The sequence below is a fragment of the Oncorhynchus kisutch genome, linkage group LG6, assembly GCF_002021735.2.
Source record: "Oncorhynchus kisutch isolate 150728-3 linkage group LG6, Okis_V2, whole genome shotgun sequence".
NCBI classification, from domain to species: Eukaryota; Metazoa; Chordata; class Actinopteri; order Salmoniformes; family Salmonidae; genus Oncorhynchus; species Oncorhynchus kisutch.
In genome coordinates, this window is record NC_034179.2 from 73,319,222 (window position 1) to 73,386,290 (window position 67,069).

Genomic DNA, 67,069 nt, shown 5'->3' on the forward strand with positions numbered 1-67,069 from the left:
GCTTGTCGTCCCCTTATGCCACAGTTTGTACATCTCAATTGTCAGTAGAAACCACATTTGTTTAAGCAAGTCAGCCATAACAGCTGTTTTTTAAAGGCAGACAAGGCTCCACTGATAGCCAGGTGTAGCATTGGTAAGGTGTTGGGACTCTGCTGATATGACAGCTTTATGTAGGCCCTAACGGTTTGTGGACACCGTTTGTCACCGGTATAATGCAATTAATTTATTGTTTAGTGTTGTGGCTTTGCTGGCATGCACACCCCCCACAAAAAAAATTGTCCCACCAAGTAGCCACTACCCACACATACAGATAATTGTATGGTCCCTCAGCCGGGCAGTGAATTTCAAACACAGGTTCAACAACAAAGACCAGGGAGGTTCTCCAATGCCTCATAAAGAAGGGCACCTATTGGTAGATGGGTAAAAAAGAAGCATAAATTAAATATTTATTTGAGCATGGTGAAGTTATTAATTGCACTTTGGATGGTGTATCAATACACCCAGTCACTATAAAGATACAGGTGTCCTTCCTAACTCAGTTGCCGGAGAGGAAGGAAACCGCTCAGGGATTTTACCATGAAGCGAATGGTGACATTAAAACAGTTACAGAATTTAATGGTTGTGAGGATGGATCAACAACATTGTAGTTACTCCACAATACTGACCTAATTGACACAGTGAAAAAGAAGAAGCCTGTACAGAATAAAAATACTCCAAAACATGCATACTGTTTGCAACAAGGCACTAAAGTAATACTGCAACAACAAAAAAAAATGGTTGTTATGTTATGTTTGGGGCAACTCCAATACAACACATTACGGAGTACCACTCTCCATATTTTCAAGCATATGAATGTTATGGGTATTCATGTTATGGGTATTCTTGCAATCATGAAGGACTGGGGAGTTTTTCAGGATAAAAAATAAACAGAATGGAGCTAAGCACTGGCAAAATCCTAGAGGAAAACCCGGTTCAGTCTGCTTTCCACCAGACGGTGGGAGACGAAAATGGTTCTCGCAATGATCAACAACCAATTTGACAGAGTTTGAAGAATTTTTTAAATAATAAAATGGCCAAATGTTGCACAATCCAGGTGTGGAAAGCTCTTAGAGACTTAATCGCTGCTTCTACAAAGTATTGACTCAGTGGTGTGATTACTCATGTAAATTAAATATTTCTGTATTTAATTTTTAATACATTTGCTAACATTTCTAAAAACATGTGTTCACTTTGTCATTATGGGGTATTACGTGTAGATGGGTGAGAATAAAACATAACATTAAATACATTTTGAATTCAGGCTGTAACAACAAAATATTGAATAAGTTGAGGGGTATGAATACTTTCTGAAGTCACTATATCTAGTAAACATGTTAGCTACTTCAGTGGATCTGGAACACATTTCTACCTGCAAATGAACACATTTTTAGCAGCAAATGTGTTCAATTATAGCCATGGTGTGAAAGAGATAATCAACTCGGGGCCTTATGCGCTCTCTGGAAAATAATGTAACTAAACATATCGTGGAACACATCTTCCACGTCGTTTATTATTTACCATAGAACGCATAGCCACTCGTTGGTTATCCCTTACATAACCTCTATACAATATAGTACACCAACTCTTCCTCTTACCCAACAAAGAAGCAGAAGAGGCAGAAGACAGCGTTCATGAGGCCCACGCTGTGATTGATGCGGGTGATGATGGGCTGCTGGCAGTGGTGACACACAGTCTGTACGGGTGCTGTCTGGAATATCTCCCCCTGTAGCACGGTCACTGTGGTAGCTGTCCCAGGGGGTGCCGGCACCGTGTGAGCCGTCTGACCTGCCACAGGCCCAAATTGAATGGGCCCCGGGCCAAAGTGCCCCGGGCCAAAGTGCCCCGGGCCAAAGTGCCCCGGGCCAAAGTGCCCCGGGCCAAAGTGCCCCGGGCCAAAGTGCCCCGGGCCAAAGTGCCCTGGCGGAGGGTAGAAGCCACCTGTAGGGTAAAAATACAAGGAGGCATGTACTGTTTATATTCTGTATACAGGTCCTATGCCAAATGACATGTGTATGCATTTAGAGTCGCCCATCTTATCTCATTCCCTCTGTAGACCAGTATATGCCTACCATGTGGTATGGGCATGGCCCCATCTCCTGGGACGTGTGGCGGCAAGAAGCCTGGCTGTAGCGTGGCCTCGTAGGGTGGAGGGCCATAGTCTGGAGGCAGGGGGTGCCCCTGAGGAGGCCCCGTCGTTACAGGGGCCGCCGATTCTGGGAGAGAAAAAAACAGACAAACAAGAAGCATTTATTAGTGAGCTTTCACAGCAATGATTGATTGAAGAAACATGACTTATGTTGGGCTCAAATCAAGTAAGGCATTGGCCCATTATTGAGAACATGCATCATCATCATCTATTGCTGACGCCAGAATAGCCGCACTAGTGTTTTTTCATAGCTTTACAATTCTCAAGGATTGGTTACGTAGTTGTAACAAATACACTTTGTTGATCACATTCCTTTGACTGATCAAAACAGTATTTTGTTGTAAGGAAACCTGGTGTGGAAGGGGAGCCAGACAAATAAAGATTTGTTCACAGACAGGGCCTACTTTCAAGGTTTAACTGATGATGTTTCTCTAGGCCTTCCTCTAACCAGCCACACAAGAGCTGTTATGGGAGGCATTTATGCAAATTCACACCAGTTTCCCTACAGCTAGTCAGCTACAGTGCAAATACTAAATCAGCAGCCCAGTCAAAGAAACCAGATGGTATTTTGAAGTTCACAGGTAATCAAAAGGCACTTGCACATCTGAGCAAACTTATGGCAGGTGCATGGCAAAGCTGAACTTCATGAATGAAAAAGAAAACCGCACACTGCTCTTGATAGTGTCACTGATCTTTAATAAGCTTACGTATCGGCCTCACGGCCTTCGTCAGAGCTCTGATGAAGTTCACAGGTAAGCCTGTGTGTGGTTCCTACCCTGGACTTCTGCCCTTTTGTAAAATAGTCTCTTAAAATGTCTCTTTTTGTAGTCTTGTCCCAAACTAAATGTTTTTTTCCTCCACATCATACACAATAAGAGACAGTTATAGAATAATTGTACCCGGAGCGGCTGGCTGTCCATTCTTCTCCTCGATAAGAGGGGCGCTGGGAGCTCCGGGGTAGGGAGGAGGTGGGTCGTTGGACATGCTGGCTGGACCTTTGGATGGGGGGGCCTGGGGTAGAAGCTCCACTCACCACTGGCCTTGAACTCACTCAGCCACTCTGTGAGAAGAACACACACACAGGCCTATCAGTTCACTGACAGTCAGTTCAATACCCACACACTGCAACATGATACAGCAGCTGTCTCGCACTTCAGCTACTGATGCATTCAAGTAAATTTATTTATTTGTCATTTTGTCTCAGTATTGACTCGTCTAGGAAGACCCTAGATCTTTTCAATCAAGTGAATTGGTATGATAAATATGATGGGTGCAGACAACATTCAACAGTATAGCTGGATAATGCTGGGTTTAGGCTAGGGCTAGGCTACTGCCTCTGAGGCCTCTAGAATATTACATTTACAGGGATTTAAGACAAAAACAACGGGCAAATGCTTTCAATCCACTCTTTACCTAAACGTGTTAGGATAATAAACATTAGTAATGTTTAACATCTAACACATTCACGACAGTAAACATTAGGGAGTTTAGCAATGAGTTGGCAGTCTGACATTAAACAGAAATGACCTCTTAAAGCCACTAATATATACATAAAAACAAAACCTATGGCAGCAGGGTGAAGAGAAGGGACATTAGTCATGAGTACCTGCTGATGACAGTGGGGAGTCTCCACCTACAGAGCCTGCTCTTCTGTCAGGTCCAACAGCCTTCAAGGAAAAGGGAAAATAAAATATGACAAAAGTTTTTTGCATGTGGTCCTATTTGGAAATTGCAATTGCTATTTTCTCAGGCGAATCAAAAACACTAACAGTGTGCAGCCATTAACAAGTGCTAGGTTAATTATAGACAACTTGCTTCCCTCAAACATTGGTACATTGACATTTAGTCTCCAACATCATAACTATAAGAGACTAACACATGCATGCCCATTAATCACAGTCGACTGCATTATGGCATTTCTATGGCTTCAATTCATTCACCTGACAACACAAGCGCTTACCCAAGCTAATCTCAGTAGCCTTTAAATAAAACAAGCACATTGCCTCAAAAATGGAGCAGCAAAGCTGTCTGGTGTAACCAACTTATTAGCCTATGCCAATGAGAAATGTAACTCTATAGTCCTCCTTACTACAATTCACTTTAGCATAAAGGAGATTGACTGGCCAAATGACACAAAAGGAGCTGATATTATTGGAACAGTTAAGAAGTAAGAACCTTTACCAACAATGCAGTTAAGAAAATACAATACAAAAAAAGAGTAACAAATACTTAAAGAGAAGCAGTAAATAACAATAGTGGGGCTATATACAGGGGGTAGCTGTACAGAGTCAATGTGCGGGGGCAATGCAAATAGTCTGGGTAGCCATTTGATTAGCTGTTCAAGAGTCTTATGGCTTGGGGGTAGAAGCTGTTTAGAAGCCTCTTGGACCTAAACTTGGAGCTCCGGTACCGCTTGCCGTGTGGTAGAAGAGAGAACAATCTATGACTAGGGTGGCTGGAGTCTGAAACTACCTGGTATAGAGGTCCTGGATGGCACCGGTGATGTACAGGGCCGTACGCACTATCCTCTGTAGTGCCTTACGGTTGGAGGCCAAGCAGTTTCCATACCAGGCAGTGATGCAACCCATCAGGATGCTCTCGATGGTGAATCTGTGAAACCTTTTAATGATCTGAGGACCCATGACAAATCTTTTCATTCTCCTGGGGGGGGGGGGAGGTCTCTGGGATCTCCCAGGTCTATAGGATCTCTCATTGTTGTCGGTGATCAGGCCTTTTTTATTTTACCTTTATTTAACCAGGCAAGTCAGTTAAGAACAAATTCTTATTTTCAATGACGGCCTAGGAACAGTGGGTTAACTGCCTGTTCAGGGGCAGAACGACAGATTTGTACCTTGTCAGCTCGGGGGTTTGAACTCGCAACCTTCCGGCTCTAACCACTAGGCTACCCTGCCGCCCCAAGGCCTACCACTGTTGTGTCATTAGCAAACTTAAATTATGGTGTTGGAGTCGTGCCTGGCCGTCCAGTCATAAGTGAACAGGGTGTACAGGAGGGGACTGAGCACGCACCCCTGAGTGGCCCCCGTGTTGAGGATCAGCATGGCAGATGTGTTGTTACCTACCCTTACCACCTTGGGGTGGCCCATCAGGAGGTCCAGGATCCAGTTGCAGAGGGAAGTGTTTAGTCCAAGGTTCCTTAGCTTAGTGATGAGCTTTGAGGGCACTATGGTGTTGAACGCTGAGCTGTAGTCAATAAATAGCATTCACACATGGGTGTTCCTTTTGTGCAGGTGTTAAAGGCACAGTGTGGCGTGCAACAGAGAGGGCATCATCTGTGGATCTGTTGGTGCGGTATGCAAATTGGAGTGGGTCTAGGGTTTTGGGATAATGGTGTTGATGTGAGCCATGACCAGCCTTTCAAAGCATTTCATGGCTACAGACGTGAGTGCTACAAGTCAGTAGTCATGTAGGCAGGTTACCTTAGTGTTCTTGGACACAGTGACTATGGTGGTCTGCTTGAAACATGTTGGTATTACAGACTCATATGTCATCTCAGCAATGCAGTGCAATTAACATGGCTACAGAGTAGTCTAGCACTTTCCCTAACAGACTCTACAACAACATAAACCTCACCTGACTACTACACGTGTCTGAAAACAAACACAGCCTAGCCTAGGGAGCCTAGGGAGCAGCTATGCCACCAGCTGTCCAGACCTGCCATCCATACCTCGGCCTACTAGGCTTCACTTTCCCAGATCAGCTGACCATGCCTGTGAGAGATCACCATGCATGTCAGGGTGTCTCTAATTTGAACATAAGATGATTAGGAGGCTGGCTCGCCTGCTCCAAAACAAACAGTCAGAATGCCAGACAGAGCAATAAAAATAAGCCTGTCAAATAACTGGGTAATCTAAGGCAGTGATAAGGCAGAGGAGAGCTATCCAACCAGTTAGTGAGTGTGATGTGAACACCGATTAAGCTGGGGAAATGAAGGGAATGTCCAGGGTATGATAGAAATAAAACTGTACAAATGCATGGCATCTGAATGTAGGCCACAGTTCTATAAGAGCTAGGCTAAGTTAATGCCCGTATTTTGCTAAATCAACCTAGATGATGCCATGAATTTGCCCTTCCTTTACAGTTTAATCAAACAGAACAAGCATTAAGGCCTCGTACAATAAAACAGCATCAGAAATTCAGAATCAGAGTACAGAACACTTTGGTTTATGGGACATTCATTATGTCTGGATGAGTTTGATTTGATCACAAACAGTTGAAGCGTGCCTTAATTTGTTCCAACAAAGTAATTGAGGATCAATGGATGGTGATGTTACAAAAAAAGTGTAATTGTCAATGTATGTATATGAATGAGCCATCATCATTTTCAATAATTTATCTCTAGTGAGAGGCAACTTTCTAGAAAGCTTCATCCATCATTTTCCGGAATCCTCTTGCTACAGTAACGTTATTTACGTAGATATTCTGCTCAATCCACCAGACCAACACTCTTTACGTAATGTAGCTAGCTATCTAGACATTGACATCGTTTATATCAAACATAAATTGCGATCTTAGCTAGCTAGCTCGTCGTTACTGCATTTAGGACTTGTTGACGAGAGAGAAGCCTCGATTTGGCTGGATGTTTACATCAGCTAGCTAGCGTTATACAACTGTTAGTGTAGTTGCTAATGTAGCTAGTTCAACTAGCTAGTTAGGTATCTAGCTAGCTATTATTTTCATCGGTGAAAATGGAACACATTTCAAAAGAACAGTCAAGTAACATGTAACGTTAGCTAGTTCACATTGAGTAACATCAGTTTAAAACTAAACGGTGAATAATGTTAGCTAGCTACGTTACGTTAGCTAGCTGATCGCCTCTCAAATATTGTTTCCTAGTTATCTCCACACGGAATTTACCTGATGTGTTGTCTCTTCCACACAATTTGAATTGGGTGATGGGGATAGCTATATCCCAAGCCTGTTCGTAGGGAAGACAAATGATGGCAACCGTTAGCTAGTCTGTTTATCATGAATCTACTCAACATCCGCCTCTTGTGGTGCTTTCCAGACAACTGGGAACTCGGCGAAAAAAACGAGGTCAAATCACGACGTCGGTGAGCGTCAGGTCAGAGCTCAAGAAAGATGCAGCGTTAAAAACTCGGAAAGAAATCAGTTCAATTCAAATGGGCTTTATTGACATGGGAAATATGTGTTTACATTGCCAAAGCAAGTGAAATAGTATTTACAATGTTGTTTGTGATCCACTGGTTGCCCTTTTCACATGGCAACGGCCACAAATCCTGCTGCTTTGATTGCACACTGCTGTATTTCGCCTAACAGATATGGGAGTTTATCAATGCTTGATTTGTTTTAGAATGCTTTGTGGTTCTGTGGGAAAATATGTATCTAATGTGATCATACATTTGGCAGGAGGTTAGAAAGTGCAGCTCAGTTTCCACCATTTTTTTTGTGGGCACACAGCCGGTCTTCTCTCAAGATCAAAGTCTGCTATGGCAGCCTCTCTCAGTAGCAAGGCTATGTTCCCTGAGTCTGTACATAGTCAAGGTTTTTATTAATTTTAGGTCAGTCACAGTGGTAGAGTATTCTGCCACTGTGTACTCTCTGTTTAGGGACAGATAGTGTTCCAATTTGCTCAGTTTTTTTGATTGATTCTTTCCAGTGTGTCAAATAGTTATCGTTTTGCTTTCTCATAATTTGTTTGGGTCAAAATGTGTTGCTGTCCTGAGGGTCTGTTTGTGAACAGAGCCGCAGAACCAGCTGACTGAGGGGACTCTTCTGTAGGTGTTTCACCTGTCTTTGTGATTTTCTCCACCCCCCTCCAGGTGTCACCCATCTTCCCCATTATCCCCTGTGTATTTATACCTGTGTTCTCTGTTTCTAGTTTGTTTTTGTTTCTTCAAGCCTACCAGTGGTTTTCCCCTCTGCTCCTGTCTCGCGATTGTTCCTGTTTCCTAGTTTCCCCTGCTGTCCTGGACCTTTGCCCCACCTTTCTGGATTACTGACCTCTCCTTGCCCTTGACTCGCCTTTTTCCTGCCTCTGTTTGATTATAAACTGCTGTTACTTTGACATTGTTTGCATCTAGGTCTTACCTGAAACATGATGGTAGGTTTATCTCTCTCTCTGTCGATGAGGGCTTTGTGGTGGAATGTGTGGGTATCACTTCCTTGTAGATGGTTGTAGAATTTAACAGCTCTTTTCTGGATTTTGATAAATAGCAGGTATAGTCCTAATTCTGCTCTACATGCGTTGTTTTGTAGTTTTGTGTTGTACACCAGCTATATTTTTGCAGATTATCATTTGGGGAATTGTTGGTTGGTGAGTGGAACCCAGACCTCACAACCATAGCGTGCAATTGGTTCTATAACTGATTGAAGTATTTTTGTTGCCATATCCTAATTGGGATGTTGAGTTTTAAGTTCCTTTTGATGGGGTAGAAGGCCCTCCTTGCCTTCTCTTAGATTGTTCACAGCCTTGTGGAAGTTACCTGTGGCTTTGCTGTTTAGGCTGAGGTAATATAGTTTGTGCTCTGGGGTAGTGGTTTCCAACCTTTTCAGTTATTGTACCACCAACTGAATTTTGCTCTGCCTGGAGTACCCCCTCGGGTCCTAGTATCCCTGGTGGGGAACCACTACTCTAGGGCAATGGTGTCTAGATATAATTTATATTTGTTATCCTGGCTACTGGAACATTTTTGGAACCCCATTATTTTTGTCTTGATTCAATGTCAGGGCCCAAATCTGACAGAATATATGCAGAAGATCAAGGTGCTGCTGTAGGCCCTCCTTGGTTGGGGACAGAAGTAGCTAATTATCTGTGAACAGTAGATATTTGATTTCTGAGTCCAGTATGCTGAGGCTGGGTGCTGCAGACTATTCTAGTGCCCTTGCCAAATCTACAACCCCCCCCCCCCCCCCTCCCTAACTCGGAATTCCAAATCGAAACTATTTCTCATGCTCTGACTTTTTAACCTGAAGATCATTGACTTCATTATTTGACCCACTTTTCTTTTTTTGCCTTGAAGTCGGAGGTTTCGGAGTTCCCAATTGTTTTCAATGCGGCAATCGAGGGATTTGACTTAACGGTGCATAGGGAGAGATATTGGAACTGGAAACTTGGAAATCTCCGACTTCGGGCTTCAATGTGTTCAAGACTGAACTCCGACTGGGAAAATTGTTTCGAACGGTCATCCAACTCGGAATTCGAAGTCTGAAACTCGGACATCTTTCTTGAGCGCCGAATTGAAATTCACCGATTTTTTTTTCTCCTGTTTTAGACAAATTGTTGCACTTTTTATTATATTTGATGTAAAAACATTTTGAACATAGGATATTTACTGTGTGTGTGTTAGATGGGGGCTCTTGGATAGCTTATATTGTTCAGCTGTTAAGTAACCTGTAAATGTAGGGCAGAGGCTCTTCTAGGCTTGATGTGCATTCCCCGTAATACACTCGTGGACCGGTTCGTACTGTAAATGAAGCATCCTCCATTCAGGCTGCAAAGGCATAATTTTCCTCCTTAACTAGCTATATTGACAAGAAGGCAGGAAAAAAAAGCCTCATGCATTGATGGAACCGCTTTAGAATCAGAGAACAGAACACTTAGGCTTGATGGACACCCAGAGAAGCTTCAGTCATTCACTTCATTATGTCTGGATGAGTTTGATTTGATCACAAACAGTTGCTTTAACTTTACCTTGATGTCCAATTAGTGAGCAACAAAGTAATTGAGGATCAAGGTTGACACCATTTCCCACCACCATTTTTGTATTTTCTGACCATTTAGGATGTTGGATACCTGTGGCTGAATGGTGGTGGAAAATGGTGTTTCATAAAGAATGTATGCATAATTTCCCTGTTTTTCTGCCTTTTCCCGCTCCACTCTCACTCCAATAACACATTGCATCATTTAGTGATAGTTCACACTTAAACACTATGGCAAAATATTCACATTACATGTCTCACATTCAGTATGTTCGCATATAGGCCTATCCTCTTCAGACCTTATATTGATTGACCTTGTGTTCTGGGGAGTTTGAAGTAACAAACCGATGACAGCGTACATGATGTTGATACTCCTGTGATACAGGCCGATCCACTAGCCAGAGCATGTAGGGATGCCTCCTGCTGGCTGGCATTTGAAAACCACTTGGGGACCTAGGTCCTTGCCCAATTCTGTTTCTCCCCTTTTCCCCGTGGGCACTCGCAACACAGGCTGTTCTCTGATATGAAAATCAGCATGTGGAACTTGATTTTCTGAGGGTGATCATTGTACGTGTGTTCCATGCATATTTCTGATCTTTATCATTTGATCCCTGGGCTTTTCTCCCATACAAACACACTGAAAGTTGACATAGGCCCCTGCGCTGTGGCAATGATACAAACACAATCAGCCTGAAACTAAATACACACGAGAGAAAAGGTATTTGAGTTATACCGATGACTGCCTGGGTCTTTCCAAGAATAGAGTGCCTTTTTGCATGACTTTAATATTATTATTTAACTAGGCATGTCAGTTAAGAACTAATTCTTATTTACAATGACGGCCTACACTGGGCAAACCCAGACAATGCTGGGTTTGTGTGCCCCATGGGTCTCCCAATCACGGCTGGTTGTGATACAGCCTGGATTCAAACCAGAGTGTCTGTAGTGACACCTCTAGCACTGAGATGCAGTGCCTTAGATCGCTGCGCCACTCAGGAGCCCCAAAATTAAGTAGAAATTGTGCACCAATATTGAATTATTAAAGCCTGTAATATTAAATGACATGTCCTTCAATATAAACCACATAGAACATTTAATAAGATTGTTTTTTTTATATATATATATATATATAATGTGTGTGTGTAAGACTGGCTAAAGTGCCAGAAATCTGCATTTTGACATGTCCCATGGCAGGTTTTACTGAGTTCTAGGATGATTTTAACCCACTTAATCCCCACATTTTCCAAAGTTTCCACCATCATTTTAAAGCCCTAGTCATGCTGTTATTTATTTCATGTGATTAATGATTCATTTTTGTTTGTCCCTCATTTTAAATTCATGCCTGTTATTTATATATTTATATATGCGACTCGAGTATATCTTGTCAATCCTGTTATCCATAGACAAATAGGCTAGACAAGCTTCCATTTGCTCTGTCTGCCACAAGGAGAGTTATGGCTGATTTTAAATATGAAATTGTTAACCCTGTTATGATCAACCCTGTTACTTAAATTTGCACTTGCTATAGTTTAACCAAATTGAACAACCCTAAAGGCACTCTATTGGTGGATTGACCTGCCGATTACACTTAGTGTTTGCTTTTGCACTCACATAGACACTCTCCCCCGGTCCTCCACACATTGCTGGCCAGTAACTGAACTTACAGTAAGCCTTTCCTTACAGGAGCAATTTGTATGTTTTATTATAGGGTATGTCAGAAGTCTGTTGATACTGGTCAGGATATTTTCATGAATAAACTGAACTCTTTCCTTGCAGAGTTCTAAATCTAACTATTGAATGGTCTGGAAAAGAGAGGCCAGTTTGGATTTGGCTTCACACCAGTCAAATCACATATTGAGCAAAACGTCATCTTTGTCAGGAAATCGATGCTATATAGATGCTTCTGATAGGCTAATTGACATCATTTGAGTCAATTGGAGGTGTACCTGTGGATATATTTCAAGGCCTACCTTCAAACACAGTGCCTCTTTGCTTGACATCATGGGAAAATCAAAAGAAATCAGCCAAGACCTCAGAAACAAAATTGTAGACCTCCACAAGTCTAGTTCATCCTTGAGAGCAATTTCCAAATGCCTGAAGGTACCATGTTCATCTGTACAAACAAGAGTACGCAAGTATAAACACAATGGGACCATGCAGCCGTCCTACCGCTTAGGAAGAGAGATGGACGTACTTTGGTGCGAAAAGTGCGAATCAATCCCAGAACAACAGCAAAGGACCTTGTGAAGATGCTGGAGGAAACAGCTACAAAAGTATCTATATCCACAGTAAAACGAGTCCTATATCGACATAACCTGAAAGGCCGCTCAGCAAGGAAGAAGCCACTGCTCCAAAACCGCCATAAAAAAGCCAGACTACGGTTTGCAACTGCACATGGGGACAAAGATTGAATTTTTGGAGAAATGTGAAGGGACACGTTGACCACTCCACCAGGGCCCTCACCTCCTCCTTGTAAGCTGTCTGGTTGTGGTTGGTAATCAGGCCTCCCACTGTGGTGTAGTCTGCATACGTGATGATTGAGTTGGAGGCGTGTGTGGCCATGCAGTCATGTGTAAACAGAGAGTACAGGAGGGGTCTGAGCACGTACCCTTGTGGTATGATTTTTGCAATATATTCAGCTCTATATACTCTCAGATTTGAAAATGCTAATTAGCATCAAAGTACACATCATGCAAGACTACCAATCACTACAAGCTCCTGCATGTCATCTCTAGCTGGCACCTTTGTGAACAGGTTAATTTAAAGAAATTTGTAAGAATTTTTTCATTACTACATTTAGGTATTCTTACCTTTTCCTCGGTTCATCAGTCTCGTCCAGATTATCATGGCATTTGTAGTTCTTTATGATAGCTACATTAGCAGCTAATTAGCATTACATTTTGGGGGGGTAAATACAGGCAAGTATATTGACAAAAGTCACCTTGTCCTAGAGAGATTTACATGGTTATTGAAAAATCACACCGGGTTAAGCCTACACGAAACAGCCCTTATTTTAAGTGTTTTAAAATCCCCTATGGGAAAAATGAACGGTGGAAAAACAATTGGAACCATTTCCCTGTTTGACCACTAGGTTTTATGGTTATTATGACTCATACTGTGGTACTCTAGCAATGAACCAAACAGTGGCAACCCGTCATTCAGAGCCCCACAATTTTTGCAAAACCCCCCATCAAAATGATGTTATTTTGTCATTAAAACGTGTCACATATCAGTTTTCAAACAAAGTAAAAAATATATATTTAAAAAATCATTGAGTTAATAAAGCTGCATACAAACATGGTCTTTTTTGCTTTCTTGAGTAAGGCAGCTCCAAAATGCAGGTGTTTTAGCCTAGCTCAGTGCTTTCTGTGGTGGTGGGGCAGCCAGTGGAAAATACGGAGCGTAGGTCTTGGTAATGTTCTTTACTTGTGCCATGACTAGCTCAGTTTTCTGTCACTCATGGGGACAGTATGTCAAGTCTAAGGGTAGACCTCGAAAATTCAAGCCCCTTGGGTGCTGCCATAGAGTTACATTTGAAGTGCCCATCCAAGAAGGCTCAAGGTCATTGGCCACAGATAAAATTATGTCAAATTACGTTATCTCTACAGTAGCTTTGATTGGACTGTCAACATCATACTTTCAAAACCTTCGATTTCAGGCATCATCATGAATCATGTTGACAATCTACTGACAAATGCTTTTTTATCCTTGTCATATGAAGAGAAATAATGAAGAGAAATTATAGGTAAAACGTATCTGTGCTCATGGGCCATTGGACATAAACATTACACAAGTTTGAAATTGCAAATTCAACAATGAGTGGTTTGGAAGGAATCAGTACAGTGGCTAACTGCAAGCATTGCAAAGCAATCACTAGCCTGCTATTCAGTGGAGTGGCTGTGTGGTCCTAAATATGGGATTAAGTTTCTCTTTTCCAAGTTTTAAATGATAAATGATAAATCATGCTGTCAATGAAGCGTGATTTGTGCCGCGCTCAAAACAACTGTTAACTCGGAATTGCGAAAAGTTGACTTCAGTGAGTTCAAGACAACTGGGAATTCCGGAAAAACGTATCTCCGACTGGGAAATACGTTTTGAATGGTCATCCAACTCGGAATTGTAAGTCGGGAACTCAGGCCTCTTTCTATAGCTACGACCTGAAGATCAATGATGTCATCATGATTCAACCTTGTTTTTTTTCAGTTCCCAGTTGAAAGCACCATAAATCCAGAGAAGGCCTGACTTTGATGACAACATTTGCCTAGAAAGGACTGCCGTGCCACCTTCCTGTTCAAGTGAGCACAACAAGGTGAGTCCAAAAATGTCCCGTATACTGCTGCATAAATTATGTAATATGCCAGGGAGATATGTACACTGTATCTAAGAAAGTAATGCTAAGTGTATGCTGTGTAGTAAGCTGTTAGTAGCCCATGTGCCTCACCCTAATAATTTGGTCTATTTACCTCTCTTAATTTCACCAACTGTTTTCACTTGGTCGTGCACATGTAGCCTATAACCTTTTTTAGAGAAATGTAATCAACAAATTTTGTAAGAGCCTTCATTGTCTGCTTATATGCCCCCTTTATTTATCATACGGTTCTGACTTGGTGTACACTGTACACTGTAAGAATGACCCATGTTCTGAATTCTGTCGCTGTACATTTCAAAAGTGCTAAACAAATAGTTATATTAACTACGTCTGTCCTAGCTCGCTCATTAATGTCTTAATCGAAATTACCGATTGCCTCTTATCCGCTTGTCGTCCCCTTATGCCACAGTTTGTACATCTCAATTGTCATTAGAAACCACATTTGTTTAAGCAAGTCAGCCATATCAGCTATGTTTTTTTAAAGGCAGTAAATGAGGCTGATTGAACTGTTTTGCTGGCAGACAAGGCTCCGCTGATAGCCAGGTGTAGCAGTGGTATGATGTTGGGACAGCTTTATGTAGGCCCTAACAGTTTGTGGGCACCGTTTGTCACCGTTATAGTGCAATTAATGTATTGTTTAGTGTTGTGTTGTGTTGTGGCTTTGCTGGCATGCATCCCACTTATTATTCATTTTTTTGCCCCAACAAGATTTAAATGCTAAAATCGCCACTGGAACCACAATGATTTGTCTTTCTTAACATGAACATATATTAATATGCCTCGTGTGTTTTGTTTGTAAGCTCAAGTGATGTCCAATGGGCCTTCGAAAAACAAAATACTTTTTCTGTCTGTTATCATAGAATATGGGGTCATCCTCCAGGTTGCTTCTGAAACAAATTAAATATTTGTCAGAACCCACTGAGTCTAACATAGGGAGGGTTTCCGTCCAAGGTCAAGATAGAATGCCCTGCGCTGTTGTCCACTCCAGCCGCTAACAAGCTGCTTGTATCTGTAGTCTCATGTCAACAACATTGATGTGATGATTAAGCTCGTCACCACCACTACCGGTTTATTGAAACTCTACACTCAAGCTGTTGTGATATGTTGAATTTGATTACCGTACAATTATTGCAAGGCGCATTATGATGCAAAACCAGGTATAAACAGAGATGAACAAGAAAGTAAGGCTTTGAGAAAATGTACTTGAGACCTGTACTAGAGTTTTCTCCCAGGAGCCCTGGCATGTATGTCTCTGCTTGTCTTTGTCAATAAAACATCTAATACTCTGAAAGCCATCTGGATCTTTCTTTCTTATTGATTACCCCGAGACCTTCACTGTCATTGAAAGTAACATGATAATTGTTGTTTGAACAGACCTGAAAAAGTGATATGTAGCCTCATATCTTTCTTATAATGTTCCATTTGCTACAATAATAAGCGTGCTGAGTCAGATGTCCTTCCTGTTCTTTGGGAGATGTAGGCATATTTTCAGTCCTACAGAACAGAACAGTTATGAACCACTAGCTCCCTTTCCTTGCACAGCACGAGAGGAAGTAGTGCTTGGGTGCGAGCCAAAGAGAACCTCCTGATACGGTGCAACTCTGAAGCAGACTATCCACTGAGTCTTCTCTCTGGCTCAGAGCACTCTCAATTTCACTACCCCCAGATGGCCTCTCACAGTCTTTCTCAGGCAGCTACTGTTAGAATACTCAGTAGACACTTGAGAGCAGCTGAGCCCACAACCCTGTACCAGAAGAGTGCCATGTTCTTTTAAAGCTTGGATCTCTGTTTAAAAACATTAATTGGAGACTTGTGCATGTAAAAGGAACAAATTAGACAAATCAGTAACCCGCTATGTAAAGAGAGGATTACGCTATTGTTGCCGTTGGCCCTAGGATTTCCCAGACTCCCACTGTTTCCTTAGAGAGAATAAACTTAACTTAATTCCGCCCTCTGTTGAAGATGCATTACTGATATACATCATGCTAGGGGGCAAAACAGCAAAAACATTCACTTCAATACACAGACATAAACAAAAGAATGAAAGCGGTTGAGATAGGTGTCTCGGTGGAGGTTTGCGATTATTTATATAGCCTGAATTTGTATGGTGTTGCGAAGCAATGGCTCCATGCCTAAAATGACCACTAGAGAGCACTGTGCACAATGCATAACTATAGTCAGAAGTCTCCTCAGAAGACACATTTAGTCTACCACTGCACTCAAATACAACTATTTCCCCCGCATCTTAGGTGCAGATAATATGGACAATTTTATGCTGTTTTATCTCTAATGAGATATTTGTTTTTAGAGCATTCTGTATGTTTTTGTTTCACATTGTATTTTAGTCATTAGGCCTACTGTAAGTTTTCCCATGCATTCAAACTTAAACAATAGTGAAGTTCCAGGCACACAAGTTATAATAACAAAGTACTGCTGTTGGCAGAGTAGACACTCCCTTGTTCTCTGGCAAGTTTTACATCCCATAGTCTGAGCCAAGTTTAGAGGCCAACCAACCCAATCTCTCCTTTTCTATCACACTCCCTGTGATTGGTGAACTTGATCACAGTTTCCATGTGTTTATTGCCAGATAGATTTGATGTGGTTATATTAAGAAAGTTGTTACTATGTCTGGTTTTGCAGTAGGATACATATTGACAAACTGTCCAGAAATAACTTGTTACATAGACTACAGTAGGCTACTAATTCGTGTTTTAGTACTAATATGAAGAGGCTGCTGTAACATGTTGAACCAGCAAAACCAACCACCCTCCCTGTCCAGAATCTCCCAAACCTGCATGCCAGTGCTACAATTACTACAACTACTACACTGAAGCATGACTGGTGTTCAGAGTGAGATTGTTTCAGCAGACAAGGGGGTGAGGGGTCAGTCACATGCATGAATGGAATGAATGAAAGGGAGTGTTGTCTGTCCCACCAGAGCATTATGAAAGGACATTTCTCTCTACCTGTGTTCCTGTGTCTGTTTCGTTTCACTGGAACACTACGTTTCTGTTCTCAGATCAGTCTGTGTAATGAGAGACGAGGCACACTGCAGTGCTCTTATGTAACAATGGGGGGGGGGGGCAAGAGAGAGGGAGAGGGTGGGAGTCATGGTGGAAAGAAAAGTGTCTCCTCCCCATCCTTTGAGAGTTGAACAGTCCTATTCCTCCCTTCTGCACGAGCACACAAGTTATTGCACGAGCACACAAGTGAGATGTGAAGAGCAGTCCCACAGCAGAAACAATAGATGCTCATGGTGTACGTGTGTCAATATGATCATTCCCTTTAGGCAGTAGGCTAAATGCGACATGTTAATGCCATAGTAGCAGAGGGGCTTACAAGTGATAAACATAGCTCTTTTCTTCGTCCTCGTTGCTGTAATCTCTACCTCCCTTTCTTCTATCATGTGCTGCTGTGTCCACTTTGTCCCCATCACCTTTCACCCACTTCCTGCTTTTGAGGGTTCACTCCAGGCTTACTCTCGAGTAGGTTTTTATCTCAGCAATCACGTCAGCTTCTCACAAGTTGTCCAGAAACATGTCTTATCTGAGATCGCATACTGCGACAGTCTATCCAAACAATGACCCTGACATAAACAACAGCTATCTTGTTATTGTATAGGCTAACCCACAATGTTCTGGAGATGGAGTGTATCATTTCTGTATATTTGAACCATTTCCCATCAGTACAATAGCTGGAGCACTTCTATTGTGTTATATCTTGAACACACATACAATGCATAAGTTTCATAAACATTGCATGAAATCCATGTAAAGAACTATGAAGTCAGCCTAATGGTCATGGATGTGGTGGGTTGGAATGTGAGCAGTATGTAGTAGCAGAGTGGGGCAGTGTACTGTAGGAATTTCAGCCATGTAGCTCTGCTCCTCCATCTCGTCTTGTGTTCCTGGCAGCTCTACTATCATCCATGGCCAACCTGGCAGCTGCCTGGTATTCATGTCATGCCCTGCAAACAGAAACACACACAGCCAGCGAGGTGACGGGGATAGGGAGGGGGACTGGGTCCAGCAGGATGGGTCTAAAAGAGACTCAAAAGTATTTTATGCACTGCTGCTGCCAGGGAAGTGGAGGTGAAACAAGGATAGTCATAGTCAGAAGAGACACACAACCCACCTCTCATTATTGCTGGTTATGTGGGGTGACCGAGAGATAGCGAGAGAGTGGGGGGTAGAAATAGAAAAAGAGGGAGAGAAAGAAAGAACAGGGGGGGGTTCTGCATTATGAGAGAAGTCGTTGTTCATGTTTGCATGCCTGAGTGTTCTCCACATTTTGGGGCAAAAGCAAGTCACATTGCTGGTCTCCCCTGGCGCATGCTCTCACCATTTCCTCTATTCTATTTCAGGCTAAAAGTACATCTCCAGTATGTATACCCAAACCATCATGTCTTAGTTTGGCTCAAACTAGCTTGTGCCTACAGTACTTCAAGGCTCTGCGCAGCAGGGAAATCTTGTGCTAGCCTGCTTACAGTTTTACAGTGCAGCAATTTGCAGTGTAAACAAACACCAACACAACTCACCAATCCCATGAGTTTTGAGGAGTTATGAGGATGGGTGGACTGCTCGGGGGCCACTCACCTTTCATTGTCAACTCATTACAGACAGATCAGATCGATCAGTCTGATGTCAGCATGACATTATACAATGTACCAGACTAAGGCCTGTCCAGCTACAGAATACAGGGAGGTTCACCATGTGAGCAGAAGAACAATAATTGTTTGAGGTTGATAGGTGCACAGTCCAACTAGGCTCTGGTAAATGTTTGAATCCATGTTGCTATGTGCTATGACTGTTGGAGCATAACCACACTCACAGAACTGATGACGATCTTCAAGAGTTAAGTGGAGATTTTGCAAGGATACGAAACCACTCCAGTCAAAATAGAGAGAAGTTGAATAGCATACACAGGGGATGACATGAATGAAGACAACGTCTATCAAATGGGGAGAGCTGATTTCCTAAGCAGATGGGGGGAAAGTACAGTGGGGTGAAAAGGTTTGTCATACAAAAACAAATCTGTACCACATAGACAAGGAAGTGGCCATAACATAGCACTGTTTGGTCTCTGCTTGTCCTTGTAGTGAGGGATAAACAGTATCTGACTCAACATCTCCTCCTCAGTCTGCTCTGAGGTTTTTCATCAATCCAAGGATGGAGAGAGAAGGCCAAACATTCATCTGTTTAGACCATTTCACATTTCCCCAGGTTTTTAAACAGTGTATCTCTCCTTGATGTGATGTGTGTGACTGAAGATTGCGTCATACCAACTCACTGGATTCAACATGCGCTGATAAATAAACTGCCATCTGGAAAATACTAAAAGAACACAGGGTGTTGTGGGTTATAGTTCCATTAGAGCCATGTCCATTTGATACATAGAGTCAGACACCAAGATCTATTGCAGTGTAATACATACAATATTTATTCAGAAACACAAAATAATTAAGTTAATTGTCTGGTAATCCACAAAATTGTTGTTGTAGCTGTCTCATGGAAAACATAGAGGAACAGGCGTGTGTTCACGCAACCGATGTGCAAAGCAAAACTACAGTGTGATTATCAGATTAACAGATCGTAGAATATAAAACGTTTGGATGGGGCCTTCCCTGAATTTATCAGTTCCTTTCAATTGCAATTTTCATTCCATTGTACAAAATAAAAAAGATTATCAGGTGCCTAGACAAAACATTTTTGAGCAGAGAGTTCCTGAGACAGCATCACCAAATATGCTGGGTTTTTTCTTATTTTAATTTTTTAAAATCTATATATTTTTTTAAATATATTTTCCCTCTTTATTATTTACCCCTAATATGCTGATTTCCATCTTAAGCAACAACAACAAAAACTATCTGTGTGCTACTTAGAGATGGTGCACAGCTGGAATATCAAGCAAGATGTCTCACTCTGACAGAAACCTTTATCTCACTTATCCTCTGACACTAGTTGCTGAAAACAAAATCATACAAAAAACACTGAACAATGATTGAAGTATAACATCCTTTAGCATTCAATGCAGACATAAGACATAAAGAGGATCAGTTTGTAAAGTTGCTTATCAAACATAGTTGGATAGCTGGTGTTCCTTGATTGTGTGAGTGGGACAGTCAATGTCATTACCCAATGTTTGAAAAAGCAGATCCAAGTTGGTTTCTAAGCACATTGGAATACTAGAACACATGATATTCACACACTTACACTAGTTAAAAAATCAAGAAGAATGATGTTATTTATGCAGTGCACCCCCAGTATCAAAGGCATCCAGTCCATTGACACCACAACAGAAAGACAAAGGAAAGATGATGACACTGTCATACACATCGGTGTGTACAACAAGAAGATCCTTCTTCGGCACTAGTCATACAAGTCCATCTTTGTCTCTGGTTTCAGATCAATGGAAACTAAATGAAACGTATGCCTAGCTAAAATTGTCTGCAGATTTGTACAATGTGGCGTCATGTGAATGTTCATCAGCTGTATGCTCATAATTCCTCCTTCCTGTCCTCAGTGCATGTCCACAACATCGCTTGGTTTTCTGCTTTCCCTTACAGACAACTCAAAGAGGACTGCCCGATATTGGTATCCTCTTGTTATCGCGAGGCCCCTGCAGTGCTCTCATCTCTCTGCCTCCATGGTGACGCTGGCCTGTTCACTGGATGCCTGCTGAGTGACGGCTTGGGGCCACCCACGGGAAGGCACCTGTGAGGTCAGTTGCCCAGAAGTCCACAGGCCCTGCTGGGTCTGACCTGGAGTAGAAGGGCCCATGGCCCAGTTGACCTGAGGAGGAGAGGTCGCCATGGAGGCTATGGGACTGCTGCCGTAGAAGCTCTCTGAGGCCTTGAGGCGGGAGAACATGGCCAGGGCATCTGGGAAGTTGGGAGGTGTTGCTGGTGTGTTGGCTGGAGTGTGCATCTGTGGAGAAAGGAGAGAATCATTAATAAGAGAACATAAATCTGTACGCATTTCTGATTGCACTGACTTTTGTAATTACTGGCGCATTGTCTCCAGTTCTAATTGACATGCTTGGTTTGATTTGCCATCTTGACACTTATGTCCTCCCTCAACTGGTCCTTAGAAGTGCCTACATCATAATAGTTGTGGAAGCGAAAAAGGAAAAATATTTTCCCTTCGAAGCCCAACTTCCTCAGACTGACCCTTTGTCTTTCCACCAAATTCTTCATCCTGCCCTGAGTCTGCCCTCTCAGCTGACACTACAGAGCGCAGGCCTCAGGAGACTGCTCTGTGACTGCCAAACACATTACCAGTCAGCCAAAACAAACACCATTCCATGAGTAAGAACCTAAGAGGGTCCAAAGGAATCGTACCTTCCGGGACATAAAAGGTCAAAGCAACCCGTGTTAGGATTCACCCCAACCATCTGAAGGCTACCAGAATGTCTGTTTTCTCATTGTGTGGACAGGATATCCACCACATAATAGATTATGCAATATCTCAAAACAGTCATGTGATTTGTAGTGGAACTAGAGGAAACAGATACCACCCCCCCCCCCAAGGCACATGCTTGCCTTCAGAATAAGTTTGGACTGGGGTAAACATATTTCTTTAGGAGGATTGTCAGACAATTTAACTACATTTTGTTAATGAGAGCTGACATATGTACCAGAAGAAAAAAGATCACCACAGGCTAATAAAGAAATCCTTATTACTTGATAAGAACATTAGTGGAGTATCCCACACACATGGATTTCTAAGGTTTCTATGGTGCAGTAAGAATGAATGAGTGAATGAACACACATTGGATTTCCCACAGGCATTAGCGTTGACCTGCTTCGATAGGAACGAGACATGCCTTTATTCAACGTAATCACTTATGATGCACAGTGAAGCTGGTGTGTGCATTGCTCAGTTCAGGACAAGCATGTCTTTGTACAAAAAACGGGTCAGCAGTAGCCATACTAGCATAAGGCTGGCTGCTTCAGAAATTTCTTTTTGCAGATCACTGGTAGCCTACATTTGCTTCAGTCAATAACACTGCAATAAATTGCAAGTGATCATAACAGACTTCCTGTCAATTGACACACATGCCGGCAACAAAACCATGACCTAAGATATGATTTTGAACTTTAAAAAAACTACTGTATCGGTTTACAAAACAGCTAAAACTGTACAGCTGAAAAACACGTATAATACAAAGTACTTCCGTTATTTGATCACAATAACAAGCCTGGCCTGTGTGGGAGTTTCCACTGCTTTACATTGAAAGAGGTCAGCAGTGTATAGGGAGAAGGGTGTTGAAGGGGTTGGCTATGTGGACACACGGGGTGTGGGCCTCAGTGTGTGGCAGCTGCTCAGTCAGATCAGCTGGCTCTGTACACATAAACACACAGGAGACCGACCGTGCATTTTCTCATCTGGAGCTGCAAAGTTGCTATAGAAACAGTCATGTTTGATAGGGATGGATCCTGTAATAGCAGCTGCAGCCAGGGAAACAGTACCTGAGAGCTTGTTTTAGAGAGTGTGGTCTTTCTCATCCCTTTTCCTATTGTTTATTGTCAGTTTGCCATATTTGTGCCTCAGAATAAACAATGGCAAACTGTACCCTGTACTAAAGCCCTGCATCCTACCAACCAGCATTGTCCATATTAAAACACAATGTGCTATTGTACAACAGGCAGTCTACTCTGTCATTTTTCAAAGGGCTTGTAAACAAGCATCAGAGCACATCTAAATGTAGACACTAAACGTCTAATAGCCATCCCAAATAGTAATAACAAGGGTAGTAGTACAGTTTACAAAAGCTGTTTCTTTTGGACGATGTTATGAAGACTCTTTAACTGACTCGATACATGACTGCCACAGACCTCCTGGCATCCTAGACATTGACTGGGACATTGTGATAAGCCACACGTCTACAATATAGCCACCAGCCTATGCCTTATGAGCCTGCTTTAGTTAAAAAACCCTATGTGCTTTTTAATCATGAGGGATGTAATCATCTGTGGATGTAACATCCCATAAGGACGTTGAGTTTCAACACTGACCTCCATTGTGTGATCTACAAGATAAAATTGTTGAGGGCATCATGGGTAATCTGTCTTTCGTGAGGCTGCAACCTTTTCCAGAGCTGTTTCACTAACTCACAGTCACCCTACACGTTGTCTGTCTCCATGTATGTGGTCAACTGTCCAACGAGATCAAAGAAAGGAAATTCAAACATCACGTGATACACAGTTTACATGACTGTTTTCTGTATCAACAAATCAATCTCACCAACCTCCAACACAAACAGGTCAATGAGCAACCATAGAGTGAGTCAATAATTAACCAAACACAGTCCCTTGTTTTTTATTATACAGCCAGGGATAGATAAATATACAGATGCTGGTTTGTCATGTCAACTTGTTCAAGTGACAGAAGTGTCATTTTAAAACAAAGTCACAGTGCTCTTCATAGCAATACAACCCCTACTGACAACAGCAACAATAACCTACAGCACTTTCAAAAACATGACTTTTAATAGCCTTGGATGTAACAAGAGTTAGTTTCGTAACCTCACTCCCCAGCTTGAAATGTCTCCACATCATGTTACATGTGCATTGGGCCTCTCCTACGCCTGGCCTTTCTGCACTGGTCTGTTTAAGGCACAGTGGGCACATACTGCACCATAGTTAACCTGACAACCATTTGTCAATGAAAGGGGCTCAACTTAACCTTATGCCACGCCTGACAGCCAACCCCTAATGTAAACAGACCACGCCAGATGTATTGCCGATGTCACTGCTTCTTATCTAATCTAATGTCTGCCCACGTCCTGTTTATTTTCATCAGTTTGAAAATGAAAATAGAAGCCGAATGAGATCACTGGGAAATGGCAGACCCAGTGGTAGGTTATGAGAGGTAAGGTTCTAGACTTAAATAAGCTGATATCTTATTGCTCATGAAGCCAGATGTTGTTTTGAAAGGAGGAAATCTATCGGCCAAATTGACAATCTATATGACAAATGGTCTAGATTAAACTGTGCTAATGTCCTGTTATACATGTGTCAAGATGTTAACACTGCCATTCATTTTCAGTAATCATTTTCAATTAAAAGACAGCGTATGTATGTTTTGTATAGTATGTACAGCATCATAAGTGCTGTAGCACTTAAATCATTTTATTTTATAACTTTTTTTTTTTACTAAAACAATGTTCACTTTTGCTGGAACCACCCTCCCCCACAAGACACATTTTCAAGGCTTCAATTCAAGAAAAAGTGTAGTAGCAGTACAGATCATCCATAACTCACATGACTTCATTTGACGACTATAAGTATTAGAAACATAGCCTATCATGTCACCGTTCATGTGAAATAACACAGTAAGTAATATGCTACAGTACATGACAAGGCACTATGAACAACGTGGCCAATGTGTGTTTATTTTTGTCAGGCTTGTGTTTCGGTACAACATGGCGGACATGGACGGCAAGTGAATGAATATAAATATAATCATAGATGTTGCAATAATCATCATCATAATGTAATAATAATAATAATACATCAATCATTCATTGTTATCAATAATACTGTAGGTTTTCTATACTTACCATTTGATGATGGTGACTGTATGGAATATTGGTTTCTTGAAAAAAGGCACTTAATGCAGTCTATCGAACAAATAAAATATATGTGTCAATAAGCAACAGTCCAGTGTGCATTGCACATATAATAGCCTATTGCAGACAGATACAACCTAAATCGATATTATACTATCTCCTGTGAAAATGTTACATTGTGCCATTAGGCTGCTGAATACCATAGTTAGCTACATTTTCATTGCATAATAGCATTACCATACCGGGGCGTTGTAAAGATAACCAGATTATTTTTACAAATGATTGGCATTACTGTATTAATTAGATGTATTTAATTAATGACTCCGAGAAACAGACACAGACTGATCTCTGTAACTGATCTATCTTCCATGCACCAAACTCAGACCATTGTCAAGAAAAGGTTCCCATACCTCGAACTGCCAATGTGCCGCTTGTAGAAGCTGTTTCGCTTGGTCTGCCGCGCATCCAGCAGTCAGGACGAACTGATTTATCATAACTTGGTGCTTTAGATCATCCATATTTGCAGAAGCGGGCTATTCTAAACCTTTCCCCTTGGGTTGGTGCTCAGTCCTTGAGGTTATTCTCCCTTGCACTAGCCTTTCCTCTCATCGACCATGGAGACAGCACAGTCCGCAGTGAAAACCCAAATATTTACTGTCTGAACTATGTTCAATGTCCTGAGCGCCTCTTTGATCGGCAGCACGAGAGCGCAAATCAGAGCGATGGGGAGGGGCGATCAGTAGGTCGGTGACAGAAAGAACTACAAGTCCCTAACACCATGTAGTTTGACGTATCACACATCAGAAGGCTTTTGGCTAGAAACTTGTGTTTATTTTCTTTAGCGGACACCAAGTTATCCTTGGTTATATCGTTATTTTTGACAGGTACACAGTTGAATATATAAGTCGCTGTGTAATACCGAAGAAAGTCTAAAACTTGTTACAAAACGGTCCCTTGGACGATAAATACACTAGCGTTGGTGTTAGTAGTTAGCTAATTCTGTAGCTAATTAGCTAGCTAGCAACAACAAGGAAAGATGGGGTCGATTCTTAGTCGGAGAATCGCTGGCGTTGAGGATATTGATATCCAGGCGAATTCTGCATACAGATTTCCACCGAAATCGGGTAAATATAGCTATTAATTTGGATTGAAACCCTAAAACTCGAGCTATAGCTAACGTTAGCTAAACTGATATCATCAGCTGCCAACATTATAGGCCTAACGTTACACGTGAACGCTATAAATGGTTAATTGTATGATATTCAGTCGTGGTGAGATGTTTATTTCATGAGGCAGAGTTGTGCATCGGTACACTGATCTTGTCCTGATTAAAGATAGGCCTTCCATCCTGATTTTATCCTGGTTCTAATCCAGTCACATACTTCTATTTTCTTTTAAGGGAATTACTTTGCCAGCCATTTTTTCATGGGAGGGGAGAAATTTGACACTCCCCATCCAGAGGGTTACCTATTTGGAGAAAACATGGATCTGAACTTCCTTGGAAATAGGCCTGTACAAGTAAGGACAAACAAGTGCGCTATACATTGGCAAAGGTTCTTATCTATGTTGTTTAGTTTTTCATTTTGCAAGTTGCTGACAGATAAGTAACATGTACAGCATATTAGTGGAAGTTCAGGAGTAGTCCTTGATTCACATCGCCCATGCTATTGATTAGGCTAAAGCATTTGAAGTTTATCTGCATTGGGCTGTTCTTTTCATAGACTAGTTGTCGTGTCTCACCTTTGCTTAGTTTCCGTACGTGACCCCGGCACCTCATGAGCCTGTGAAGACCCTGAGAAGTCTGGTCAATATCAGAAAGGACTCCCTGCGCTTGGTCAGGTGAGGAAGAACCTCATCAGATTCTACAGCAAGTAGTCTTCAGACTAACCTTTCCTCATTTATTTTTCTTAGTGGTTTTCATTGTCAAGTGATTCAGGGTCAAGAATCCTGGCTGATTGAGCTTAGCTTAACATCTATTCACTGCCTACCTTTCGTTTGATATTGACATGCTTTCATAAGTGTGGTGCATGAGCGATTTTGTTGTTGTTGTTGTTGTTAACTTACTTATAGCTTCATTTTCAAAGTTATGTAATTTTGAAAATGGCCACTTGAGAAAGCTAGCTTAACATTGTTTTGTTTTTCTGCTTGACTACTAGGTACAAAGATGACACTGATGCTCCAGTAGAGGAAGGAGGGAAGCCAAAGGTTCTGTATGGTGTGGAGTTCACATTTGACGCTGATGCTCGTGTGGCTATCACCCTGTATTGCCAAGCTTTTGAGGAATTCACCAATGGGATGGCAATGTATGTAAGAGTCTGATTCAGAAACCTTTTCATTTACATGATAGATGATGCTTAGCATCAATATGCTATTTTAGTCATTCACTAATTAGAAATACATATTTTCTTCCACTGTCTCTTGCTCCCAAATATATAACTAATTACAATCCAGCGTTTTACATTTCTCATTTGAAATTAAATCCATGCCTTTTATCCGTTTCTGAAGATGTGCAGTGAAATTGATTTATTCACTTTAAAGACACATTGTATTAGAACATCTTATGGTAGTGGCCAATGTACTGGGAGAGATACAATGGGTCCTTAGCAACCACCTGTCTCCATGGATACGCATGTTGTCTGAAGAAGGAATTAATATAGTAGTTTATGCTGAGGTCATTATGTGAGTGGGTGGATGTGTTTTTCAGCTTTTTTGCATGTTTTTTATTGAGATTTTCCATTGACAAATTTAAGAGGGAAATTTCAGAAATGGATTTGAGTTAGGCCTAATGCTGTTTTTCATTATTTGTGGTCGAAGAAAGAGCTTTCAACAAGAGATCTGAAAAAGAACATCTTATATTTCCAGTATACTAAATTAACTTTGATAGTTTTGTATTGATAATATATTGACTTCACTGTTTCTGTTCTGTATAGGTACAACCCAAAGGGCCCAGCCCTGGTTTCTGAGACTGTACACTATAAGAGGGGTGTGAGCCAACATTTCTCCCTGCCTTCTTTCAAAATCGATTTCACCGACTGGAAGGAGGAGGATGTGAGTATATCTGGGCAGCAGCACTTAATTCTGTTGAGGGATGTCACCAGCTGACAGTTGATAAACTCATCTGTTGTCACCATTTATTTTATCTTTACAGCTGAACTTTGACCTGGACCGGGGTGTTTTCCCCATGGTGATCCAAGCTGTGGTGGATGAAGGGGATGGTAGGTGGTCCAAACGGTTGACGCTGATGTTAATGTACTGCGCTCCATATATCACCTCAAGGCTGACCTAATAACAAACTTAGTTGGCAACTGTTTCTCCGCTGTACCACAATAGCAGTTGCTAGATGAGACATTCTGTATGCACAGAGTACAGTAATCCCTTATAAATGAGTGTTTGTCCGTTTCCAGATTGCTTTGGACATGCACATGTGCTGCTGGCAGCCTTTGAGAGAGTAAGTAACTCATTGTGATGATTCAGTAGAAGAGGACAGTGTTTGAATTTGACTCAAATTTGCATCCCACGTCTGATGTCATGATGTTCTGTTTTCACACATTATGAAATATGTGAAGTAAACACAATTTCATCCTTTCAAGCATGTGGATGGTAGTTTCTCCGTCAAGCCTCTGAAGCAGAAGCAAATTGTAAGTTAACACAAGTTAATCCATGTCTTCTCTATTATATTAGTAGATTATTCAAAATACAAAATGCCTGAATAACAAGAACATGCTCATTTACAACACATACATTTGTTAGCATGTGTGCTTACTTCCTCTTTATCTCCTATGGGACATAAGGCTACAATGTGTTCCTCCCATCGTTCTCTGTCCTTGGCCACGTGTTGCTACCATGTGTGCTCTCTGTTATAGGTGGATCGTGTGAGCTACCTGCTGCAGGAGATCTATGGAATTGAAAACAAAAACAACCAAGAGACCAAGGTTGTTATTCTAGAACTCACCAGGAACACCTTTTGTAGATGCATACAGTAGATTTATTTAACATGAATTTACAAAGGCTGTTGGAAAGCAGCACATTTTTACATTATAGAGGTGTAACCACACCTGACTCTTTCAGAAATGTAAACCAGGAATGTGGCTCATTATGCTGTAGGTTTTCAGACCGTTGGTTAGTCTATTTCTTTCTACATGTTCATCACTCTAACAAATGTTTTTTGGTTCTCTGCAGCCGTCGGAGGATGAGAACAGTGACAACAGCAATGAGTGTGTTGTTTGTCTGTCAGACCTCCGAGACACCATCATCCTGCCCTGCAGACACCTGTGTCTCTGCAACTCCTGTGCTGACACCCTGCGTTACCAGGCCAACAACTGTCCTATCTGTAGACTGCGTAAGGAGCGACGCTGGTTTGTTTCCAATAGGCTTCCAAATGGGATGCCTTCGCTAATAGGAAATAGACCTGCCCGGCTGCCATGTTTCAGAACTCAGCGAGAGAGACGCCAAATAGACGTAGAGATGAATGCCCTGTGGGGACTGAGCTGATTTAAGGAAAATGTTGTGAAGTTGACATTTTAGTGAAGATGCAGTCCCATTTGACCGTGTGTAGTGTAACCAGTGTTTGGTCTCTCTCTCTCCCCAGCCTTCCGAGCCTTGCTGCAGATCAGAGCTGTGAGGAAGAAGCCTGGGCCGCTGTCCCCTGTCTCTTTCAGCCCTGTACTGGCTCAGACCATGGACCATGATGAGCACTCGGTACGGCGCACACGACCCAGGCATTTGTTGTTAATACACATGGCATCATTGGTGTCAAGGATGGTTTCTTATTCTACTTGTATTTAACGAAACTCAATTCCATCACTATGCAATTACAAAGCCTTTAATAAATGACTGTGAATGACTAGTGAATATATGAGCAGTCTTTCTGTGTGTGCCTCTCTCCAGAGCTCAGACTCGGTTCCCCCAGGCTTTGAGCCCATCTCTCTGCTGGAGGCCCTGAACGGCCTGCACTCTGTGTCCCCCTCCATCCCCCCCGCCCCCCTCTACGATGATATTAACTTCTCTGGGAGCCTGGTAGGGGAGGGCCGGCCGCTGGGCTCCCCAGAACACTCCGGTGACGGGGGCCTGCAGAAGGGCAAAGTCAGCAAGTCACCTGACAGGTAATCCTGGGACACAAGGGTAGTAACAAGCCCAGATCACTTTCTCCTCCATCTGAGATGAACCATCTCCCTGAAGTGTACACTACACTCCCCCTCATGGATTTAAAAAGAATGGACAGGTGTAAGGGAAGATGGTGGAACCTCCCTCCAGCGAATATTTAAACCAATCCAAAGCTTTGAAATCTTTTGACGTAGGGTGAACCAATGCACACTTTAGGAAGAAGGGGGAGAAACTAAAGTGGGCTAAAGTGTTCCAGTGCTGCTCTCTACAGTCCAGCTGCCTTCTACTGTAATTTTTCACACCATTACATTACCATTTGGTTTGAACAGCCTCTAACTTGGAGCATATGCAATTTTGAATTATTTCGTTTTAGTATTGAGTTAATAGCCCTGACAGATTAACTGCCCTGGATGGATTTGCTTGTTGACATTGAGTTTGACTCTGGATTGATTGCTCATCAGTTTGTGCAACAGCTGGCCCAGAGTCTGAAAAAAATTGTCACCTTATGTTGTGATGAGCTGCTGCTAGAGGTCTTCTCCTGTATCCAGCGCCATGCTACCAACTGATTAGACGGCATGTCCTTGGCAATCCATCCAGTTGACATTGCTGAGCCTTGCCAACCTGCAGAAAATAAAATTACTAGGACAACAGTACAGAGTGCAGTCTGTTTATTATAAAGCTTCACGTCGGTTGTAAATGTTTTTTTGTTTACCAATGTCACCTCATTGTAAGTGTTTGACCCCCACAGCACCCTGAGGTCGCCCTCATCACCTATCCAGGAGGAGGATGAGGAGAAGCTGTCTGAGATGTCGGACGCCCAGCCTCACACACTGCTCTCCAGCAGCCCTGCTCCCACCGAGGCCACTGCAGCCGAGGATGTACCGGAGTCCATCTCCCCAGATGATGGTGAGTTCTGTCATGCTCTGAATGCACGTAGTTAGCGGTCCAGTCTACATGTTTGGGTAAGTGACCCCTCCAAATAATGACTTGAATTACCTACCAGGGTACATTGCAAACCCGTGTAAGGACATTTAGGTCTTGTTGCATGTTGTGACCTTGTCTCTTCCTTCCTGTCGTGGGTGGTACAGAGGACAGGCTGCACTCTGGAGGAGAGCGAGAGATCCTTCAGGACTACAGCAGTGAACACAGCAGCCTGACCAAAACAGAGAGTGACCCGCCAGGGGACCTGTCTCTGCCAGGTAAGCTAATAATAACACAAGTCCCAGGCCCGTGCGTATCTGTGCGCGTGTGCATGATTGTGTATGTTTGTCTGGATATTAAAGATATTCTCTGGTTCTTTTATATACTTTTTAGCCAGTAGTTCTGAAAGTAGCGCCCAGGAGCCAAAAGTGGCCCCAGAAAATTGCGTACTATGTCACATGTGCACCATGTCTCTCTCTCGCTCTACTGTGTGCGTGTTGCTAGCTGTCGCTCCCTTGGCAGGCTGAAGATCATTGGCTGAAACTTTAATTGCTAGAGGGCTGGCCCACGTGGGTGTAAATGGAGGGAAAGTGGCACTGCACAGCTTCCAGAAAACAGGGATTTCTTGGCTAGTTCTGCTCATAGATTATGCATGAACTACACATTAACACATAAAAAACGGGAGGTTTAAAAAAAATACTTACTAGTTGCCAAAGTACCAGAGCATGTCTTTAATGCTCAAACCAATTGTAAACATACATTTTTGATTGCACGTATAACACCTTTTAGCTATTTTTCTCTTTATTCTCCCAGGCTTTCAGTCCCCCAGCTTTTCATCTAACCTGTGTGCTGTTTGTTCTTCTCTGTTTCCTTACTACCTGCCCTGTCCCTTTACCTGGCCTTGCTATGGCCAGCTCTAGGTCCTGATGCCTGCTCTATTGGTATGGAGGAATAAATGTGGTATGTAGGACTTCTCTGTCCTGTCTTTACCTATCTGTTTTTCTGTCACGTTGCTTCAGAGAAACCGATTCCTCGCTATCTGTCAGATTCAGGACAGTTGGTTAATAATCTGCTGCAGGTTGTAACTCTGTTTATCATGCAAATAGACAGCAAGTTTGTATTGATAAGTATGCAACTGTTTAGATTTATTTCACGGGTGTAAGAGCTCCTCTTGTTTAATTGGATCATGCTCCTTGTGTCCACAGGGTCATCAGAGAGCCTGAAGAGTCAGAGTACCAACTGCTCCAGCCAGCCCCTCCTGTGTCCCCCCAGCAGCCTTCACATGGAGGATGAGCAACTTGACCCCTAACCTCTGGGCCAATGGTTCTCCCTCTCTGGCTGAGTCCCAATTCACTTTCTCGCATGTATTTAACAATGGTGGAAACTCCCTCCAGTCAATAATTACACCAATCCAATGGGGAGTGTGAAAGTGCACATTTAGCCTGGATGAAAAATTGGGCCTTGGTCTCCTCCCAAGCCCATCCCTCCCCCATGATCCAGTCCCCTTGGGCCTTGTAGAAGACCACTTTCCTACTTTAGTCATCGATTCATGCCATAACTGGCATTGATTCAAAATGTGTTTGTGGTGGTCACTGCAAGGATTTACTAAAACCATACTATACCTTAACTAAAAAACAACAAGTCCTTAATTAGATTGCTTTACATTCAGTTGAAGTCGGAAGTTTACATACACCTTGGCCAAATACATTTAAACACATTTTTTCACAGTTCCTGTCATTTAATTCTAGTAAAATTCCCTGTCTTAGGTCAGTAAGGATCACCACTTTATTTAAGAATGTGAAATGTCAGAATAATAGTAGAGTGATTTATTTCAGCTTTTATTTCTTTCATCACATTCCCAGTGGGTCAGAAGTTGTTTAAATTGTTTAACTCAAACGTTTCGGGTAGCCTTCCCACAATAAGTTGGGTAGGCTTCCCACAATAAGTTGGGTGAATTTTGGCCCATTCCTCCTGACAGAGCTGGTGTAACTGAGTCAGGTTGTAGGCCTCCTTGCTCGCACACGCTTTTTCAGTTCTGCCTACAGATTTTCTATAGCATTGAGGTCAGGGCTTTGTGGTGGCCACTCCAATACCTTGACTTTGTTGTCCTTAAGCCATTTTGCCACAACTTTGGAAGTATACTTGGGGTCATTGTCCATTTGGAAGACCCATTTGCGACCAAGCTTTAACTTCCTGACCAATGTCTCTGAGATGTTGCTTCAATTTATCCACATAATTTTCCTACCTCATGATACCATCTATTTTGTGAAGCGCACCAGTCCCTCTTGCAACAAAGCACCCCCACAACATGATGCTGCCACCCCGTGCTTCACGGTTGGGATGGTGTTCTTCGGCTTGCAAGCCTCCCCCTTTTTCCTCCAAACATAACGATGGTCATTATGGCCAAACCAGAGGACATTTCTCCAAAAAGTATGATATTTGTCCCCATGTGCAGTTGCAAACTGTAGTCTGGCTTTTTTATGACGGTTTTGGAGCAGTGGCTCCTTCCTTGCTGAACCTGCCTTTCAGGTTATGTCAATATAGGACTCGTTTTACTGTGGAAATAGATGCTTTTGTAGCTGTTTCCTCCAGACTCTTCACAAGGTCCTTTGCTGTTGTTCTGGGATTGATTTGCACTTTTCGCACAAAAGTGCATTCATCTCTAGGAGACAGAATGCGTCTCCTTCCTGAGCGTTATGACGACTGCGGGTCCCATGGTGTTCATTCTTGTGTACTATTGTTTGTACAGATGAACATGGTACCTTCAGGTGTTTGGAAATTGCTCCCAAGGATGAACCAGACTTGTGGAGGTCCACAATTTTGTTTCTGAGGTCTTGGCTGATTTCTTTTGATTTTCCCATGATGTCAAGCAGAGGCACTGAGTTTGAAGGTAGGCCTTGAAATACATCCACAGGTATGTCATTTTATGGAATTTTCCAAGCTATTTAAAGGCACAGTCAACTTAGTGTATGTAAACTTCTGACCGACTGGAATTGTGATAAGTGAAATAATCTGTCAGTAAACAATTGTTGGAAAAATGTCTTGCCATGCACAAAGTAGATGTCCTAACCGTCTTGCCAAAAGTATAGTTTGTTAACAAGAAATTTGTGGAGTGGTTGAAAAACGAGTTTTAATGACTCCAACCTAAGTGTAAGTAAACTTCAGACTTCAACTGTACATTTAGGAGTGTGTAATTGTTTGTCCATTCTGGATGGGGTTGTGGTGCAGTGGTGGACGTTGCATGATTCCAGTGGTTGAGTATGACTACCATCATATGGTAGTACTAGAAGCACACTCACTTTCCGTTTACTCTACTCAAATTACTGCTTGACACTAATTGTTTTAGAGAGCATTAATACCATTCCTGTTGTATTCATCTAAACTAATAACTTTTTAACATTTTATTTCTTGGTGCTTGTATGATATGACATGTTTTGGTGGACATTTGACATGATTAAACATGACAATTTAATGGAGTCATTTTTAAAGGTTTTGAGGATTCATTCATTTTGCTTTGAAATGGTGAATTCCTATGTCATAACAAGTCAAATTGAGGCATTTTAATTTCAAATTGTCTTCAAAGGTTTTGAGGATTCATTCATTTTGCTTTGTGAATATCTACATTTGTTCGTTTTTATACTGAATTATGTGATATATTGTACCTGTACTAGAAATGTATGTAGATTCATTTGCAAAATTGTATATTTGTGTGTTGTAGAAGAAAATCTGGGGATTCAAATAAGGAGGTTAGTAGTTACAGCTACATGCACAGTATCTCAAATGTAGCTGATTGATTTTTAGTGACATAGTCCAGCTTTACATCTTAACAGCTGAACACAAAGAAAGATAGAGCCTCCAACAAGCCAATACACTATGCTGACCGTATAGCACAAACTGTGTTATTTGTAGATGTGGCATATTTCTATAGTTATATTGTGGCTTGTCATCCTGGCATAGTCATTGCCTTGCTCAAGTTCTATGACTTGCAGTGTCTGACTTCCCTGTAGATGTAGCACCATACATATAGATCTATGTGCCTTCAACTAAACAGATATGGCTGCTGCTTGTTGCATTTTTGGTGTTCTTGTGATGAAACGGTTTCAGGAGATACAGCTGTATGAGCCTGTAGTCTAGGAGGTTTTTATTCCCACTGGCTGATATACAGAGCTGTAAATGTATGACATTTCTTTGCATTCTCAATGGTTCGTTAAATATTTTTAAGGAAACCTAATTGTTATTAAACCATTATTAAAACCCAACTGTTCAGCTATTACAATTATGTTAAATCCATATATTGATACATTTAATCTATAAATAGTAAGTACATTATGATTAGACTTGGTTGTTATATGGTCTGTATTATGTGTGTATGTGTGTGTGTGTGTGTTCTAATTTTTTCCCAGGAGGAATAAACTAAATGCTTCTTAACCATTTTACTTATGCAATATTTTGAGACATTGCATCTTTAACCTAATGTTATCTTTTGCTTGTGAGTTTTGTTGTAGAGGGGTGTAAAATGATCCAAACTGCTTTGGATTAATACTGTTCATGTCATGTGTCTTTGTCTAACGATGTGCCATGTTAACTTTGATGATACACCTGTGCCTTGTTCCTGTTTCTCACTAGTATTGACCTGGTATCCAGGACAACCCCACATTTAGTGATTCATAACTCTATCAATATCGGTCTGTCCCTGTGTACAGATGTAGGATCTTCATTTGCTCAATCTTCTGTTACTGAGAATATTCCTGCACAGCAGGAAATGCAAACTTGTAGTGTATTCAAGGTTTAAAAAGGCTTCTAAAGTTTGTAATTTCCACTTTAAAATATCAGACTAGATTTGTCCTAACAAAAATGTTTCAACCCCTACAAAAATGTCAATTTATTATAGTCCGAACACACAATTTAAATTTCCTGTTGCTGCAGGATTATTTTCCTGCTGTAGCGAACTGGCTCAGATTAAGATCCTACACGTGTAGCCTACAGCCGCATGTGAATAACAATTAAATAAATTTAATGTTGAACACTTCTGTTTTTAACTGCATGTCTCATGCTTGACTTCCATTGACATGTGAGGACCATTTAGGGTGAATTCGGAAAAAGTGGGACACTTTGCATTTCCGTCTTCAGTAACCTCTTTCGACATCTATCCAACCTATTAGCCCAACACATGATACATTTCTGAAATCCTCCAGATGTTTCCTAATCACACAAAAACACTACTGTTGATTTCATATTCACAGGAGGCATGACCATATTTTTAGTTCGCATTTGGTCGACTATGACACCTAATTGTACTTCAACGACGATTCAATTTTGTGTGCTTAGGAAACATTTGAGGATTTCAGAAATGTATCATGTTGGGCCAATATGTTGTATAGATGTCTAAAGAGGTTACAGAAGACGACAACGCAAAACATGTTCCGCTTTCTGAATTCACTCAAATAACAGTACTACAAGACATAATTAACAGGATATAGAACTACAAGAACCAGAGCCTAACCTAAATACAGGTGGTCCCTGATGTAAATCTTTCCTCCATTAGTAAAGCCTACTCCATTCTGTCCTACTTTAGCTAGCTATGGTTGGTAATGCGGGACAACAACAAAAATGAAAGATAATACAATTACAAAATTGAAAGATATTGGCAACATTCTGTATTTTGATGCAGCAGTACATAATATTCACATTTACGTCAACATTTGACACAGTGCATGATGTATGACAGTTTTACTAATTTAACAACAAAACAGAATCTATGTCACTGATTTTACCGTGTGCTTCCCGAGGTGAGCTTCCTGTTTGAAGCTTTCTCTGCCCCTCACTGATGTCACCAAATAAGTGGTGATTTTGATCAGGCTTTTAGTAACAATAGTTTAAGATGTTCTCTTGTCAGACCAAGAAATAAAAGCATCAGGATTAATCTGTCCCAGATTATATAATGTCTAACTCTTTCCCGAATTCACCCTATGCATAGTCCTACAGGTTGAAATGAAATGTGTATATATTATATATACAGTACCAGTCAAAAGTTTGGACACACCTACTCATTCAAGGGTTTTTATTTATTTGTACTATTTTCTACATTGTAGAAACTATGAAATAACACACACAGAATAATGTAGAAACCAAAAAAGTGTAAAAAAAAAATCGAAATAGATTTTAGATTCTTCAAAGCAGCCACCCTTTGCCTTGATGACAGCTTTGCACACTTTTGGCATTCTCTCAACCAGCTTCACCAGGAAAGCTTTTCCAACAGTCTTGAAGGAGTTTCCACATGCTGAGCACTTGTTGGCTGCTTTTCCTTCACTCTGTGGTCCAACTCATCCCAAACCATCTCAATTGGGTTGAGGTCTGATGATTGTGGAGGCCAGGTCATCTAATGCAGTACTCCATCACTCTCCTTCTTGGTCAAATAGCCCTTACACAGCCTGGAGGTGTGTTGGGTCATAGTCGTGTTTTAAAACATGATAGTCCCACTAAGTGAAACCAGATGTGGTGGTGTATTGCTGCAGAATGCTGTGGTAGCCATACTGGTTAAGCATGCCTTGAATTCTAATTAAATCCCTGACAGTATCACCAGCAAAACACCATCACACCTCCTCCATGAGCGAACCACACAATGTGGAGATCATGCGTTCACCTACTCTGCGATCTCACAAAGACACGACGGTTGGAACCAAAAATCTCAAATTTGGACTCATGAGACCAAAAGACAGATTTCCACCGATCTAATGTCCATTGCTCGTGTCTCTTGGTCCAAGCAAGTCTCTTCTTATTGGTGTGCTTTAGTGGGGGCTTCTTTGCACTTTGCAGCAATTCGGCCACGAAGGCCTGATTCACGCAGTCTCCTCTGGACAGTTGATGTTGAGATGTGTCTGTTACTTGAACTCTGTGAAGCGGCAGGTAGCCTAGTGGTTAGCGTGTTGGGCAAGTAACTTAAAGGTTGCTGGATCGAATCCCTGAGCTGACAAGGTAAAAATCTGTCATTCTGCTCCTGATCAAGGCAGTTAACCCACTGTTCCCCTGTTAGGCTGTCATTGTAAATAAGAATTTGTTATTTACTGACTTAGTTTACTGCCTAGTTAAATATAAAAAGCATTTCTTTATGCTGCAATTTATAAGGCTGGTAACTCTAATGAACTTATCCTCTGTAGCAGTGCTACCTCTGGGTCTTCCTTTCCTGTGGCGGTCCTCATGAGAGCAAGTTTCATCACATCGCTTGATGGTTTTCGTGACTGCACTTGAAGAAACTTTCAAAGTTCTTGAAATTTTCCGCATGGACTGACCTTTATGGCTTAGAGTAATGATGGACTGTCGTTTTTCTTTGCTTATTTGAGCTGTTCTTGCTTTAATATGGACTTGGTCTTTTACCAAATAGGGCTATATTCTGTATACCAATCCTACCTTGTCACAACAAAACTGATTGTCTCAAACACATTAAAAAGGAAAGAAATTCCACAAATGAACTTTTAAGAAGGCACACCTGTTAATTGAAATACATTCCAGATGACCACCTCATGAAGCTGGTTGAGAGAATACCAAGTGTTTGCAAAGCTGTCATCAAGGCAAAAGGTGGCTACCTTGAAGAATCTCAAATATAAAATATATTTGGATTTATTTAACACTTTTTTGGTTACTACATGATTCCATATGTACTATGTCTTCGTTTTTATGTCTTCACTATTATTCTAAAAAATGTATTTTATTTTTTATATTTCACCTTTATTTAACCAGGTAGGCAGGTTGAGAACAAGTTCTCATTTACAACTGCGACCTGGCCAAGATAAAGCAAAGCAGTGCGACAAAAACAACCATACAGAGTTACACATGGGTTAAACAAACGTACAGTCAATAACACAATAGAAACATCTATATACAGTGTGTGCAAATGTAGTAAGATTAGGAAGGTAAGGCAATAAATAGGCCATAGTGGTGAAATAATTACAATTTAGCATTGTGCAAGTAGCATTGTGCAATTTAGCATGTGCAAGTAGAGATACTGGGGTGCAAAAGAGCAAAAATAAAACATTTGGGGAATGAGGTAGTTGGGTGGGCTATTTACAGAAGGGCCATGTACAGGTGCAGTGATCGGTAAGCTGCTCTGACAGCTGATGCTTAAAGTTAGTGAGGGAGATATGTCTCCAGCTTCAGTGATTTTTGCAATTCGTTCCAGTCATGTGCTGCAGAGAATTGTAAGGAAAGGCGACCAAAGGAAGTGTTGGCTTTGGGGATGACCAGTGAAATATACCTGCTGTAGCACGTGCTACGGGTTGGTGTTGCTATGGTGACCAGTGAGCTGAGATAAGGCGGAGCTTTACCTAGCAAAGACTTATAGATGACCTGGAGCCAGTGGGTTTGGCGACTAATATGAAGCGAGGCCCAGCCAACGAGAGCATACAGGTCGCAGTGGTGGGTAGTATATGGGGCTTTGGTGACAAAATGGATGGCACTGTGATAGACCACATCTAATTTGTTGAGTAGAGTGTTGGTAGCTATTTTGTAAATGACATCGCCGAAGGCAAGGATCGGTAGGATAGTCCGTTTTACGAGGGTATGTTTATCAGCGTGGGTGAAGGAGTCTTGCTTGCGAAATAGGAAGCCAATTCTAGATTTCATTTGGGATTGGAGATGCTTAATGTGAGTCTGGAAGGAGAGGTTACAGTCTAACCAGACACTTAGGTATTTGTAGTTGTCCACATATTCAGAACCATCCAGAGGTCAGAACCATCCAGAGTAGTGATGCTAGTCGGGCGGGCGGGTGCGGGCAGCGATCGGTTGAAAAGCATGCATTTAGTTTTACTAGCATTTAAGAGCATTTGGAGCCCAAGGAAGGAGTGTTTTATGGCATTGAAGCTTGTCTGGAGGTTTGTTAACACAGTGTCCAAAGAAGGGCCAGAAGAATACAGAATGGTGTCATCTGCGTAGAGGTGGATCAGAGACTCACCAGCAGCAAGCGACATCATTGATGTATACAGAGAAGAGAGTCGGTCCAAGAATTGAACCTTGTGGCACCACCATAGAGACTGCCAGAGGCCCGGACAACAGCCCCTCCGATTTGACACATTGAACTCTATCAGAGAAGTAGTTGGTGAACCAGGCGAGGCAATCATTTGAGAAACCAAGGTGGTCGAGTCTGCCGATGAGTATGTGGAGATTGACAGAGTCAAAAGCCTTAGCCAGGTCAATGAATACGGTTGCACAGTATTGTTTCTTATCGACGGCGTTTAAGATATAGTTTAGGACCTTGAGCGTGGCTGAGGTGCACCCATGACCAGCTCTGAAACCAGATTGCATAGCGGAGAAGGTATGGTGGGATTCAAAATGGTCGGTAATCTGTTTGTTGACTTGGCTTTCGAAGACCTTAGCAAGGCAGGGTAGGATAGATATAGGCCTGTAGAAGTTTGGGTCAAGAGTGTCCCCCCCTTTGAAGAGGGGGATGACCGCAGCTGCTTTCCAATCTTTGGGAATCTCAGACGACACGAAAGAGAGGTTGAACAGGCTAGTAATAGGGGTGGCGACAATTTCGGCAGATAATTTTAGAAAGAGAGGGTCCAGATGGTCTAGCCCGGCTGATTTGTAGGGGTCCAGATTTTGCAGCTCTTTCAGAACAACAGCTGACTGGATTTGGAAGAAGGAGAAATGGGGAAGGCTTGGGCGAGTTGCTGTGGGGGGGTGCAGTGCTGTTGCCTGGGGTAGGGGTAGCCAGGTGGAAAGCATGGCCAGCCGTAGAAAAATGCTTATTGAAATTCTCAATTATAGTGGATTTATCGGTGGTGACAGTGTTTCCTATCTTCAGTGCAGTGGGCAGCTGGGAGGAGGTGTTCTTATTCATGGACTTTACAGTGTCCCAGAACCTTTTTGAGTTTGTGTTGCAGGAAGCAAATTTCTGCTTGGCTTTTCTAATTGCCTGTGTATATTGGTTTCTAGCTTCCCTGAAAAGTTGCATATCACGGGGGCTGTTCGATGCTAATGCAGAACGCCATAGGATGTTTTTGTGTTGGTTAAGGGCAGTCAGGTCTGGAGAGAACTAAGGGCTATATCTGTTCCTGGTTCTACATTTCTTGAATGGGGCATGCTTATTTAAGATGGTGAGGAAGGCATTTAAAAAGAATAACCAGGCATCCTCTACTGACTGGATGAGATCAATATCCTTCCAGGATACCCCGGCCAGGTCGATTAGAAAGGCCTGCTCGCTGAAGTGTTTCAGGGAGCGTTTGACAGTGTTGAGTGGAGGTTGTTTGACCGCTGACCCATTACACCCTGAGTTAGAAAGACAGAGTTTGTGAGCCTGTGTCCCAGACTCCCAGGATCAGAGAAAGAGTGACTGTGATGGAGTTTTCTACAATGATCATATTCATTTTAACACAATCATAGTTTCCCTGTCAGCTGGGTATACCTACTGATTAAATAATGGGTATAGCAAATACGAGAACCTAACATCGACAATAACCAGTAGATGTCGCTAATACATCATGTCAAAACCAGAATTACCCAATTTCATCACAGAGCCAGTATGTTCGCAATGTCTACTACACACAATCTCATTAACTGTAACATTTATGTATTCAATGTCTATAAAACGAGGAATTAATCAAAAGCAAATTCAAATATCGACCATGTGTAGGTAAAGTCACATCACAGTTGTAAAACATTTAACTCCAAAGGTGGCTGTTTTACAATTAACTAAGGATGTATTCATTATCTGCAATTATGCAGGATACCGTTTAAATAATATGTATCATTAACTGTCCAATAGCCTACAGAAGAGCCTTAGTAACAAAACGGCACTTTCGTTTTTAAATCAAAACTCATCCTTCTTACAATTCATAAATGCACAACGTATTCAATGACAGTCAGAAGCCAATTTATTTCTGATTAATTAGGTAAAAAATATTACGTAGAATATGAAGTGCAATTACATTCTGTTTTCACTGATTTAATAACACATTTTTTCTATATATGCACTCATACAGTGAGCCGTAGAAACAAAGGTGAAACCTGTAAATCACGGAGCCAATCAGCGACCTGCAATTTGTTTAGGGCTATTAAAACTCAAGGCGGTCTTTTCTGTCTTTCCCTCAGTATGTTCGGATCTGTCTCTCCGCCGTTATGGGATTATTATCACACATCGACAGGATCTGAATGAAGGCTACTTTTGCAAATGAAGTCTTGGGTTTACATGTTTAGATAGCAGTACCTCACAAAGCCATCTGTACAGACGTCACAACAACGTGTAAGAGGTTTGGGTACCATATGTGAACAGTGGAGCTGATCACTCAAGTTGTACTGCGGAGTACACCAAGACCAAGGTAATTGTACTGCTTTTGCTAATACTTCTTTATGAATGAATGGCCACTGTTCTTTTATTTTTATGAGTTTATAATGCAGTATTTCACATTGTAAATTTAAAGTCAGCTGAGTGAGATCACACCAATATGCAAAGGATTCACAGGAATGACAGCCAGCAAGAAATGTAATACAGTAATCTTTTGTGGGAATTTATTAACAGGGACACTTTACAATGCCAGTACTACCAAGTCAGGAGATTGCCACCAGATTCAAGGAGAAATGGATGAAGCTTCACCCAGAAGACCAAGACAATGAGAATGGTTCAGTGCACCTGGATGACAGTCTCACCAGCCTCCAATGGCTCCAGGACTTCACCATAGTCAGTGCGAGTCTAGAAAGCCTACCGGGCTCCACTTGCCAGCCGTACCAGCTGCCTCAGCCCAGCCACCTGCACCCTCAGGGCTCCGACTCCCCCTCCAGTCCACCTGCTGGGGACACTGCAGCCTCCGGCATGCCTCAGAGTGTAGGCAGCCCCATCACCTCCAGTGCCTCAGCCAACAGGACTAGTTACTACTCACTTCACCCGACAGTGACCAACCACCACCAGATCACTGTGCCAGCCAAGTCCCTGGAGGAGGTAGACTTCAAGACCAACCACGAGGTGAAGCCTCCCTACTCCTACGCCACACTGATCTGCAGAGCCATGCAGGCTGGCAAGAATAACAAGATCACACTGTCTGCTATCTATAACTGGATCACAGAGAACTTCTGCTACTACAGACACGCTGAGACCAGCTGGCAGGTTAGTGACTCAGTCTGTCTTCTACATTATTGATCAAACCTGAGAGAGGTACACAACACAGGGGGAGAGAGACCGGTGGGCGATTGCATGCAACTAATCCCTCAGAGATACAGTATTTATTTTGATGTTGTATGGAAGGCCTATCGTGGTTATATTTGTTCATCATTGACGTAACCGTGGGTTATTTCTTGTTTGATTTTTGGGGGGAAATAAGTAGAAGATGAGTAGACATCATCGGGACAGGAAAAGGCGCAACTCTCGCTGACCATTCAAAAATGTGTAGTTTTATTAGACACGTTTAAATGATTGACGTTGTTTGATTTTCTTGGAATCTCTGTGATGGGAACTATATGATTCAGGAGTATAATGAACTTAAATTGTTATTACCTTGTCCTGACGATGCACATTTGACATGTTATAACCAATGATTTATATATGTAACATTATGACGATCCAGCAACAAATGACAGAGAACCTTTAGTAAGACTACTATCAGTTAGCTCGTCTTTTCATGAACCCCCATTCTATTCTCTCCTCAGAACTCTATCCGTCATAACCTGTCACTCAACAAGTGCTTCATGAAGGTTCCCAGGCAGAAGAATGAACCAGGAAAAGGGGGATTCTGGCAGATTGACCCTCAGTACGCGGACATGTTTGTCAATGGAGTCTTCAAGCGCAGGCGGATGTCAGCCATCCATTTCAACACCCAGAGACACAGCAAAACCCAAGGATCATCCCGTAACCGGAAAACCCAGGAGTACCACCAGCATTTTCAACAGCCCCCCTACACAGTGTCCCACAGAGGAGCAGGTGCTGGGAACAGATGCAAACTTAGTGGCACAAAGTGGGAGACAGTCCATAAGTCACCACTATTGACACCGGATCTCATGGAACCAGAGGCACTGAAGGGTGAACTAGACTGGGCCATGGTGTTTGACGATGTTCTGAATGGGAGCAGCAATAACTTTGAGGATCTAGACATTAACTTAGCTCTGAACTCCCTGGGGTGTAAGGTGGAGCTCTCCCAGCAGGATCAAGGCCGGGCCTGGCACCTGGGGAGGTGGTGCAGCGGAGGGGCTGACCGGGACCACCAGCAGGCCTGCAGGTACATGGAGGTGACCACCATGGGCTGCTACAGCATGGAGGAGATCCAGCAGCACCTCAACCTGACTGGGCTGCAGCAGCCGCTCCCTTTGGCGGTCCACCCACAGCACTTTGAGGAGCTGACACTGTTCCCTGATGAGCAGCAGAGGCACCCCTGGGAGGAGCTGAAAGAGGAGGTGCAGGCAGTGCCTATCACCCTGGACCATAGTCTCAGCTTCTGTGAAGGCTTTTTCACTGAGATGCAGCCATGGGGGACAGCAGAGTCTTATATGTGACACCCTCACCCAGCACCAGCCCCAATACTGAACAAGCAGTCCAGCAGGAGGCCAGACGACCTATAGACTACTGTTTTGCTACATTAGCATCATGGATTCATTCAGAGAAACATACGTTAATTGATTTTTTTAAATATAAAAAATATAAAAATCTGAGTCACATTTACTGTGTTTTTTATGTTCATTTTCTATTTGCTTTTTAATTGTTTGCATCTATGAAATAAACATGCTCTTTTTAACGTAGCATTGAATGTCTGTTATAGAACAAAATAAATCTATCCTAATTAGCAACCACTTAATTCAAAAAATCTATACACTAAAATCTATACACCGGTCAAAAGTTTTAGAACACCTACTCATTCAAAGGTTTTTCTTTATTTTTTAAAACTATTTTCTACACTGTAGAATAATAGTAAAGACATCAAAACTGTGAAATAACACATATGGAATCATGTAGTAACCAAAAAAGTGTTAAACAAATCAAAATATATTTTACATTTTAAATTCTTCAAATAGCCACCCTTTGCCTTGATGACAGATTTGCACACTCTTGGCATTCTCTCAACCAGCTTCATGAGGTAGTCACCTGGAATGCATTTCAATTAACAGGTGTGCCTTCTTAAAAGTTAATTTGTGGAATTTCTTTCCTTCTTAATGCATTTGAGCCAATCAGTTGTGTTGTGATAAGGTAAGGGTGGTATACAGAAGATAGCCCTATTTGATAAAAGACCAAGTCCATATTATGGCAAGAACAGCTCAAATAAGCAAAGAGAAACAACAGTCCATCATTACTTTAAGACATGAAGATCAGTCAATCTGGAAAATATAAAGAACTTTGAAAGGACACCAATAAGAACCAACTTGCTTGGGCCAAGAAACATGAGCAATGGACATTAGACAAGTGGAAATTTGATATTTTACACACACACATGAAGGATAAGCAATAATGAAAAATGTGTGTATATAGTGTTTTGGAACTCTTCACATATTAATATAATATAATTTCAGAATCAGTATTTTGTGGGCAATCAGATAAGACATAATGCAAGAGCGAGTTGTGCCGTGACCGTTTGCTGGCTGTCTAGCAGGCTACGTTATACTCTGAAACTCTTCAACTGTAAAACTTTATGATGATTTTTTAATATTCTTTCCATTAGTAGATATTCTAAAAAGGCTCAGGATGACCTAACATTAGTATAGCCATGGTTGTAAGGGTATGTTATGTACATGATGTTTTATGTATGATTCAAGTAATACAGTTCAAATATGAAAACACTGAATCACTTTCTCAGCATAGATGGTCATTTCTTTGGCAGTAAGTTTATCTAAACGTACATGTGATGAATGGGGTGATTAATTATTGAATGATTAATTAAAAGGCTGTAAATAATGCATTAATTAAATAAAGACAGTGGACTTAAAAATAATGCTTTTGTGATGTAGTTTCTATGATCTTCCTAGGGATAGGAAAAAGATGGAACAAAGTAAATAGGTGTTAACTTGTGGAATAGACACCAGCTGGAATAGGTTTTAACCAATCAGCATTCAGGATTAGACCCACCCGTTGTATAAATCTCATTATAAACTGGGTGGTTCGAGCCCTGAATGCTGATTAGCTGACAGCGCTGGTATGTCAGGCCGTATACCACAGGTAGGACAAAAATATATATATGTTTGCTGCTATAATTATGTGGATAACCAGTTTATAATAGTAATAAGGCAACTTGGGGGTTTGTGGTATATGGCCAATATACCACAGCTAAGGGCTGTATCCAGACACTCCACTTGTGTCACGCATAAGAACAGCCCTTAGCCGTGGTATATTGGCCATATACCACACCCCCCCGTGCCTTATTGCTTAACTATACTGTATTATCTATTGTTAATGTATGTAGACAGACAGATAGGACAAGTACATTTACAACTATTCTACTCTACCAGGAATGAACTGTCCTATCTCTATCCCCTACCTACACCCTCTCACCATACACCACTGAACCTTCGCCTTATGAGGACCAGCCTGCCTAAGCCCCGGTCCCTCAGTGCATTCTGAAATGGATGGTACAAAACAAAGCACTTCACTCAGCAGGGCAGAAGAACACACTTCCATCTCTGCAAGATGAAATGTTTCTTTCAGATCCCTGGAGGAGTTGTTTATTTATCAGCCTTTCCCAACAAATCCAAATTCCATTTCCAGAGGATCCATTAGCGATAGAGTGTGACGAGGTATTGTAGCAGTGCTCATTCAATTTCACTTATGGTGGAGAAGTTCTTCCAGGATAAAAATAATAGGTGTGTGTGTGTGTGTGTGTGTGTGTGTGTGTGTGTGTGTGTGTGTGTGTGTGTGTGTGTGTGTGTGTGTGTGTGTGTGTGTGTGTGTGTGTGTGTGTGTGTGTGTGTGTGTGTGTGTGTGTGTGTGTGTGTGTGTGTGTGTGTGTGTGTGTGTGTGTGTGTGTGTGTGTGTGTGTGTGTGTGTGTGTGTGTGTGTGTGTGTGTGTGTGTGTGTGTGTGTGTGCTTGCCCCATGTTATAATAAAGATAACCTCTTTGTCTTTCATAATAGAAAAAAAGTACATATTTCCCTCAGGCAAGTCTGAGCTTGTCAAAACTTTATAAGATGGCCAGACCCACTGGACTAATAACCATGGTGCAACTTGGTCTGTCTGTGTAAGTCTAATGTTTTTGTAATCGTCACCCTGAACATGAGCAGCCCAGAGGCAGGTGTTAAGGAAGAGTCAGGTCAGGTGGAGGTGGTGGAGCAGGTCTGGGCATGCAGGGGCCATTGTGTTATTATGCAATTCTGAGTAAACATAAACCAGTTGGATGTGTAGGTAGGTTAGGTCATCCTGAGGTCCATGGCCAATCTGCACATCACTTAAGCTCAAACTGAACCACACCACAGCTTGTGGGCCTTACGACAGCTTACTTTCTAGACAATCTAATAGAAGGTAAAGCTGGGTGGTGAGCTCAAATCTAACATTCCCCTCTGGACAAACTTCTTGTCTGGTGTCGAAGCCAACCCTCCTGAGCTGCCCTGATAGACTTATCTCCCAGCAGGCAGAACCATGGGGCTCTATTCAAACAAGGAACTGTGGCACACTGTCGGCCCAACATGCAGATCTGTCAGGGTGAACAAGCAGGGCAGTCAATGCACCCTGACCCTGTCTGCTTTATGTCCTCCTGGTACTGCTGATTACAGGAGCTGACTGCTGGGGGGGCACAGGACAGCCAAGGAGGAGCTGACTGCTGGGGGGCACAGGACAGCCAAGGAGGAGCTGACTGCTGGGGGGCACAGGACAGCCAAGGAGGAGCTGAAACAAAGGGTGAACGGATACTGATGGGTTCACTCACGTACATAATTCATGAACAAAACAAACCAGTTTGGTTTTTATTAGTCTTTCCAGTGATATACAGTAGAAAGCACAACACAGAGTGGGGACGGACTGAAAGCTCCATGGCTTGTTGTGTGTACGTTTCTATTACATCTGTGCAAACAGTCCCGATCTGACATACCTATCATTAAACACATGGTCCCCAATCCCCAGAGTCCATTCACTCTGAGAATGATTGCTTCTCATTGTTCCCTGCATCTTCATCCAAACCAAGTGGAAGTCTTTGTGTGGTGGAGAGACGGCTGGGGATCCATCTCCTTCAGATGTGTGAAGCCAGAGCAGAGAAGGGGATGAGGACCTGCATCTGACTGTGTAGTGCCTTGCATTAGTCAAGTAAACCTCTGTCTTAATGCACAGCTCTGCTGAGTTTAAAACATCATTCTAAATATATTTCTATACTCTTGAGCATGGTTATAGATATGTCTTCAATTATCACTGTTGTATACATTATGATAGGAGAAACCTGACAGGTTCCAACTTTTACATTCTTGGCTTTACTGAACAATCTTTTGGGAGACCAACTGTCATGGTTGATATTCAGTCACACAAAAGAGATCAATTTTTATCAAGTGGGATGACTGTCTCTCTATCTGTCACATGAGGGGTTAAACAGACTTGTCTAATTTTCTCACATGGTCATTTCATTTCCACGGTCTATTCCTAATTCTGACTTGGGTTGACTGATCAATGACATCCTCCAGAAAGAAAGAGAATCTAAATATAGAAAAAAAAATAGTATTGGTTTTTCCCATGCTGTTTGAACGACCAGGTTGCAGACCAAGTTGCCTGCTGTTTGTGACTGGAATCTTCACAGGAACTCAAGAAAATGGTATTTGTCTCTCAAAGACAAAGCATGGTTGGGAATAATGGTTTAATATCCAATGGTCTTTCATTAACTTCCTCTATGAAGGTATGCGGTCTCCCACATGAGAAAATACTGTAGTATAGATGGTGTTAGGAGGTCAATGGAACGCAGACCGTGAGGGATAGAAGGAAGCTGGATTGGGGCAAGTTAAACACGTTTTTTTATTTTTAAAGTGGATATTCATCAAATCCGTCATGATTGATGCATTGTAAGAGACCCAGAAACATTTCTCTACACCCGCAATAACATCTGCCAAATATATGTACTGTATGTGACCAATACAATTTGATTTGATGTGGTTACTAAAGTCCGATTTGGATATATTTGGCTGTTTTCACTGCATAAAATTAGAAGTTGTCCCTGTTCAGGTTTAGAAGAAGTGACTGCTAAATGCTAACTCCCATAAGTATAAGCTGGTATCATAGCTAGAATACAGAAATCCATGCTGGTAGTCAAAGTTGTTTTGAACTGTAATGCAGTTGATTGATGACGATAAGATGAACATATATTCGGGTTGACGTCCATACAAAAATGATACTCCGATTTTTACCTCAATATAGTGTGAAATACGCATACATGTATAAACAATAGACTAAATGTAGGCTAATTTTGCTGGGGGGCAATGAGGAGATTCAGGCTTTGCCCCATGGCATCTTTCCGCTACTCGCTTACATGGCATTTCCATTGTTTTGGTCGAGTTCCATTGACCTCTTTACTGAATCTATACCGCATAGTTTCTAAACATGCTGTTCTGTCTTTGTCTATACTATGGTATAAATACTATAGTATTCACTGAAGTATTTTGCCAACTTTACTGTAGTATTCACTGTAGTGTTTTGTGCAAAAGCACTACAGTGAATTCTATGGTATTTACAGTTAACTATAGTATAAATATTGCAGTAAAAAGAAAACTGTAGTATATACAATAGTAATGATTTTTTTTCCCCCTCAAATCGTGAGTGTAATGAAAACAGAGGCAGGTTTAAACTTTTCAAGTACATTTAGGGAGAAGGTAGAAGGATGCATGTGTGTGAAAGGAACAATACAAGGAATGGACTCGGAATGCTGGAATGATAACCCCCATGAATAAACCACTTCATTCCCAAACAGCATCTCTTTATTGTGAGGGGAACTAAATCGGCCCAATGAGTGATAATCCAATCTGTTGTGGTAAAGAATTATCGGAAGTGGCATTCCTGTTCTATTATTCACCCAGGAACATGGAAGAGCCTCTGTGGTGTCCTGCAGTGGTGGTTCACAAGTTCAGAAAGCAGTTGATTCCTTATATGAAACGGTAGTGGGAGCAGGTCTCACCCCTGAGGACTCCGGACAGAAAAGAAAACCACAGCATGGGCTTAATGCCATTTTTAATATAGCTATGTTCTAGATCTCTCTGTGTATACACCAACACAAAGCTGGGGTCATGCAGTGTTCCCTCTGGCTTTGATGGGCAGCAAGGTAAAGGTCAGAGGTCACAGATCTGTCAGATAGTTCTCCTGTTGAGGCTGTAATTAACTTGGGCCCCTCTGAGAAAGGGGGTGAAAGGATTGTCTCCTTTAGATTTGGTCTGACTAGATTTGGTCTCATCCTTGGCCCTATAGATAGTCCAGTCTGAACATTTCCCAATCTCAGTGCATTAGCAGGATATCTGACCATTGATGTCAAAACAAAAGAGGGGTCCAATTAGAGCAGCATCATGTCAGAGCATCCTGAGGTGACAGGCTGGGGGTGAAACATCTTCACTGCTGTTTGCGAACCTCTGTTCACGTCTGTTTGAGAACCTCTGTTCACGTCTGTTTGAGAACCTCTGATCAGGTGATCCTTAGTCATCATCATTTATGTCACATTTTAGTCATTTAGCAGATGCTCTTATCCAGAGCGACTTACAGGAGCAATTAGGGTTAAGTGCCCCACCTCTACACCAGCCTCCACCTGCTGTGGGTCTGCTCTATCCCTATGGGGAATGTGGATTATCATCAATAATGAATACCAAACAACAGCCTCAATTCCAGACCAGACTGAGGAAAGAAGGGAATGCCCTGTAACACAGTATGTTGAATAATTATTATCTATTGCTGTTGAACCTTTATTTAACTTGGCAAGTCAGTTAAGAACAAATTCTTATTTTCAATGACGGCCTACACCGGCCAAACCCGGATGACGCTGGGCCAATTGTGCGCCGCCCTATGGGACTCCCAGTCACAGCCGGTTGTGATACAGCCTGGATTCGAACCAGGGTGTCTGTAGTGACGCCTCTAGCACTGAGATGCAGTGCCTTAGACTGCTGCGCCACTCAGGAATTAGCTCTTGCAAATCTCTCGATTGTTATAAGAAAGTATCATTGCAATAAATGCATGTGTTCATTTGAGTTGTGTGCTGTGTGTGTGTGTGTGTGTGTGTGTGTGTGTGTGCTGTGTGTGTGTGTGTGTGTGTGTGTGTGTGCTGTGTGTGTGTGTGTGCTGTGTGTGTGTGCTGTGCGTGTGTGTGCTGTGTGTGTGTGTGTGTGTGTGTGTGTGTGTGTGTGTGTGTGTGTGTGCTGTGTGTGTGTGTGTGTGTGTAAGGGCAGATGCTCCGTCCTCTTTTCTATTTCCCTCACCTCACAGCTCCCCTGATGAATAAGAAGGTGGGTTGACATTGCAGGCATTGTCTGGGTCTTGAAGAGAGTCTTATTTGATTAGCTGTTCCCTGCTTTATGAAGCCTGGCATCTGGCTCCCTGGGCCAGCTAACTGGTTAATACAGGGTAACACTACACCTTCCTTCCCAAGGCCTGGGACCGGGTGACTGCACTGGGACCTCCCCTAATCAGCTGTCTGGATGGAGGGATGTGTGTATGTATGCTGGAGGTAGATGTGATGGGAGCAGAGTCTCTCTCACCTGCTCTCCTCTTAGGACATCATTATACTCAACACAATAATCTCTCTCTTTTACTAATCAGACTAACAATCAGTAGTCAATTTGACCAATCAAAAGAACAAGTGCCTACCATGAATCAGCCAGTAAAAGCAGACCTCGTTAAAAGATTAAAATTACTTCCTGGAAGGACTATTCTGCTTTTGAAAAGGTTTTATGTAACTGGCATTCACAAAACATTATTAACCAGACTATACTGTATATATACTGAATAACAAAGCTCATATCGTGGAACACTTCTCAACCACTAAGAACAACATTCTAAAATGTACAATCACGCAGATTTTAATACATTGCAGAAATTATAGAGGCAAACAAAAGATGTAAAAAGCCACAAAACACCAGTCTGTAACACCATTGATCAAGATAGTGCCAACGGTGGCCTCTCTTGCAGAAGAGATCGGTGGGATTCATTAAAAGCGATGTAATTACTGTAGCTGGGACTACACCTGTCCCCGGCAGACTGTGGATCTAACATGCAGTACACCTGCCTGCTTATTGTGATTGGCCAAGAGGCACAGCAGGGAAGTGCGTGCTGTGTGTGCAGCTCCCAGAAGCCTCAGTTCCTCCAGGAGAGAGAAGGGTCCTCTCCATCAGCGTTACTTTAAATATTCATGCTGGATCAACAGTGGAACACAATCCTTCTCCTGGGTTTTCTCCTTCTTTGCTTTGAGAGGCATAGGTCTATGGTGGCAGACCCGTTATGGGCCGTTATTGCGCACATACACACAAGCAGAGCACACACAGTAAGCCGTCGTCATACTTAACACCTGATGAAAGCAGGCATATTGCAAGTGTTAAAGTGCATTAATCAGACAAATGTCCATTTTCACAGAAAAACTGAAAAATTCATATACACCTTGTCCTGTTGGACAGCAATGTCATAAAAAGCTATCATTGATCACTCTTGACGAATTACTTGACTGTCAAATATTAGATTCAGAAGGCTCTTTTTCATCTAAAACCAGACGACGGCGTGAGACCTCAGAGAGAAGAAGCTACATTGTGGGTAGGAGCATGGTTGGTATCTCAGGAAGGGGTATCAGGTACCGGGGGACCCTGGGAGTCCCTAGGGGCCAGAGCTCATTAGGCAGCTGCTTAATGAGAGAGCAGAGGGAGAGATGGGATAACTTGTGGCTCTCGTTAAATGCTGTACTAGATGGTAACAATGGGAAAGAAAGGGAGAGATACCTGGAGACCATTCTGACCTAAATAGACAGGGTGAAGAACATTGTGTACAAATATTGGTGATGTAACAAGCACATTTACATCAGCCAAGATCTCCCTCATCACCACAGATTGGCAAAGTAATTTTGAAGTAGTAGCGCTTGGTGAAAGTATGTATAAATCCTAGTATGAATGCCTTATTCCAACAGACTTTTATTTTGGACATTTTGATATAGCTCTCTAGAAGACACAGTCACAAGGGCATATATTACACTACACAATCAAGCACACAATTTGGCCAAATGATTCAGTGCACTTACTAAAAAACATGTCCTAGGCCAATCTAATTATGGGGCTTGGATACTTGACGAGAATGCAGACCTCCGCGTCATTCAGAGCATTGTTTCTGGGGTATTGTTCAATACCCCTTTTCTGATCATATGAATACTTAATTGAGTAACTCTTTAGCATTTGAATCTGTCCATCCCATGGCTGAGAGAGGGGTCTTTGTGCAGTGGTAATCATGGGGGCTTGCTCTGGCATTAGGGTCAGGACCTGTCCACACTCAAGATGCCTCCCTTTTTTATGTCACAGAACCAATTATCCTGGACCACAGGGACACGCATTAGCCAGCTTCTGTCAGCCAGCTTCTGCCAGGAGGAGAGAGAGAGACCAAATACTGCTGTAACCTTTGGGAATAGGACTACCCCGTGTTAGGCCATCTAAGGTTACAGCAGTATTTCCTCTCTCTCTCCCTCTCTCTCTCCCTCCCTCTCTCCCTCCCTCCCTCCCTCCCTCCCGACATCAGACACAGTGGGCTCAGCAGGGGGTGGCATTCCAAAAGGACCATGCTAACCTCCCATTGGTCAACCGCAAGCTCAAGTTAACAGCTCATATGAACACCAACTGGCTATTTGAAGAGGAGAATGTGTGCACTTATTTGGAGGGTAAACATGTGGGTAACAATAAAGACAGTCAGGCTAATAATAAATCATGAAATAAGTATGTGGGTTGGCTTTTTGGAGAACAGACAAAAAATGATTTGGGTCCATCCAGCTGTAACGTGTTTACTTGGATATGACTGAATCTGTGTACAGAATTGGAATGGACAAAAAGGAGAACACTGAAACAAGAATGTCGAGCCCCATGTCAGATCATAGTCAACGAACTGTACTATCAATAAGATCTTGCTTTTCTACTTCAAAGTTATATTGGCCCTAGAGTAACTGAAGCTATTTGTTATGCACCTGTGTTAGACTAATAATGTACAAGAGGGACTGATTGAGACATTGCCGGGTCATGCAGGTTTCACAGTGCCCCCTGCTGATAGTCTCCATGAAACTGGCCTTCTGGTACTCATGATGGCGATATAAGCCTGTGTGTGTTTACTTCGATAATACTTCCTCTTCTGCACATCAACCACACAATAAACCTACACAACCACTTACCTGAAATATGCTAATAGAATTCACAGAGTGTGGTCTGTCTCTTACATGCTTCCTCTCATCTCCATTTGACTATCTCTTTATTGCTGTCCAGTTCCCTGAGAGTCATTTTACCATGACAACAGGAATGTGCCTATATAGCCCTGCTCTCCTCCCTGTCTGGTCAAGGTCACTATTGTCTACAAAATGACCCTGTATGTCCTTAACAGGATGTTTAATGTCCGGTCCTTCATTTTAGACTATGACGATTTTTATAGTCAACGTGTAATACATATGTGAACAAAAAAAGAGGTAGAACACTCAAGAAATAGTTCTTCATGATACTAATGTTGATATAGAAATGCTGCACGGTACAGATCCATTTGATAGTTTACACCAGAATATGTGTCTGTTGAAAGAAGAGACAGGCCAGGACTGGCGTGGATACTGTGAAATGTTTGGTGCTGTCTTGTATGGCAATATACCAAAAAATAATCAGAGGGGTAATATGATAGACCCGGAATGTATAGTTACTTGGACATGGGACAAGGGTGGGGGTGGCCCTGGGTCAACACCGGTGGCCTTTCAACTGATAACAAAAGATTGGATCATGAACAACCTTGACAGTTCTTGACAAGCCGTTTAACATGAACTATTGTTCTTCAAAGTTTGTATTCTTTTATGATTCCTAAATATTGTGAATATAGCATGTATCATTTCTAGAATAGCCCTGTACAGATCATTCTCAACACTTTAATTCTACACCCTCCAAGGCGCCCTCTAGTGGGGAAACAGCAGTATAACCAACGGCAGATGAGTAAATATGGTCCTTGCAATAAAAACCTTCACAAAATACATTGTAAACGATGAGCCGTCAATAAATAACATACAGACACATTCACTGAGAATCGATAATGCACATCAGAACTGCAGTCGGCTTCCAAGAACAGGCGCCATGTTTGAGTAGACCAGTATGTTAGTCAAGAACCCACCGAGACCCATAATTGTGCACCATTGATAAGGACTAATAACTACTTGTCTCACTGTCCATTGTGTGTTGATGTGAATGACCTATACTTCTGAACCACACCTGCTACCACAGCAAGCCTGTACATGCTCTGACTGAGTGTTGATTACTGATTAGACAGTTCAGGCACATACATTCCAAACAGGAACTAGTGAAACACCTGTAATAATAATACGCTGCAATTGTTCTTGAGTCAATGGATTGGTCACGTGAGGTATTATTTTGCCCATATCATGTGTGCAAGGGCTGATACTGATCTTTATCGACATTATGTGATTCTTTTTTTTTGTATCTGCCCACGGGGCGAAAACTGGTTTAATCAACGTTGTTTCCACGTCATTTCAACCCTAAATTCAATGTGATGACGTTGAATCAATGTGGGAAATTGATTGTATTTGAAAAAAGTAATCAACGTAAGATTTCATTTTTTTTCTCACCCAACTTTTAACCAAAATCCAATAAAAAGCCGTCTCTTTTTTGTTGGTTTCACATTGAACTCACGTTGGTTAAAATGTCAACCAAATGTAAAACTAGACATTGAACTGAAGTCTGTGTCCAGTTTCTCCAATCTCAGAGTAAGATCAATGTTCAGCTGTGATTCACCTCTGCATCCTCTGACTTTTTTCAAATCCAATCAATTTTCCACGTTGATTCAATGTCATCGCATTGAATTTCGGGTTGAAATGATGTGGAAACAACGTTGATTAAACCAGTTTTCGCCCAGTGGGCAGATACTCCAAAATGTCATATAATATTGATAAAGATCTGTATCAGCCCTTTTCAGTCCTTACTCATAATGTCTGTATACACTGAGTGTACAAAACATTAAGAAGACCTTCCTAATATTGAGTTGCACCCTTTGCCCTCAGAACAGCCTCAATTAGTTGGAGCACGGACTCTACATGGTGTCGAAAGCGTTCCACAGGCCCATGTTCACTCCAATGCTTCCCACAGTTGTGTCAAATTGGGTGGATGTCCTTTGGATGGTGGACAATTCTTGATACACATGGGACACTATTGAGCATGAAAAAGCCATCAGCATTGCGGTTCTAGACAGACTCAAACAAAGAGGAGAGTGTCTCTCACTGGACACTTGCCAGGCTTGGCTACGGTCTGCGTCAAGTTACAAGGTCAGTCAGTCAGCAAGTGCAAGGCCAGGTCCCTCTCCAAGACAATCAACTAACCCTAACCTCAACCCTAACTCTAACCCTAGCTTCATGTCCACACTCCGTCTCAACCCTAACCCTAAAGTTTACAGTATGCTTCCCAGTCAAAACAGTTTGTACATATATTATATATTTTTTGTTAGTTCTGGTCTTTGGCAGTTTTTTTCGTCTGTTCATGCACACAAAAACATTTCTTGAGGCAAGTCGAAGTTCGGTAGCCAAAGTCTACGCCCCTTAGTCTGTGATTGGTCAACAGTACTACTCCTAGTAAGAGTGGGAACATGAAGAGTTTGTTCTCATTCAAAGAGAGACGACTAGGTTTCATGAATTTTTTCACTTGAGAAATACTGCACCAAACATCTTAGTTAAATGTAAAATTGCCTGACAAAGATCACCTCACAAAAACCGTCAAAATTAATGACCGATTTCTTGAGTTATTTTAGATTAATTCTGACTATTTTGAGGAAGTATTTCTGGCTATGTTGTTGCTATGGTGACTCAGGATGGACAAAATGCTTTTTTCCCTTTTTTACAAGCAAAGGTCTTTATGGAGTATGATAGTATGCCAAGTTCTGCTAGGAGCAAACCAAACCTACAGTATGTAGGATTCCTTAACCCTAGCTTCATGTCCACACCCTGGCTCAACCCTAACCCAAACTTCATTTAGGAAGACTTAGACCATATTTACCCATGGATTTCAGCCACCCATCCTCCCTTTTCCCATTGCTGTTGACCTGTAGCCCAGTCTCTGTGTCATTTGTTAGGCCAAGTAGAGCTACTAGTCTCATAACCAGCTAGCGTAATCTCCCAGCACAGAAGGGAAGAAGAGTTATGAGACTACGCTGTCAGAGGATGGGTGATCCTCTGGATGTGCCTGAGCAGGCAGCAGGTCGGTACAGATTAAAACAGTCTGGCACACTGTGCCAACCTCACCCACTAACCTCATTAAGCTGACACTGACAGTACAGCTCAAGAACCAATTCCATTTGTACACACTGATGCACATGCAGGCACACATGTGCACACATACACTATTTTGAGCCTGTAATTGAACTCACAAATGCTGATGCTCCAGATACTCAACTAGTCTAAAGAAGGCCAGTTGTATTGCTTCTTTAAATCAGCACAATAGTTTTCAGCTGTGCTAACATAATTGCAAAATGGTTTTCTAATGATCAATTAGCTTTCTGAAATGATCAACTTGGATTAGCTAACACAACATGCCATTGGAACACAGGAGTGATGGTTGCTGATAATGGGCCTCTGTATGCCTATGTAGATATTCCATTAAAAATCAGCCGCTTCCAGCTACAATAGTCATTTACAACATTAACAATGTCTACACTGTATTTCTGATCGATTTGATGTTATTTTAATAGACAAAAAAATTGCTTTTTTTCAAAAACGTTTCTAAGTGACCCAAACTTTTGAACGGTAGTGTACACCACACACACACACACACACACACACACACACACACACACACACACACACACACACACACACACACACACACACACACACACACACACACACACACACACACACACACACACACACACACACACACACACACACACCATTCTGTAACTCTACATTATAGTGCTCTTATTATTTTGTCATTATTTCTTGAAAGTGTTGTCACATCCTGATCCAGTGATCCATGACTTTAAGTTATCAAAGGTTTTAAGAATATAATGATATTCGTCAACAACTTTGTCAAATGGAGTCTTATGTATCTGAGTGTAATCCAAAACATTGAACACTAACAAACAAGGACATGATGTCACACTTCAGTTAGTGCTAAATACGGCTGCTAGAATCCTGACTAGAACCAAAAAATTTGATCATATTACTCCAGTGCTAGCCTCTCTACACTGGCTTCCTGTCAAAGCAAGGGCTGATTTCAAGGTTTTACTGCTAACCTACAAAGCATTACATGGGCTTGCTCCTACCTATCTCTCTGATTTGGTCCTGCCGTACATACCTACACGTACGCTACGGTCACAAGACGCAGGCCTCCTAATTGTCCCTAGAATTTCTAAGCAAACAGCTGGAGGCAGGGCTTTCTCCTATAGAGCTCCATTATTATGGAATGGTCTGCCTACCCATGTCAGAGACGCAAACTCGGTCTCAACCTTTAAGTCTTTACTGAAGACTCATCTCTTCAGTGGGTCATATGATTGAGTGTAGTCTGGCCCAGGAGTGGGAAGGTGAACGGAAAGGCTCTGGAGCAACGAACCGCCCTTGCTGTCTCTGCCTGACCGGTTCCCCTCTTTCCACTGGGATTCTCTGCCTCTAACCCTATTACAGGGGCTGAGTCACTGGCTTGCTGGGGCTCTCTCATGCCGTCCCTGGAGGGGGTGCGTCACCTGAGTGGGTTGATTCACTGTTGTGGTCATCCTGTCTGGGTTGGCTCCCCCCCCCCTTGGGTTGTGCCGTGGCGGAGATCTTTGTGGGCTATACTCAGCCTTGTCTCAGGATGGTAAGTTGGTGGTTGAAGATATCCCTCTAGTGGTGTGGGGGCTGTGCTTTGGCAAAGTGGGTGGGGTTATATCCTTCCTGTTTGGCCCTGTCCGGGGGTGTCCTCGGATGGGGCCACAGTGTCTCCTGACCCCCCCTGTCTCAGCCTCCAGTATTTATGCTGCAGTAGTTTGTGTCGGGGGGCTGGGGTCAGTTTGTTATATCTGGAGTACTCCTGTCCTATTCGGTGTCCTGTGTGAATCTAAGTGTGCATTCTCTAATTCTCTCCTTCTTTCTTTCTCTCTCTCGGAGGACCTGAGCCCTAGGACCATGCCCCAGGACTACCTGACATGATGACTCCTTGCTGTCCCCAGTCCACTGTCCCCAGTCCACCTGGCCAGGGTTCAATTCTCGGGCCGACTCTTTTCTCTGTGTATATCAATGATGTTGCTCTTGCTGCGGGCGATTCCCTGATCCACCTCTACGCAGACGACACCATTCTATATACCTTCGGCCCGTCTTTGGACACTGTGCTATCTAACCTCCAAACAAGCTTCAATGCCATACAACACTCCTTCCGTGGCCTCCAACTGCTCTTAAACGCTAGTAAAACCAAATGCATGCTTTTCAACCGGTCGCTGCCTGCACCCGCATGCCCGACTAGCATCACCACCCTGGATGGTTCCGACCTAGAATATGTGGACGTCTATAAGTACCTAGGTGTCTGGCTAGACTGCAAACTCTCCTTCCAGACTCATATCAAACATCTCCAATCGAAAATCAAATCAAGAGTCGGCTTTCTATTCCGCAACAAAGCCTCCTTCACTCACGCCGCCAAGCTTACCCTAGTAAAACTGACTATCCTACCGATCCTCGACTTCGGCGATGTCATCTACAAAATGGCTTCCAACACTCTACTCAGCAAACTGGATGCAGTCTATCACAGTGCCATCCGTTTCGTCACTAAAGCACCTTATACCACCCACCACTGCGACTTGTATGCTCTAGTCGGCTGGCCCTCGCTACATATTCGTCGCCAGACCCACTGGCTCCAGGTCATCTACAAGTCCATGCTAGGTAAAGCTCCGCCTTATCTCAGCTCACTGGACACGATGGCAACACCCATCCGTAGCACGCGCTCCAGCAGGTGTATCTCACTGATCATCCCTAAAGCCAACACCTCATTTGGCCGCCTTTCGTTCCAGTACTCTGCTGCCTGTGACTGGAACGAATTGCAAAAATCGCTGAAGTTGGAGACTTTTATCTCCCTCACCAACTTCAAACATCAGCTATCTGAGCGGCTAACCGATCGCTGCAGCTGTACATAGTCTATTGGTAAATAGCCCACCCTTTCTCACCTACCTCATCCCCATACTGTTTTTATTTATTTACTTTTCTGCTCTTTTGCACACCAATATCTCTACCTGTACATGACCATCTGATCATTCATCACTCCAGTGTTAATCTGCAAAATTTTAATTATTTGCCTACCTCCTCATGCCTTTTGCACACATTGTATATAGACTCCCCCTTTGGTTTCTACTGTGTTATTGACTTGTTAATTGTTTACTCCATGTGTAACTCTTTGTTGTCTGCTCACACTGCTATGCTTTATCTTGGCCAGGTCGCAGTTGCAAATGAGAACTTGTTCTCAACTAGCCTACCTGGTTAAATAAAGGTGAAATAAAAAAATAAAATAAAAAATGCTGCTGCTCCAGTTTCAACTTCCACCTGACTGTGCTGCTGCTCCAGTTTCAACTGTTCTGCCTTATTATTATTCGACCATGCTGGTCATTTATGAACATTTGAACATCTTGGCCATGTTCTGTTATAATCTCCACCCGGCACAGCCAGAAGAGGACTGGCCACCCCACATAGCCTGGTTCCTCTCTAGGTTTCTTCCTAGGTTTTGGCCTTTCTAGGGAGTTTTTCCTAGCCACCGTGCTTCTACACCTGCATTGCTTGCTGTTTGGGGTTTTAGGCTGGGTTTCTGTACAGCACTTTGAGATATCAGCTGATGTACGAAGGGCTATATAAATAAATTTGATTTGATTTGATTTGATGACATGGAAAACATATAGGAGGTGAGAACCTGATATGTCCTCCCAAACCCCCATTGCACGTCACCACAGCATAATTTCCTCCTCAACTCTCATTTAAAGTGGCTAGAAGCTGCAGCTCAGAGGTTTGAGTGCTCCTTGAGATAATTACCTTCCTGACAACAGCAGTGAAGTGAGACCCTACTCTCCTCTCCTCTCCTCTTTCCTTTTCAAGCAAACTAGTGAGACTAGGAAGACAAGAGCTTTAGGTGGAACCCCAAAAAATCACGGCATCATAAAAAAACACAATCTGTGCATACGCTTTAGGCCTAATATCCAGTGAGCCCAACAAGTGGGGATTTTCTCATTGTGATTGTCTTGGAAAGACGCAGCTGTTGGCTGGAAATAGAGATTTCACCATCCGTTTCTAAAGTTATCCTACAGACAATGCTTTTTGGTAGAATAGTGGTCTACAGAGCCGAGTTACTCCACATTCAGTGGTTTTAAAGCTGTTATGGCTTTGCTAAGCCTGTGTGGATAAGACTATGGGGGGTATCCCAAAAGTCATGTTGACGTGGGCAAAGTTCTCTTAGTTGTCTACAACATCATCTTAATGTAAACAGTATGACAAGTAATGAAAGACTATACTAATAACTGATAAGGAATGGACGGCGTGACATTATTTAGCTCTCTCATCATAATCTTATTGGCTTTCTGTAAACTACTCAAGGAAGATTGTTTTGGGGATTAATGTCCATTTCAGTCACTATGTAAAGAAATGCTGCCATCTAACTATTTATCTGGCAATCTCAATATTTAGAGACTAACAGACAAAGTTGCACCTTACAGATGGCCCTGGTAGAAATGTAAAAAGAAAATATTATATTCTACATGTGGATTAGCTGCATACAGCACAAAATAAAAATCACATCAATTATCACCATAAATAACTAGCATAGTGCTACATAAATGATCACCATAAATAACTAGCATAGTGCTACATAAATGATCACCATAAATAACTAGCATAGTGCTACATTTTTATTTATTTTTATTTTACCTTTATTTAACCAGGTAGGCAAGTTGAGAACAAGTTCTCATTTACAATTGCGACCTGGCCAAGATAAAGCAAAGCAGTTCGACAGATAAAACGACACAGAGTTACACATGGAGTAAAAACAAACATACAGTCAATAATGCAGTATAAACAAGTCTATATACAATGTGAGCAAATGAGGTGAGAAGGGAGGTAAAGGCAAAAAAAGGCCATGATGGCAAAGTAAATACAATATAGCAAGTAAAATACTGGAATGGTAGTTTTGCAATGGAAGAATGTGCAAAGTAGAAATAAAAAAATAATGGGGTGCAAAGGAGCAAAATAAATAAATAAATAAAAATTAAATACAGTTGGGAAAGAGGTAGTTGTTTGGGCTAAATTTTAGGTGGGCTATGTACAGGTGCAGTAATCTGTGAGCTGCTCTGACAGTTGGTGCTTAAAGCTAGTGAGGGAGATAAGTGTTTCCAGTTTCAGAGATTTTTGTAGTTCGTTCCAGTCATTGGCAGCAGAGAACTGGAAGGAGAGGCGGCCAAAGAAAGAATTGGTCTTGGGGGTGACTAGAGAGATATACCTGCTGGAGCGTGTGCTACAGGTGGGAGATGCTATGGTGACCAGCGAGCTGAGATAAGGGGGGACTTTACCTAGCAGGGTCTTGTAGATGACATGGAGCCAGTGGGTTTGGCGACGAGTATGAAGCGAGGGCCAGCCAACGAGAGCGTACAGGTCGCAATGGTGGGTAGTATATGGGGCTTTGGTGATAAAACGGATTGCACTGTGATAGACTGCATCCAATTTGTTGAGTAGGGTATTGGAGGCTATTTTGTAAATGACATCGCCAAAGTCGAGGATTGGTAGGATGGTCAGTTTTACAAGGGTATGTTTGGCAGCATGAGTGAAGGATGCTTTGTTGCGAAATAGGAAGCCAATTCTAGATTTAACTTTGGATTGGAGATGTTTGATATGGGTCTGGAAGGAGAGTTTACAGTCTAACCAGACACCTAAGTATTTGTAGTTGTCCACGTATTCTAAGTCAGAGCCGTCCAGAGTAGTGATGTTGGACAGGCGGGTAGGTGCAGGTAGCGATCGGTTGAAGAGCATGCATTTAGTTTTACTTGTATTTAAGAGCAATTGGAGGCCACGGAAGGAGAGTTGTATGGCATTGAAGCTTGCCTGGAGGGTTGTTAACACAGTGTCCAAAGAAGGGCCGGAAGTATACAGAATGGTGTCGTCTGCGTAGAGGTGGATCAGGGACTCACCAGCAGCAAGAGCGACCTCATTGATGTATACAGAGAAGAGAGTCGGTCCAAGAATTGAACCCTGTGGCACCCCCATAGAGACTGCCAGAGGTCCGGACAGCAGACCCTCCGACTTGACACACTGAACTCTATCAGAGAAGTAGTTGGTGAACCAGGCGAGGCAATCATTTGAGAAACCAAGGCTGTCGAGTCTGCCGATGAGGATATGGTGATTGACAGAGTCGAAAGCCTTGGCCAGATCAATGAATACGGCTGCACAGTAATGTTTCTTATCGATGGCGGTTAAGATATCGTTTAGGACCTTGAGCGTGGCTGAGGTGCACCCATGACCAGCTCTGAAACCAGATTGCATAGCAGAGAAGGTATGGTGAGATTCGAAATGGTCGGTAATCTGTTTGTTGACTTGGCTTTCGAAGACCTTAGAAAGGCACGGTAGGATAGATATAGGTCTGTAGCAGTTTGGGTCAAGAGTGTCCCCCCCTTTGAAGAGGGGGATGACCGCAGCTGCTTTCCAATCTTTGGGAATCTCAGACGACACGAAAGAGAGGTTGAACAGGCTAGTAATAGGGGTGGCAACAATTTCGGCAGATAATTTTAGAAAGAAAGGGTCCAGATTGTCTAGCCCGGCTGATTTGTAGGGGTCCAGATTTTGCAGCTCTTTCAGAACATCAGCTGAATGGATTTGGGAGAAGGAGAAATGGGGAAGGCTTGGGCGAGTTGCTGTTGGGGGTGCAGTGCTGTTGTCCGGGGTAGGAGTAGCCAGGTGGAAAGCATGGCCAGCCGTAGAAAAATGCTTATTGAAATTCTCAATTATGGTGGATTTATCAGTGGTGACAGTGTTTCCTATCTTCAGTGCAGTGGGCAGCTGGGAGGAGGTGTTCTTATTCTCCATGGACTTTACAGTGTCCCAGAACTTTTTTGAGTTAGTGTTGCAGGAAGCAAATTTCTGCTTGAAAAAGCTAGCCTTGGCTTTTCTAACTGCCTGTGTATAATGATTTCTAGCTTCCCTGAACAGCTGCATATCACGGGGGCTGTTCGATGCTAATGCAGAACGCCATAGGATGTTTTTGTGTTGGTTAAGGGCAGTCAGGTCTGGGGAGAACCAAGGGCTATATCTGTTCCTGGTTCTAAATTTCTTGAATGGGGCATGTTTATTTAAGATGGTTAGGAAGGCATTTTTAAAAAATATCCAGGCATCCTCTACTGACGGGATGAGATCAATATCCTTCCAGGATACCCCGGCCAGGTCGATTAGAAAGGCCTGCTCGCAGAAGTGTTTCAGGGAGCGTTTTACAGTGATGAGTGGAGGTCGTTTGACCGCTGACCCATTACGGATGCAGGCAATGAGGCAGTGATCGCTGAGATCTTGGTTGAAGACAGCAGAGGTGTATTTAGAGGGGAAGTTGGTTAGGATGATATCTATGAGGGTGCCCGTGTTTAAGGTTTTGGGGAGGTACCTGGTAGGTTCATTGATTATTTGTGTGAGATTGAGGGCATCAAGTTTAGATTGTAGGATGGCTGGGGTGTTAAGCATGTTCCAGTTTAGGTCGCCTAGCAGCACGAACTCTGAAGATAGATGGGGGGCAATCAGTTCACATATGGTGTCCAGAGCACAGCTGGGGGCAGAGGGTGGTCTATAGCAGGCGGCAACGGTGAGAGACTTGTTTTTAGAGAGGTGGATTTTTAAAAGTAGAAGTTCAAATTGTTTGGGTACAGACCTGGATAGTAGGACAGAACTCTGCAGGCTATCTTTGCAGTAGATTGCAACACCGCCCCCTTTGGCAGTTCTATCTTGTCTGAAAATGTTGTAGTTTGGAATTAAAACTTCAGAATTTTTGGTGGTCTTCCTAAGCCAGGATTCAGACACAGCTAGAACATCCGGGTTGGCAGAGTGTGCTAAAGCAGTGAATAGAACAAACTTAGGGAGGAGGCTTCTAATGTTAACATGCATGAAACCAAGGCTATTACGGTTACAGAAGTCGTCAAAAGAGAGCGCCTGGGGAATAGGAGTGGAGCTAGGCACTGCAGGGCCTGGATTCACCTCTACATCGCCAGAGGAACATAGGAGGAGTAGAATAAGGGTACGGCTAAAAGCTATGAGAATTGGTCGTCTAGAACGTCTGGAACATAGAGTAAAAGGAGGTTTCTGGGGGCGATAAAATAGCATCAAGGTATAATGTACAGACAAATGTATGGCAGGATGTGAATACAGTGGAGGTAAACCTAGGTATTGAGTGATGAAGAGAGAGATATTGTCTCTAGAAACATCGTTGAAACCAGGAGATGTCATTGCATGTGTGGGTGGTGGAACTAATAGGTTGGATAAGGTATAGTGAGCAGGACTAGAGGCTCTACAGTGAAATAAGCCAATAAACACTAACCAGAACAGAAATGGACAAGACATATTGACATTAAGGATAGGCATGCTTAGTCGAGTGATCAAAAGGGTCCGGTGAGTGGAGAGGTTGGTTGGTGATTTAGACAGCTAGCCAGGGCATCGGTAGCAAGCTAGCATAGGATGGAGGTCTGTTAGCCACCCCTTACGTTCCGTCAGTAGATTAGTGGGGTTCCGTGTGGTAGAGGGGATTAATCCAAATCACACAACAACAACAAAAATAAAAACAATAGATATAGTTATAGAGGCCCAAGAAGAAAATATAATAATAATAATTTAAAAAATAATTAAAAAAAAAAATAATAATAAAAAAATTGTCCGATTGTCTATTCAGATAGCAGCCGGTAAGACAGCTAACGGTTAGCAGGCCGCAGATGGGCGTTCAGGTAACGTCGCGACGGAGGAGCCGGCCGAATAACTCCTTCGGGTAGATAACGTCGGCAGTCCAGTTGTGAAGGCCCGGTGGGGCTCCGCGAAAGCAGTAAAACGGGTCCGGATAGGTGACTGCAGCCCAGGTGTGATTGATGGAACTCAGGAGTGATTGACGGAGCTTGCTAGCTCCGATGGTCACACGGATAGCAGCTAGCTAGCTGTGAGATCCGGGTATGAATGTCCAGGGACATGGAGAGAAAAATTGGTCCGGTATGTTCCGTTCCGAGCCGCGCTGCGCCGTACAGAACTGGCGATAGATTTTCGAGCTAAAGGATAGCTGATGACCACAAAACGATTTGCCAGTAAAGGAGCTAACTAGCTTCTGAACTAGCTTCTGGATTAGCTTCTGGCTAGTTTCAGGCTAGCTTCTTGGAGTTTCTGGCTAGCTTCTTGGAGGATTACAGATCTGAGGTAAATAATACTTTTTTATAAATATACATTGGTGAGGCGGGTTGCAGGAGAGTGTTTTGAAGATGAGTTGATGGAAAATAAAAATAAAATGTATGTGAAAAAGTTGTAAATATATATATATACAGGACACGACAAGACGAGGACAAAAGACGTCTGAACTGCTATGCCACCTTGGAGACTACATAAATGATCACCATAAATAACTAGCATAGTGCTACATAAATGATCACCATAAATAACTAGCATAGTGCTACATAAATGATCACCATAAATAACTAGCATAGTGCTACATAAATGATCACCATAAATAACTAGCATAGTGCTACATAAATGATCACCATAAATAACTAGCATAGTGCTACATAAATGATCACCATAAATAACTAGCATAGTGCTACATAAATGATCACCATAAATAACTAGCATAGTGCTACATAAATGATCACCATAAATAACTAGCATAGTGCTACATAAATGATCACCATAAATAACTAGCACAGTGCTACATAAATGATCACCATAAATAACTAGCATAGTGCTATATAAATGATCACCATAAATAACTAGCACAGTGCTACATAAATGATCACCATAAATAACTAGCACAGTGCTACATAAATGATCACCATAAATAACTAGCACAGTGCTACATAAATGATCACCATAAATAAGTAGCATAGCGCTACATAAATTATCACCATAAATAACTAGCACAGTGCTACATAAATGATCACCATAAATAACTAGCATAGCGCTAGTTCT

At 42.3% G+C, this 67,069-nt stretch overlaps 4 protein-coding genes across 5 annotated transcripts in view; 2 read left to right on the forward strand and 2 right to left on the reverse strand.

Annotated features, from left to right (window-relative positions):
* The window catches only part of LOC109893398 (cell death-inducing p53-target protein 1), a 10,894-nt gene extending 3,653 nt beyond the window's left edge, over window positions 1-7,241 (reverse strand). The window contains exons 1-5 of the mRNA XM_020486622.2: window positions 7,061-7,241; window positions 3,792-3,852; window positions 3,085-3,245; window positions 2,109-2,252; window positions 1,635-1,977 (exon numbers count right to left, since the gene is read on the reverse strand). Coding sequence (XP_020342211.1) covers window positions 1,635-1,977; window positions 2,109-2,252; window positions 3,085-3,169 — 572 coding nt within the window. The 5' untranslated portion in view covers window positions 3,170-3,245; window positions 3,792-3,852; window positions 7,061-7,241. The remainder of the gene's footprint in view (window positions 1-1,634; window positions 1,978-2,108; window positions 2,253-3,084; window positions 3,246-3,791; window positions 3,853-7,060) is intronic.
* Window positions 7,242-19,645: 12,404 nt separating this feature from the next.
* On the reverse strand, window positions 19,646-26,056 carry LOC109893399 (UBA-like domain-containing protein 1). The gene is made up of 3 exons (XM_020486623.2): window positions 25,217-26,056; window positions 24,798-24,857; window positions 19,646-21,160 (listed from the first exon to the last, which is right to left on the reverse strand). Exons 1-3 carry the CDS (start codon window positions 25,322-25,324, stop codon window positions 20,864-20,866), a joined length of 465 nt encoding a protein of 154 aa, XP_020342212.1. The 5' UTR covers window positions 25,325-26,056; the 3' UTR covers window positions 19,646-20,863.
* LOC109891942 (E3 ubiquitin-protein ligase MGRN1-like) lies at window positions 25,604-35,856 on the forward strand. Of its 2 annotated transcripts, XM_031827409.1 has the most exons (16): window positions 25,604-25,930; window positions 26,206-26,324; window positions 26,557-26,645; window positions 26,963-27,109; window positions 27,737-27,854; window positions 27,955-28,021; window positions 28,211-28,254; window positions 28,397-28,444; window positions 28,670-28,738; window positions 28,986-29,145; window positions 29,395-29,504; window positions 29,694-29,908; window positions 30,658-30,815; window positions 30,998-31,108; window positions 31,745-31,790; window positions 32,036-35,856. In XM_031827409.1, the coding sequence occupies exons 1-15, from the start codon at window positions 25,843-25,845 to the stop codon at window positions 31,783-31,785; spliced, it is 1,584 nt and encodes a 527-aa protein (XP_031683269.1). In that variant the 5' UTR covers window positions 25,604-25,842; the 3' UTR covers window positions 31,786-31,790; window positions 32,036-35,856. The 2 variants fall into 2 exon arrangements, with proteins under 2 accessions (XP_031683269.1, XP_020339982.2); XM_020484393.2 differs by lacking the exon at window positions 31,745-31,790 and having other exon boundaries at window positions 25,607-25,930.
* Window positions 35,857-41,021: 5,165 nt separating this feature from the next.
* Window positions 41,022-45,730, forward strand: LOC109892255 (forkhead box protein J1-B). The gene is made up of 3 exons (XM_020484702.2): window positions 41,022-42,142; window positions 42,343-42,924; window positions 43,464-45,730. Exons 2-3 carry the CDS (start codon window positions 42,355-42,357, stop codon window positions 44,301-44,303), a joined length of 1,410 nt encoding a protein of 469 aa, XP_020340291.1. The 5' UTR covers window positions 41,022-42,142; window positions 42,343-42,354; the 3' UTR covers window positions 44,304-45,730.
* The last annotated feature ends 21,339 nt before the right edge of the window (window positions 45,731-67,069 follow it).

Coding starts and splice junctions, on each gene's coding strand:
- LOC109893399 (XM_020486623.2), bottom strand. CDS start 25,324: ATGGATGATCTAAAGCACCAAGTTATGATAAATCAGTTCGTCCTGACT. Junction 24,858..25,216: donor CGGCACATTGGCAGTTCGAG/GTATGGGAACCT, acceptor TTTGTTCGATAG/ACTGCATTAAGTGCCTTTTT. Junction 21,161..24,797: donor ACAGTCACCATCATCAAATG/GTAAGTATAGAA, acceptor CTTTCTCCACAG/ATGCACACTCCAGCCAACAC.
- LOC109891942 (XM_020484393.2), top strand. CDS start 25,843: ATGGGGTCGATTCTTAGTCGGAGAATCGCTGGCGTTGAGGATATTGAT. Junction 25,931..26,205: donor CAGATTTCCACCGAAATCGG/GTAAATATAGCT, acceptor TTTTCTTTTAAG/GGAATTACTTTGCCAGCCAT. Junction 28,255..28,396: donor TGCTGGCAGCCTTTGAGAGA/GTAAGTAACTCA, acceptor CATCCTTTCAAG/CATGTGGATGGTAGTTTCTC.
- LOC109892255 (XM_020484702.2), top strand. CDS start 42,355: ATGCCAGTACTACCAAGTCAGGAGATTGCCACCAGATTCAAGGAGAAA. Junction 42,925..43,463: donor ACGCTGAGACCAGCTGGCAG/GTTAGTGACTCA, acceptor TTCTCTCCTCAG/AACTCTATCCGTCATAACCT.